General features: G+C 32.4%; 3 protein-coding genes across 3 annotated transcripts; 1 reads left to right on the forward strand and 2 right to left on the reverse strand.

Annotated features, from left to right (window-relative positions):
* Positions 1 to 12,155: 12,155 nt before the first annotated feature.
* Positions 12,156 to 37,192, forward strand: LOC140436200 (general odorant-binding protein 83a-like). Its single transcript, XM_072524895.1, has 7 exons — positions 12,156 to 12,267; positions 17,496 to 17,574; positions 18,366 to 18,418; positions 18,477 to 18,512; positions 20,415 to 20,520; positions 24,782 to 24,846; positions 37,068 to 37,192. The coding sequence occupies exons 1-7, from the start codon at positions 12,214 to 12,216 to the stop codon at positions 37,083 to 37,085; spliced, it is 411 nt and encodes a 136-aa protein (XP_072380996.1). The 5' UTR covers positions 12,156 to 12,213; the 3' UTR covers positions 37,086 to 37,192.
* A 9,116-nt stretch (positions 37,193 to 46,308) lies between these two features.
* On the reverse strand, positions 46,309 to 47,352 carry LOC140436076 (uncharacterized). Its single transcript, XM_072524784.1, has one exon. It carries the CDS (start codon positions 47,350 to 47,352, stop codon positions 46,309 to 46,311), a length of 1,044 nt encoding a protein of 347 aa, XP_072380885.1.
* Positions 47,353 to 47,407: 55 nt separating this feature from the next.
* Positions 47,408 to 48,703, reverse strand: LOC140436077 (uncharacterized). The gene has a single exon (XM_072524785.1). It carries the CDS (start codon positions 48,701 to 48,703, stop codon positions 47,408 to 47,410), a length of 1,296 nt encoding a protein of 431 aa, XP_072380886.1.
* Positions 48,704 to 72,089: the final 23,386 nt, after the last annotated feature.

Genomic DNA, 72,089 nt, shown 5'->3' on the forward strand with positions numbered 1-72,089 from the left:
AAACCAACCGTTAACTTTACAAGTAACTTTCATGGTTTTTCAAGCTTTGTGCAGCGCTACAAATGCTTGGAATAAAGCTAATGGAAATTTTGATAATGTCAACAATCTCTCACAACCGAAATGGTCTCTTTGTTGATGTAGAAATCGGAAATGGCGGCTCTTTTCAACGTGATAAATGCCAACTTTTACCCGCACATATCCATTCATTTACTGCCGAAAATATATCATTCATATTGTTTCTAGAATTACTATTAAGTGAAGGTGGTTTGGTATATAAGACGTAATGAAATTAATATTCACCTAACTATTTATTAATTCTTCCGAGTATAATTCCGTAAGATTGAAAACAAAATAAATTCGTAAAATATCTTGTTTGAAAACTCGTTAGCGATATTATTTCGCATTCAAAGAAATTATTATTGACTATAGTTTAACAATCAAAAATACTTATCCAGAGTTGAATACAACTTACTAAATACCCTAAATTTTCCATGTTTGGGAACCTATACGGTCAATTGGGTAAACCAAATTTAAAAATAATAAAATGTTAAGGGGTTATATGGAGTTTTTAGTTTCATCCGAAGAAATTTGAGCGACTAAATGGAAAGATACGAACCAAGTTAAGCTGATGTCCAATTGTCACAATTATCAACAAGAAAGCTGAAAACTGGGGAAAAAGCTAAGTTCGCTAATTTAGAAGTAATTATTTTTCACAATCATTTTATGTGAGGAGTAGATCTCGCCGATCAAAACGTTAGCATATATGATATGGACCAAAAATCTGCGAAATGGGGGAGAAAAGTTTTTTATAGATTAGTTATGTATGCTATTGTGAATTCTTTGATTATTTACAAGGATTTGCAAAAAAGAAGTGTACAAGATAACACGATAACAAGATAATACAAAATTTTCATTTTTGAATTTTCTGGTGCCCCTATCAGAACAGCTAATTGAATTAGGAAGATCGAAATCAAATGTAAAAAAATGATTAAGTGGCCATTCTGAAGGAATATCTAAATGACAGAAACAGATAATCAACGTTGATAATCAACCATTTGCCACAACAAATACCTACTAGTAGAAGGTGCTTTAGATGTTCACAAAATAAATCAGAAACTCGAACTACGACTATTCGTACAGCCTGCAATGTGCCTCTACGCAAACATTGTTTTTTACCACATCATTCATAAGAAGTAATGTTTTTTTTTTGTGTAATGTACTTTTTTTTATTTTAAATATGTTTGTTTCTTTACTGATGGGATTTATTTATCCCACCATATAACACTAATGGGACATATATGTCCCATGTCATTTCTAACGATACAAGAATACGCAACAATGTAAAAAAAAATCAAGCGCTTTGTAAGGTCTCTACGTATCAACGAATATCATTAATGTCATTTTAAACAGTTTTATTTAGCTACGAAGAAATCAGTAATGAAAGGGTTAACATGTATAGTTAATATTTTCGCTCGTGACAAATGCTTAACCTTTGTGTCTATACCCAGGTACCTGGGTATCCTTGGTAATTGTTTTATCTGAATCATTGACGATAGTATAAATATTTTTATTCGAGCTTCTAGTTATTCCTAAAATTATTTAGAACGAAGAGATTTATAATAAAAACCAAAGAAAAAAATGCATATAATATATTAAAATTACCTGTCAAAGTTTTTACACCATTACGTCCACACCCGTGGCACCCGGGTAACACTAATGTTTAGTAAATTATGAAGCTCTGTCTAGTTTTTTTTATAATAAAAGTGATATGGAAACGTAAATAAAAGTTACATTTTAAACACATTGTCCACACTTACTTATATTTACTGAGTGTTTGTTACATAGTGGACGATTACAAACATTACATGATTTTCGTGTCCTTCTTAGCCGCTTTTTCGCTAAAGACATACAAATGTAGCAGTTTCCAATAATTTTGAGGCGTCCAGTAGAATCTCGAAGTGGTAATGACTCTGCAGTATTACTTGAATCTGTAGGTAGAGGTTTTCCTAACATACACTCAATTCCTGACCTTGATAAAAAATTTCGGTATACATTTGGTATCTAGCAGAAATTGCAGGCATCACTAGTTGTTTCCCTAAGTCTTGTAGAAAAATTCTACGCTTACTGGTTTCAGTAGAACTCTGTGGATTATTCTCTGTATACATTATATAGGTTGCTAGGCAAGCTACGTCTATGATATTGTAAAAGAAGGCTACTATCCAACGCAAAGTTCTGCGTTTAGTGGAATAATGAGAAACCATTTTGTCCATGTTGTCTACGCCTCCTTTAGTTGTATTGTATGTGAAAAAATTATCCATTGTTATGTTTCGTCCAGAATTTTTGTATCGGTAACACAAATCTTTTACTACGCGTTAACCTTGATTAGTTTCACGTCCAGTCGAATTTTTTCCAGTATAAATTTGTCCAGTAAGTGGATACGAATTATTGGCATCACAAACCCACCAAACCTTGATGCCATACTTGGCAGGTTTTGCTGGCATATATTGCATGAAACGTGTCCTACCTCTAAAAGGAAATAACTGTTCATCCACAGTAAGAGAATCCGACGGTACATAGTTACGACGTAAATTATCATTGAGAAGATGGAATATATCTGTAATAGCTGCAGCTTTATCATTTTTCAAACGTTCTGCACGTGTTTTATCATTGTCAAACCGTAAGAATCTGCTGATGCTCCAAAAGCGATTTATGCCCATACTTGCTCGGTACAAAGGATGAGAGTCTGTTTTCCATAAATCTTTCGAGTGCTTTGAATTTGAATGCCGTACTCCTGCTGTAATAAGAATACCTAAGTATGCATCAAATTCTTCTGTTGTGAGTGACTTCCAAACATTTCGAGGTTTGTCGGGGTTTTCAACATTATACTTTTCACAAACGCTATTAGCTTTTCGATTGGTTTCGCGTATAATTATGTCACACATTACGTCACTGAAAACACATTTGAATGTATCTCTAATCGAAAGAGTTTTAGTAGAACGTACTGGGCCCGTTTTTTCACGCAAAAGGTTACGTTTCAGTGTTCGACTTGCAGTAAACGGTTTTCGTTGCCAAATCGTTTTATCTTTTGCAACTAGAACATCACTTTGGGAAGAACTTTCTTGAAAATCGTCAAAATCTTCATCACTACTATCGTCGCCGTCGGTATCGATTTCAATCTTATTATTGATATCAGTAAAAACGTCCTCTACGTCAGAAGCTTCATCTCCATCCGGTTTGCTTTGCGAAACATAGTCCTCATCTGATTCCTGGTTTTCGATATTTTTGTCTACTTCCTCATCTATATCGTCTATAAATTATTGCAAGTACTTCTGTTGCTTTTTATACGTCATTCTAAAATTGAATGATCTATGTATAAAACATTGTAAAAATAAACAGTAATAACTTACCTTCTAAATTCGCTAGCACTCACTTCTCTTCTTGCCATTATTACAAGTAATTGCAACATTAAACACGCATATAGTCACAAAAATATTAACAACTTGTAAGCACAGCTAAATAAACACTGATAGCAAACAAAGAAAAATCCCAATTGTCTGTTATTTTCGGAATGTACAAGCGAAGTTTACCGAAACAATGCCGGGTACCTGGGTAGCACGGGTATAGGCTCCCGTATCAGGTACTTGGGTATTGACATAACGGTTAAATGAAATATTTTAACATAATGTACACTAAGGCGACATCTAACAGACTACATATTTAATGAGTTGTAAAATTGACAGATGGAAAAGAAAAGCACCTTTTATTTTTCGAAACAATTACAAACCTCTTAGTTTATTTTAAAACGTATTTCATCTTGTGTTTTCTAATACGTGAGAAGAACCTTTGGTAGGTAAACATATAAAAGCTGCCCCTCGTAAATAAATTTCGTTTCCTATTGAATAAAAATATAATGGACCAAACGACCAAACTACCAGACATCGAGTGACACCACATACGAGCAGACTATTTCCGAAATACTTTTTGTTAATCAATCTTAACGAGACTGTCTTTGTGTCTGGTAATGGTCTGTAATAAAGTTCTACCCCACTGGATTCGAATTTTCCGTAGACGTAAAATGAAGAAGCCTAAAGAGAGCATAGAACCATTTTCCCATAAATAAATTTTTGACTCAAACTAAAAGTAGAGAGAATGTTATAAAAAGAATTTTAAATACATTATGATTTAACGTCTGTTATCATCTGTTTTTTTTTAAATGACTATCTTTTATCGTTTATAAATAGGGAATTTTTAACAATCGATCAATTAGAACAAAACAACCTAGAACGAGATAAAATACCTTGTGAATGCGATCAGTTTTATTTAGGTGAAACATCACGGCCATTAAATGTTAGAATAAGTAAACATCAATCTTTTATTAAAAATAGAGAATTTGATGGATCTCAAATTCTCTCTAAATGTAAGATCAAATACTTATCATGTCAGGAGGTATATGGAGTATTATGAGGTTTTTTGCCTGTTTTTTCCTCATGGTTTACTATGAAATCACTAAACAGAAGAATTTTACTGTCATCATGGCATGTGGTTATCTTTTTAAAGACGAACAACATGCTATAATTTTTTTTGACATATATTCTCAAATTAAAGTTGATTTCATGTAATCGAATGAACTATCTTACAATAAAATCGTCCCAGGAACGCAACTCAGCAATATTGACAATATCATTTTTAAAGTCGTCTACTTTAAAATGGATAATATATTTATGTCTTGTCAATATAAATGAGTTGAATAAAATTAAATTAAAAAATGAATTTTTCACCAAGTATAAAAAAACAAAATTTGGTTAATTCATTAATGTTTGTGTTTAAATAATGATTTCCGAAGTAGAAATTGAAACGTCAATTAACTTATTTTAAACTTTAATTGTGGCTTATTCCCATTAAAATAGTATCTGAACTAGTTGATTAGTAAATATTGATTTTGAGAATATGGCGGCAAAGGAATCGGTGCAAATTGCTACATTTTTAAATGACGTGAATTTAAAGGCCTGTAGGATCCTAAATAGCTCTTCTGTTTGAATGCTGCATGTTGAGAGCAACCAAGTGGAACTTACAAGATATTTTAAAGTAGTAACTGCGCATTCTACTTAGCAAGAATTTTTGGAGGCATCAGTGTAAAGAACTAAATCAAAACATGTTTTGTCTAGTATTTATAGGAAATCTTCCTTTGTAAGAGTAGAGGATGTATCATATTTGTTGTAAATGGCAAGGGAGGAGTTAAATAAAGGCAATTTTCCAGGGAGGGGTGAGTGGATATGGATGGGCAGGGCGAGGTATGGGTCAGTGTTCTTTAATAGATGGGCAAGTAATTACGGAAATGGATCTGTAACTATTTGAGAGTAGTTTCTAATGGACTAATCGGATCCTAACAAGTGACCACTGAAACTGACCTTGATAATTATTTATAATGAAACAGTTTATGGTACATTAAACACACAATATATTAAAAAAGATCTAAAATATACTTACTCTCGAATATTGGCGAGAAACTATAGATACTTAGAGTAATTAAATCTAGATATAATCATCTAAGAGTCCATTTTATGCGCTGTCTCACTCGTCCCGCTTTTGTAAGCACTTTCGGAAAGTGGAACTCCTGGTGTTGTTCGGCTCGCTTGCTGATTCTCAATACCACTGATTTAGTTATAATGTCAAAATTATCAATACTAGATTAAAAAATTAATTGTTTGCGTCTCAGAATATTTTTCATTCGACGGCATGAAACCAACTGGTACCTTTATATGGTATAAACAAAAAAGATATAGCAGAATAGCTGGTTTTTGACACATACAAGAGCAAAAAAAAATTGATAAAGCTATATAATATGTAGCTCTATATTATAGTAGAGTTAAAAAATGTTGCATAAAATAATGCTGATTAGTGCGTCACATTTGGAAACAATTAGCGATGACAATTAAGATGATTACAGCTAGTTTAGAGCAGAAATAATAACCATGCATAGAGTTCGGTTCTGCATCGATAACTATAATGTTGTACTCAATGTGGGCTCCGAATATTTTTAACATTAACAAAGTTTAATGTAAGTTATAAATTGTGAATCTTAGTGATATATTGGAATAAACTGTAAGTGTACAAACTCTTTACATAATATCCAGTTAAATTAGCATTCAAATCAGCAAATTGCAATTATTTGTTATTGTTGTCAATAAACAAATCCAGTTTTACCAGCAAATAACCGCTTTTAGTAAAGACCGATATACCTGTTTTAGCAGGTGTACAGAGTCGGACTTACTTTTCATAAACGTTTATCGAAATGAATTTAAACATGGAATCACACAACAGTTCTACAATACAAGACCATCAAAAACAAATAAACACATCACAGTCATACTCATCGGCAGCGTCGAGAGTGCAATTTCCTTTTAAGTCCCAAGCAATTATCTTTAGTGCCGTAGAAAACACCAAACTTCAAGACTACCTTCTCCCACTTGGAAATATAATTCAACCGAAGAATATAATCTTCTCTTCTAGATTGTCTAATAATCGCATATGTATGTATTTATCCAATAAACAAATAGTGGACGATTTTATGAATAATCATGGTCAAATAGAAATACAAGGTGAAATTGTCAGAGCAAGAAGGTTAGTTACACCAGCGGAACGACTTGTGCTCTCCGGCGTGTGTCCTTCAATACCGCAAGACTTGCTTATCAATGAGTTACAAAAAATCGGCATAGTTCCTGTCTCCCCCATGACCTTTCTCAAAATAAGTGCTTCTATGCCTGAATACAATCACATCCTTAGTTTTCGAAGACAAATCTATATCAGTCCACACAATCTAACACTACCAGAGTCATTTACTCTTGTTTTTGACAACACGACATATAGAATATTCATTTCTCAAGACAGTTTAGTTTGCTTTAGATGCAAGAAGCCAGGACACATCGCTTCATAGTGCTCCGAACCACTAGCTCAACTAAACCCCAACCAAAACAATGAAGCATCGGTATCCAGCGCAACAAATATATCCTTGCAAGCATCCAATGACATAAACCCTTCCCAGTGTGAACAAATGTCTATTTCTAATATCCCGGAGATACCGAACAAAGTAGATGCATCAAATAAGGACAGTCACATAATTAATCAACCAAAAAGAAACTTTGATGAAATTATTTCACCTGAAGCAGATCCATCTTCAAAAGAATGTAACATTTTTCCACCACCTAAAGTCCAAGCAAAATCTAAAAAAGCTAAAATTAGTTCAGCATGCACTTCTGAATGCTCATTTTCTCTCTTACTTGACCCTGCTAAAAACTTCATAGAAAATCACCCTCTACCTTTCCCTCTAAACGTTGATCAACTTAACATGCTCCTAATGAATATCACGGGGTCAACAGATCCTATAACCACAATTAAAGAATATACCACAGACCTATCAGCTTTGTCCGATATGCTCAGTCAAGTTTATCCCCATTTAAAGGAAAGATCCATAAAACGTAAATTCACGTCCATAAGGAAAAAAATCCATAATTATCTTAACAGTGAGACATCGGAAGCGGAAAGTGACACATCTCAGTTAAGTCAACATTAAATTCAAGTCTCTACTTCAGTGGAATATTGATGGTTTTTTCCATCGCCTTGCTATGCTCCATCATCTAATTGGTGAACAATCTCCTGATGTAATATGCCTACAGGAAACTAATCTGAATCCCCCAAAAAAATATAACTCCAACCAATATGACTGTTTTCGCAAAGACAGGATAACAAATAATAATTTTTCTTCAGGCGGAGTAGCCACATTAGTAAAAAAAATCACTATCGGCGAAAGAATTTCCAGTGACTACAAATCTGGAAGTTGTAGTCGTGGAAATACAATCATCAAACAGGTATTTTATTTGCAACGTTTACTTACCCTCCAGTCGCCAAGTAACGTACAACGATTTAAAGGAGTTATTCAATCAAATACCATCCTCTCGCATCATCGTGGGAGATTTTAATAGCCATAATATTATTTGGGGCTCCTCTTATTCAAATGCTAGAGGAAAAATTGTCGAAAATATAATTTCAGATTTTCAATTAAATTTTCTTAATGACGGATCTCCAACCAGATTTAACATTAATACCGGAAATTCTTCAGCAATTGATCTAAGTCTTTGTGACCCTGCACTCACACCTCGATTATTTTGGGAAGTTTTACAATACACTTATGGGAGCGACCACCATCCTATAGTAATAAAAAACTCTATGGCTCTGACCCATGACGTTTTCATACCCAGATGGAAAACTGAAACTGCTGATTGGTTAAAATTCGAAAATTATATCGACAACTCAATGCCGAACTGTAAAATAGCTGAAAGCATTGATGAATCCTTACACAATTTGAATAGCATTATCATAAGTAGTGCTGAGCAATTCGTTGGAAAATCAAAAAAGACAAAGAATAATCAGACTCCTGTACCTTGGTGGAACTCAGAATGTGGAGCAGCTATTAGAGCAAGTAAAACTGCATTTAATAAATATAAAAGACATAAAACACCTGAAAATAAAACCATGTTCAAATCACTTAAAGCTAAGACACAACTTATTATAAAACAAGCTAAGAAGGCTTCCTGGTCCAAGTATGTTTCAGAAATAAATACCTCAACTCCTGGCAGCGAAGTATGGAAAAAAATAAGAAAAATTTCTGGTCTGAAATACACGCCAATGATTTCTAAATTAAAAGTTGACAATAGGATTTCAACTTCTCCTCAAGAAATAGCTAATACCCTAGCTGAATCTTTTAGAGAAATGTCTTCAAACAGTAACTACAGTGATACATTCCTTGAAAGGAAAATAATAATAGAGAATACTGATCTTTTTGCAAATGACAATTTAAATGATCCATTAGATCTACCTTTCACTTTTGAAGAACTGGAAAATGCTTTATCCGAATTAAAAAATACTAGCCCGGGCCTAGACGATATCCCGGCAATATTTCTAAAACATCTTCCTTACTCAGCAAAATTATTTATTCTTCAACTTTTTAACTTAATTTGGCAAAATAATAAATTTCCATCAATTTGGTCTAAAGCTATTATATTACCTTTTTTAAAACCTCAAAAATCAATCCTAGAACCTGACTCATACAGACCAATCAGCTTAACATGTTCTATGAGCAAATTGATGGAAAAAATGGTAAATCTTAGATTAACGTGGACATAAGAATTATCAAATCGTTTAGTTCCGGAACAAAACGGTTTCAGACAAAATCGTTCGGGCATTGACAATATTCTTGATCTAGAATCTGACATTCATGAAGCGCTAGCAACCAAACAACATTGTATTGCAATATTTTTCGACTTGAAAAGGGCATTTAATACTTGTTGGAAATTCAATATTCTGAAAGAACTACATTCATGGAATATTCGTGGAAATTGCCTGAAATTTATTAAAAACTTTCTACAGAACCGATCTTTTTGCGTAAGAGTACATAATACTTACTGAGAGGAGAAAAGTGAAGAAAATGGAACACCCCAAGGATCAGTTCTAAGCCCTACTTTATTCTTAGTGGCAATAAATAATATTATTAACAACCTTACTAAACCTCTAAACGCTCGACTTTTCGCAGATGACCTTGTTGTCTATATCAAAGGAAATAACACCGAATCAATGACAAACGCTTTGCAATGTTTTCTAAACCAATTAGAACAATGGTCTCTAACGACCGGATTCAAATTTTCAGTAACAAAAACATCAGGTATACTCTTCTCCAAAAAGGTCTCATCAATGCCCCCTACATTAAAATTATACAACACTACGCTACCATTTAAACCAACGGCAAAGTTCTTAGGTATGTGGTTTGATCAAAAACTTACTTGGCAAGAACATATAAAACAAACAGTTTTAACATGTCATAAAAGACTGAATCTAATGAAGACATTGGCAAACCGAAATTGGGGATCAGATCAGGAAACTCTGTTGAGAATATATAAAACACTAATTAGATCTAAATTAGATTATGGATCAATTGCATATGCATCTGCTTCAAAAACACTACTTAAAAAACTTGACAGCATACACAACGCTGGTATTAGAATTGCACTCGGAGCCTTCCGGACAACTCCCTCCGAAAGCATACTGAGCGAAGCCGGCGAACCACCTCTAAATTACCGAAGAATGTACTTAGCTCTAGCGCATGCTACATCTATAGCCTCAAATATAAAAAACCCCTCTACTGTAATACTTTTAGTAACAAATATATTAATTATTACAATAATAAGCCCCGTGCTCCCAAACCTTATTACGAGAGAATCCGATTATATAGCTCCAGACTGAACATTCAATTCCCAACAGTATTTCAAACGAATAATAATATTTATCTACCTTGGACTATTGAACAGCCCAAAGTCATTACAGCGTTAAGCATATATAATAAACATGAAACTAGTCCTATTATTTTTAAAGTTAAACTAAATTCAATCCTAGATCAACAATACAATGAGTGGATTAAAATTTATACAGATGCATCCAAAGGGGAACTTGGCGTTGGAGTAGCAGTGGTAACCCCCAAATGACACTTTTCAATTTAAACTTCCTCTAAATTCAAGCATCTATACTGCAGAACTATTTGGTTTGCTCAAAGCCATCAAGCAAGTAAATATTAAAAACATCCCTTGTTGTCTAGTCCTTTCTGACTCTCTCAGCGCAGTCAAAGCTATGCAAAATGTATACCCTAAACACCCCATTGAGAAAATTATCAGGGCCGAATTAATGAAAGCTCAAGAAAATTTCAGAAGAGTCCACTTCCTATGGATACCATCTCATATAGGCATAGAAGGGAATGAAGAAGCAGATACTAGTGCGCGTAACGCTATCACCAGTGACGTATCAGAAACAGAGTGTCGGAATATCGCAGGCGATCTAAAAGTTTATTTCAAAAATAAGGTGTTAAGTGCGTGGAATCGGGAGTGGAGTGACTCTAGTTCGAAACTCAGAACCATCAAAAGTGATATTTTTTCATGGAAGTGCACAGCCAGAAGTAGAAGATGCCAAACTATTATTACACGTCTACGACTTGGACACTCATGCCTATCTCTTCTCAAATAGTGAACCACCAAAATGCGAAGCATGCAATACAGTAGACAGTATAAAGCACTTCTTGATAGACTGTCCTAAATATGTAAATCAAAGACAGTCTTACAATTTGCCAAATAACCTGAAAGCACTACTCAACAAAAGTTTAGTTCCGGACAATTTATTAGGTTACTTAAAATGTATAAATATGTTACACAAAATTTAACTTAATTAATTGTTACAAATGTTCAATTGTTCACAAATTGTAATTAATTGTTACAATGATTGACTGTTACAAACGTTAATTTAATATTATTACAAATGTTACAGGAGTGTCGCTAATAACCTTTGGGTGGATGCGACTTTGTTTCTTTAAATAAAAAAAAAAAAAATAATAACCATGCATAATAAAGAATTGATGGATGTCAAGTTTGTTAAAGTTTAATACGAGAAAAGTCAAAAGAGAAACGGTTAGACAGGGATCACAATTTATTCAACCAAAATATTAACTTTTGGAGAAACTTATTTTTCCATAAAAATATCGTACAGTAATAGACGACAAGAAGTTATTAGAAGAAAACCGAAAATATGATTTCTAAATAAAATAAAATAAAATATAGATTATTGTTAATTAACAAAAATATTTAAAAACTTCTTATTCGGAATTACGTAGTATTTTATATTATTTTTGAGCTTCTTTTGGGTTAAAACAACCGCACAATATCAGAGGAGTAGTATTAATTAAATATTTCACTTTGTGAACAAACAAGGTTGTTAAATGTATTAAAACCGTCAATGACTCCTTGTTAATAATACGTTAAAAACAATGTGTGGTTATCCCATTCATCATACCCCGTGACAATCGACGAGGCATATCACAGAAACTTCAATTTTTTCCTAATTGAATATAATCATCAGCAATTCATGTCTCTTCAATACTTAAATAAAAATTCAAACTGTCAATCAAATTTCTATATCATACATCTGATCATGTAAGAGGATTTGTAATTAATATTTATAATAAAGTACCTTATTAATTGGTAGTATAGGATGTTATTAAAAGTTTTTAATTGAGAATTATTAGTTTGTGTCATAGATTGATATATCCTGTGCGTCCATATTTAAGAAGACAGATGCATCTATCGACTGACTAGTTAGTTTAAAATAAAAATATCTGAAATAATGTTTAAAACGCTTGGTTGCTTTTTTGCGCTGGTTGTTCTGGTAGCTGGTCGTGTAAGTGATTTTGACTTGGACAATTTATTATTATTTATAATATTTTAATGTTTTTATTTTCTATTGTTTTTAGACTCAAATGACCAATTTAATTTTACTGCTTCTCAATTGATAACATCATTGCCAATATAATTTATTTTTCTTTGTATTTTTTCTTGATTACCAAAAATTAATCATCATTGAAGAACCTAATCTTTATCTTGTGCGTTTATTAGTAGTGAAGACTTTCTTAGCCTTGACCTTTTCCTTCCACATAAATTATTTTTCGGTAAGTCTTGTGTTTGAGATAACCTATTTTCATCATTATTATCAGTTGGAGCTACAGACCTTAGTAAGCCATGACCGGCCTTAAAACATTTTCCATTCCCTTACTCCAATCTCCCTTAAATCGTCCTGCAGATCATCTAGATACCTGACTTTAGGTCTACCCTATCTTCTTCTTTCAAACTGCCTATTTGACATAATTATTTTAAAAGGATCACTTCCATCAATCAGCATAATGTGGCACACCATCTTTTCGGGTTTTCAGTTTATTTTGATGGTTTTCACAATATCTGCATTACCAAAAAACCTATAGACTTCTTAAATATATTACCTTCTCTACAGGCCCTGTTTGTTAACTCAATACAATTCTTTCAAAGATTCATAGAAACTCTTTATCTTGGGTCGTTTCAGTCCATGTTTACGATTCCTGTGACATATTTCTTGCTCTTAATAGATGGCTTACGCCAAATAACGGCAGTTATATACGAATATTCTTTTTCTTATTTCTTTGGATGTATTATTTTTGTAGTCAACCAGCGACCCTAAGTAGTAGAACTCTACCATACTTTTTATAGTTTTATGTTGCAACTCTAAGTAATTTTTTTGCAGTCTTAATATAACCAGCATACATTTAGTTTTCTCTATGTTAGTCATAAGTGTGATGATTTCTACAAAGTTTTTAGTACGCGTGAAAGCTTTAACTGCTTCATTTCGGGTTCTTATATTTAGTCCTATGACTTTTTCTAACGCTAAGCTTAACTGCGTGCATGATAGCGCATCTCCCAGGCACAGTCCTCCCTTAGTTGTAAATGGTTCTGAAAGATCCTCTTGTACCCATTTACATTAAACTTTCCTCATTGTCATTTTATATAATTCTACCAATCCTTTTGGTGTATTAAATTTGACCATGGCCGAATATAATTAAGATCTGTCAACAGTATTGTACGTTGTCTTAAAGTCTACGAATATGTAATGGCAGTCTCTGTCGGTCTCCGTCGTTTTTCCTAATATTTGTTTGATGGATGATATGTGATAAATTATAGATTTGTTTTTCAAAAAGCCTCTTTGATAGTATCTTATTGTCAGTATGCTGTGCTAATCGTTTGTTAAGTATCAGGAACAAAATTTAGTATGCCGCATTAAGAAGGGAATTCCCTTTAAGTTGGAACAGTTAAGCACGTTTTCTTACTACCTGTATCAATAGTTTGTGAAAGAGGGGTACAAATGTTTGACTGCCACATTAAAATACTCCTGCGAGTAGGTATTCTGCTCCGAGAGATTTGTTTTTGGTTAGAGTTTCTGGTAAAGTTGGTAGCTTAGTTTTCTCCTGTAGTAGTTCTATATTATCTCTACCTTCAACTTTACTCTCTTCATTAAGTAGCGAACTAAAGTATTCCTGCCACCTGTTCAGTACTTCTTCTTTGCCAATCAGACAAATTACAATATGAGCCTTGACTATGTTCGCTGGGATACCCTATTTTACGTTTTTTAATATTAAGAATACACATTTCTCTGTCGCTTCTATTTATTATTAATAAACTTTTCTTTAAATTGATATTTTTGCATGAGATTTTAGCATTTTTGGCAATACTCAAATGTCAAAAGTTCTCAGTCTTATCATCATCATCAACTAGCCTCTAACGTCCACTGCTAAAAATAGGCCTCTCGCATGCTTTTCCACTTAGTCCGATTTTGCGCCATCTAAATCCAATTTGTAGTCACTCTTTTTATGTCATCTGTCAATCTCGTTGGGGGTCGACCTCTATTTCTGTTAGCTTGTATTCGGGGCCTCCATTCCAAAATTCTTTTTGTCCACCTGTCACCAACTGATCTTGCTACATGACCTGCCCAGTTTCACTTTAGTGCTGTTATTCTTTCAATAACGTCTGCTACTCCTGATCTTTTGCGAATAGTAGGATTGGGTATTCTATCACGTAGAGAAATCTCTAACATTATTCTCTCCATTGCCCTTTTCGCAACTTTTAGTTTACTCACTTTTGTTCTTGTGAGTGTTAGGGTTTCTGCGCCGTAGGTCATCAGTGGCAAAATACACTGATTAAATACTTTTCTTTTTCGACAGATTTGAATCTTAGACCTAAAAATATTCTTTATCTTTCCAAACGCAGCCCAAGCAAGGTTTATTCTTCTGTTCAGCTCGATTGTTTGGTTGTCTCGACTTATTCTGATCTCATGGCCCAAGTATTTATAGGAGTCAACTCGCTCAATATCTTTGTCTTCTACTGAGATGTTTTTGTTGTGAACTAAATTTGTCATAAATTGTATTTTTGAAAAATTTATTTTAATACCAACTCTTTTTGTGGCAGTATGGAGTTCTTGGAGCATTATCTGTGCCTGATCAAAGCTGTCTACAATAAGAACGATATCATCTGCAAATTTAAGGTTATTTAAAAATTTTCCATCTATATTGATGCCCTTTTCGTTCCAATCTATTGTTTTACAAGCGTATTCTAGCAAAGTTGTAAATAATTTAGGAGACATGTTGTCTCCTTGCCGAACGCCTCTTTCAATACGAAAGATCCCAGTATCTTCATTAAGTCTTACACAGGCTGTAGCATGCTGATAGATGTATCTGATGAGGGATATATATCGGTGATCTATTCTACATTGTGTTAAAGCTTGAAGTATTTTACTTTGATTGACCATATCAAATGCTTTTTCAAAGTCGACAAAGACAAGTATTAGGGGTCTATTATATTCAATGGTTTTTTTAATCAACGACTTAATGGTTTGCAAATGATCATTTGTTCCGTATCTAGCTCTAAATCCTGCTTGCTCGCAAGGTTATTAGAAGTCTAGTTTTGATGTCAACCTATTAGTTATTATCTTACTAAACAACATATAAACGTGAGATAAAAAGCTTATAGGTTTATAGTTCTTTAGCTCTGTTATATCTCCCTTTTTGTGCATGACTACTATAACAGCTTTATTCCACTGAGATGGTGTAACCTCTTTTGAAAGGCATACAATATATAATTGTGGTAATGCTTTCAATATTGTCTTTTCTCCTGCTCCTCAGTCTACTGACAATATTTATTCCTGGAGTCCATGTTTTTCAACTACATACAGTAGTATCAAAAAATATAAGTATTTTTATGAACCGATATAGAACATCCAATAAAAATTTAAATATTTGAGGAACTCTTTAAGATTAGTTGAAAGTCTGAACTACCAGTTTTTACCAGCGTCAGGAAAGGTGCTGAGAGTAAAGCTCCAACTGTATTTGCTTGTTTTATAGATATATGTAATTCTGGTGATTTTCATTGCGTGTTACTGCCGTTACTATTATTTCTATATCTATCCTGTTCGTTCTTACAACTAAGTATTAAGAATCCGATCCACAACTCTCATACTATCTGCATGTTTGCATGTTTGCGATTTGTAGAAGGCTCTGTTTTTGATGTATGTTTCATACTCGTTTATACTTATACTAAGAGATCTAGCTGTCTTCTAGCGGGATTCTCTCACAAAAAAAATTGTTGCATTCACAAAGTATTTTATAGAAGATATCCTTTGATCCCTCTTACGTGTTTGGTTTTGGAGAGAACATATCTCAGTATATTGGTTATTTTGAATGCTGATGTGGTGCTTTTTATGTAGACATGACTCTGTCTGTTTTTCAATGTGATTCCAGTAAGTTGTCGTTCCATTGTTTTGGTGATCGTCTTACTGATCGTCTTCCTATTGGGAAACCGTCTCTTGTCATCTTTACTACTCTATTTTTTGTTGTCACTCGGCTTTTATGATCATTTCATTCTACTCTTCTATTTATTACCCAGTTCTTGATGTTCTCCACTTTGCATTTACGTCTTATATCTGTACTTCTAGCTCTATGCCAAAGTGTCTTACCATAAATTTAAGAGATTTCATATGTGCTGTGTGTAACATTCCTTTTGTCCTCTCTGTATCAGCTCGTGTTTTTGCCGCGTATGTCATTATTGGTTTGATGACTGTTTTGTAAATTTTGTTTAATTCAGCATTATACTTTTTAGAAACGTCATTAGCTTTTCGACTGGTTTAGCGTATAATAATTATGTCAAACCTTACGACACTTAAAACACATTTGAATGTATCTCTAACAGAAAGAGTTTTAGTAGAACGTACTGAGCCCTTCTTTTCACACAAAATGTTATGTTTTACTGTTCGACTTGCAGTAAAAGGTTTTCGTTGCCAAATAGTTTTATCTTTTGTAACCAGAATATCACTTTGGGCAGAACTTTCTTGAAAATAGTCAAATTCTTCATGACTATTGGTATTCTCGTCGTTATCAATTTCAATCTTATTATTGATATCAGTAAAAATTTCCTCTACGTCAGGAGCTTTATCTCGAATTGGTTTGCTTTGCGAAACATAGTCCTCATCTGATTTCTGGTTTTCAATATTTTTGTCGATGTCCTCATCTAAATCGTGTATAAAAAATGGATGTACTGTTGCTCTTTATACATCATTTAAAAACATGAATAATCTATGTTTAAAACATTGTAAACATAACCCGTAATAACTTACCTTCTAAATTCGCTGGCACTCGCTTCTTTTCTTGTCATTATTGACAAAAAATGTATAAGCACAGTTAAATTACCACTGAAACAAACGCCAAGTAAGCCAAGTGTCTGTTATTTTTGGAACATGTAAGTGAAGTTTACCGAAGTGTATCAAAAGTATAAACATAACAGTTAATTATAGAAAACACCATAGATCTTCTTCTTCAGCCTTAAGTAATCCAACTTTGGACATAGGCCTCCCCCAAATCAATCCAGTGTTTTCTATTTTCCGCCACTTGCTTCCAGTTGTGTCCTCCGATCTTCTTAATATCATCAGCCCATCTCATTTGTGGTCTTCCTCTGCTACTCTTACCATAGATCATAGACCATAGATTAATTACAGAAAACATCATCTTTCTTAAACTTTGCAAACATTTTTGGTTAAATTTGAAAAAATCTTTACAGGTTGAGCTTCCTCCAGAACTTCAAGAATACGTTAAAGATCTTCACAATATTTGTATAGCAAAAGCCGGCATTACAGAAGGTAAGTATAAAGTTTCTTAAATAACAAACTTAATACACTGTTATGGAAAACGTGCACCTAAAAAGGATTAAAAAAGAATTTAGGTGCTGACTTCAACACCTACATAAGAGTGCTTGGAAAAGAAAGCAGCCGAAAAGGATAAACAAGTAGCTGAAAAGGTAACACAGGTTTTGAAAAAACAAACGTGCCTGAAACAGAAAACGAAAAAATACTTTTTTGCAACAATGGTTCCAAAAAAAAAAATTAAAACTCCAAATAAGCAGAAACTTTAAGATCATCGAAGCGAGCTGAAATGAGTTCTTCAAGGTTTCATAATGCGATTGTTTTCTCATAGGATCTGACTAGTTTTACGATGTACAAAAATAGGTACCATGTACTTTTTAAGAAATATCTTTTTATTTCTGTAAGAGAAGAATGTTAGTATAGGTTAATAAAAGCGTTTTCAATAAATTCTTTATGCCTCTGTAAACTTTAATTAGAAATGGATAAAAGCCCCGCACCACGAGAATTTACCCAATTTACCGTATTTACTCTATGTACCAAGACAAATCCCCGCAAACGCTTTTTTGAATAAAAGTCTAATTTTGTAAATAACTAATAGTCAGATACAGCATATACTAAGACACAATGATGAATAAGTAATTACCTACATATTATCACATTAATTAAAAAAATACCTATCTGGCATCTCACTACATTGACAATAGTAAAAATTGCGGGGCCACCTATCCTATTTATATAATTTGAAAAAATACTTAATAATATCCCTTCATATAATTATATATTTTTAGGTGACCATGCGGCGTATGATATAGAAAATAATCCTCACGATCCAAAACTTATGGTAATATTTTTTATTTGTGTGCTTTTTTGTTTGATCTAATTGATTGTGTTTTATTTAGTGTTACATGAAATGCCTTATGTTGGAAGCAAAATGGGTAAGTTTTATTAATACTTATAGTTATTCCTATTATAAAGAACAAACAATCTGTTCACAACTTTTTGCTACAACCTCGCACATAGCCAAGCGGGCTAGGCGGCCGATTCTCATTCGCTTCACTGTCGGATGGTTCAGTGGATGTGGGTTCGAGCCCCAGCTCGGTGTACAGAAAAATAAAAAGGGCTAACGCGGCAGTTTAAAATTCTAGATGAATCTGCGGCTAAGACTAGAATATGCTGGTGTCTGATCGGCCTATGGTGGAGCAGTACGGCAAGAGATAAGGGCTTGCGGCTCGGTGATACTTGGGGCGTGGCTTACCTTAATTGCCTTAATATTTATATTATTTGTTTATAAAATTCAAAAGCTTTTTGATACAATTTGTCTGCGGTAGGCGCAAACTCTTGAATTATATTTATATTTATTTTAATTATTATCAAAGTGAACAATCACTTTTTAACTTATTTGTATGATCTCCTACCACATTTTTATGTTGTGGATCGTTTTCAGTTTTACGTCGAAATAATAAAGAGTTTTATAACTATGACTTCTTCTTCTTCAAGTGCCATCTCCACGGTGGAGGTCGGCAATCATCATAGCTGTTAGGACTTTTGAGACAGCTGCTCTGAAAAGTTCATTTGATGTACATCCGTACCACTCTCTCAGGTTGAGAAGCCATGACATTCTACGCCTTCCTATGCTTTTCTTTCCTTGGATCTTTCCATGCATAATCAGTTGGAGCGAGGTGTATTTCTCTCCACGTGTAATATGTCCGAGATACTCCAATTTTCTTGTTTTACTTATATTTAAAACTTCTATTTCTTTATTCATCCTTCTCAGAACCTCTTTGTTTGTAATGTGTTCTGTCCAGGATATTTTCAGAATTCTTCTATACACCCATAGCATGAACGATTCCAGTTTTTTCATTAAGGTCCAAGATTCCATTCCATAAAATAAAGTCGAAAAAACATAGCATCTCGCCAACCTAACTCTTAGATTCAATTTTAAATCCCTTGTACATAGCATTCTTCTGTTTTTGTTCAAATTTGCTCTATCCTTTTCTATTCTGATTTTGATCTCCTGAGTGTAATCATTAGTAGAGTTAATCATTGTTCCCAGATATGCATATTTGTCCACTTGTTCGACATTGGTTCCGTTTATTAAAAGATTCTCGTTATTTTTTTGAGTTTTCGATATTCTCATAAATTTCGCCTTCTTGACATTCATTGTTAGACCATACTCTTTTCCATACTCCGATATTCTGGTCATCAGTCTCTGAAGATCTTCAATATTTTCGTCTAAGATCACAGTGTCGTCCGCATATCTAATGTTGTTAATGGGAACTCCATTTACCTTTATTCCAGCTGTTTCACCCTCAAGAGCGTTTTTCAGGATGTCTTCGGAGTAGGCATTAAAAAGAATTGACGACAATACGCATCCCTGTCTCACTCCACATCTTATTTCAATTTCTTCTGACAGCTGTTCGTTAACACGTACTTTTGCTTGTTGTTTATAGTATAAATTTGATATGATCCTGAGGTCGTTGTAGTCAATCTTCTTTGATTTCAGGACATTCACTAATTATTTATGTCGTACTTTATTAAATGCTTTATTATAGTCAATAAAACATACGTATATATCTTGATTGACGTCCAGGAATCTTTGTATCAGTACATTAAGTAAAAAAAGAGCTTCACGCGTTCCCAGGCCTTTGCGATGACAAGAACCATTATTTAGCCACCATGTCACACTCACCTAACAACCCTAAACAAATTCTGGATAGATAAGTGGTAAAAGTGAAACATTGCCCAAATACGATTTATTTGGATAATGGTATGGACTAACCTAAAAGTGTTGTTTTTTGTGCTGCTATTTTTTCTTTATTAAATAAACTTTTTTTTAGATGGCTCCTGATGGTGCGATCCAATATGATTTTATCAGTAATACTGCTCATCCAAAAATTAAAGACCTTTTGGTTAGCGCACTAAACAAATGTAGGACAATTGAAGGTAAGAGTACAAAAAAATATGTTATTTTACAACTATAATTATAACAAAAATAATAAATAAATAAATATCATCTATTGAATTTAAATGTTAACTAGTTTTAATGGGTATGAATGAGAAAGTTGCTAATTTTAATTAAGTTGATTAAACAATTTCGCAGTTTTCCTTGCACACTTTGTATTTTCAAAAAATATGGAAATTTTAAGTGCGTTCTGCGATAAAATAAACTATCTAGAATAGATTTAAATAATACTTATTTAATATCGCTACAAATTGTAACGATATCGCGAATTTATTGCCATGTATAGTTCATTTCAGATGTCCGCGCACTAAAGAAATGTGCAATTTCCGTTTGAAAACCAGTATTTTATAAGCTTCATGGTAATAAGGGTTTTCAAGAGTCTCCTAGACAAAAGTTAATAGGTTAATGGTTTTATTTACAAGTGTAAAAGCATTTGTAAAAGTTACATATGAAGATAAAGTATCACTTTTATTGATTTTTAGCAAATTTTTTATATTATGTATATAATTAATTGAAAAGTGTAATTTGCTATTTAAGTTATACAAATGTCAGTTTGTTAAGCAAAAAAAAATAATTATTTTCTTGTCAGTTTCGCAACAATCAGTTTACTTTTTCAAGATTAAAAACTTTGTCAATGTGTTATAATCTTATTTTGTGCATAATTGTAATAATTATGAAAAATTTTATTAAAAGTAATGAAACTAATACATATTGCTACAATAAAAATTTCAAATAATAGTAAATAGCTAAAAGATTAATTATACAAAAAGTATCACTTTACGTATAATCTGTGTTGACTTATTCTTCATCCGTGGAGGTGTCTTTAGCAGTCGCGTTAATAATAAATGGTTCCACCAAAATGTCTAATGTGTTGTCCAAGTCCCACATTTTTTCTACTTCTTTTTGAAGGCACTGCCTTCTCCAAGAAACAATTTTCGAGCTGTCCATTAAAATTGATTTTCTGTTGATGGTTTCCCACGAAAAATTTAATTCGTGAAGTATCTTCCACAATCGATGCCCAGTGCATATCATCTTGCAATTCAGCATGAATTTGTTGAAATTTCCTTGGCAAAATAAAAAGAATGAAACTTGCTTCGAATTACACTTTTAACATTTTCATTAACTTCCAGTGGTCGTCTTCCGTAATCCGATTTTACAATAGGATTCGTGATGACCCCTTTCTTGTCCTCTTTTCTTAAATTATAAATTGACCTCTTGGAAAATCCTGTGTACTTTGCACACATCTCCACAACACTATCTACAGAGCACGTATGATTATCGTGTTCTAATACTTGGAAAACATTTAATATAATGATCTTTTCGTTAGCCGAGAACGCAGTAAGCTTTAGCCATTTTGCTGGAGAAAAGTCCGACATGACGCCGTTACAAAAATCTACCAACGAGTATTTGAGATTTCTAAATATTCAAAACATATATAGATACGGTGTTTATAACATTTGAAAGTTATCCACTTTAAAAATAAGAAAATAATTGCATTAGAAAGTAATTATATACTTGCTCATGCACATAAAAAAAATATATAAAAAAAACATTTTATAGATTCTAGCTGGAATTCTTCTACTAGAATATAGCCGCAGATACATTCCTGTACTGCAAAAACTTTAGTTTATAGTGTGACAAAGTTAGTATGCGAAGAAAAATCATGGATGCCTGAATTTTTTAGTGAATTCTAATAATATGTATATTCTCTATTGAAAATTAAGTGTATGTGTTACTAGAAGAAAGGGGGTTGACAATCGACAGCTGTTAATATGGTTATATGATTTATATCTTTGAAATAAATATTGACCTGTTTCAGGATTTTTGGAAAGTATAATGAATATTGGCAAATACTAGTATGGACTCTTTTGAGTATCCTACCCTGTAGACAGATTGGAACAGCCAAATCAAATAAATTCTATAATAAATAGATGGAAGTGTATTTAAAAAAGGCTCGGATATGTCGACCGGTATTTTTTGTTACACTTTTTTACAGTATAAACTTTTTATACAGGGTGTGTCATTTAACATTTTCCAATATTAACTTTTTTATTTCAAATAGAACACCCTGTATATAATATAATTAATTAATTGTAATATACAATACCCTATACCTATCTTTAACTTTTTTGAAAATGTTAAATTTAGAAGTGACATTAAAAAAAAAGGAAATATCTAGGCACAAAACACACTGAATACAGTATATTTAAACTGAACAAGTGATACTGTTTATTTCTTAATAATATAAAACACCAACAGATAAATTATTATTGTAAATGTAGAATGTGTTCAAAATACTAGTTGCGAACATCTTAAATTATAAATTTCTTCCAACATTACTTAACATCTTAGGCGTGACCAATATAATTGCAATCCTTAAGTCAGCTAAGTCGGTTTAGCTTTATACACAATATTTTTATTTATTGACATAAGACGTAAGGAGATATATGACATAAGAAAAAGTCAAATGGCGTCAGATCAGAAGTTTATGCTGGCCATTCCATAGATACTCGCCTCTCAATCCACCGATTTGGAAATATTTGATTAAGACACTGCCGAATATTGATTCGGTAATAATAATATATATCATATTTGCTAGAATATGTGGATTTAATGAATTAAATAACTATGATATATTTTTTTTTCTTCTTCTTATTATGTAGAGATGACTCTGTCTGTCATTCAATGTGCCTCCAGTAAGTTGTCGTTTCATCGTTTTCGGGGTCTATTTGTTGTTATTCGGCTTATATGATCGTTCCATTCTACTCGTATATTTTTTACCCAGTTTTTGATGTTCTTCAACTTACATCTACGTCGTATATTTGTACTTCTAGCTCTATCCCATAGTGTCTTGCCATTAATGTTTTTAAGTATTTTCATCTCAGCTGTTTCTAATATCCCTTTTGTCCTCTCTGTGTCAGGTCGTGTTTCTGCCGCGTATGTCATTATTGGTGTGATGACTACTTTGTAAATTTTGCCTTTTATTTCTTTCCCGATATTTTTACTTCTCCATATCGTTTTATTCAGGCATCCTGCGGCTCTTTTCACTTGACTTTTCACTTCAGTTTCGAGCTTTTAGTAGCTAGATAATGTAATGCCTAGATATTTAAACTCCATCACTTGTTCTATTATCTGACCGTTCAGCTCCAGCTTACATCTTAGTAAATTTGCTGTTTTAACCATACATTTTGTCTTTTTTGAGGAAATTAACATGTTAAATTTTCTGGCGGTTATACCAAATTCGTGCAGCATGCGTTGTAAATCGTCTTCATTTTGAGAAGGTAGTATTGCGTCGTCTGCATAGCAGATTAATTTAAGTTGTTTTGCTCCCATTTGGTATCGTTTTTTAGTTTTTACTTTTTTTATTATTTCATCCATAATCAGGTTCAACGATAAAGGACTCAGGGAATCTCCCTGTCTTATCCCATTGCCAGTTTCAATAGAGTCTGTTAGTTCTTCTTCCATTTTTAATTTTATTGTGTTGTTTTGGTAAATATTTTCAATCTTTTTGATTATCCTTCACTTTGACCCAGTCAAATGCCTTCTTAAGGTCCACGAATTATAAATGTGCTGGTTTGTTGTATTTAATTGATGTTTTTGCTTGTCTCATTTTAAATATAGCGTCGATGCATGATCTTCCCGACCCGAAACCTTGTTGTTCTTCTGCTAGTGTTATAACAAACATATTACATTCAGTTTATTTGTTATCACTTTGTTTTAACTATTATCTAGAACAACTATTTAGAGCAAATCCAAATATGATCAATAATGCCATATTGACCTTTACGTTTCGGACATTTAGGAGATGAAAACTGAATAAGTAGGCGGGCAGTCTAGGGTCACCGTGGGAAGCCAGTTCATTTAATACCGTTGTTTGTGTATTTTTAATATGTATCCTATTTAAAGTAGATAAAAAGCGGTAAAAAATTAACAAACGTGAGTATATTGAAAGCACTGAGTGGAATAAATTTCAATCATCAATGTTAATTAAACAATGCTCATAATTTCATGAAAATCCGATATAGCACGTAAACAACATCTGAGCAATTTAAAGCAAAAAATATGAACGTAAACACAACAAACATATTTTTCGAATATGCGAATTATTCAGAAAACTAAACGAACATTTTTATCATGTAAAAACTTTAAAAATGTTTAATTAATTTTCAATATTACAAAATTTTTCAAATATTAACTTGCATTATTTTTCTCTCAAATACTATTTTCCCCTTTCATTTCCAGATGGAGCGAATTTGTGCGAAAAGGCATCCAATTTAAACTTTTGTTTACACAAAGCAGATCCAGAGGTAAGAATAATTGCATATTTTACCGTACTTGGACATTGGCAGCTTAAAAAAAAAGTTAAGGCTGCAACTGAACGTTTTACATAATAGTTTCGTGATTTTTAAATATCGCGTTAGATATCTTCTTTTAAGTTAGTTAAGTTAGTTGGATATTAGTAAATTTATTTCATAATCAGCCTTTATATTTTAGCCCAATACAGATATACTATATTTTTCAAGCTACAGACTTGTACATACAACCAATAGATAGCTGGTAAAAAACTCACATTTAACAAAAAAAATAAACCTTCTATAAACAATAGGAACGAAGTTAGCGACAATTTGTTTGTTAATTATATCTCCATTGTTTATAAACATTAAGACGTAAAATTTGCAAAAATTTTGAATGAAAATCTAAACTTTATATTGAATTTTATAGCTATAAAATTCATCCAATTACTCGAAACTTAAAACCTTTCGAAACGAAGTTACTTTCGAAAGATCGACATAGGAAAGTGGAGGGGAAACCGTTTTAGTTCTTCGCTGCAAAATTTAATATTATGGTTACGGATTTATCATTCAAAAGCTTCAACAGTTCTGTAGGAATTTCATCAGGTCCATTTGCTTTTCCATTTTTAGCGTTTCTTATTGCGTATTCTAGTTCTTCTTTCAGTATGTCTGGCCCAGTTGCATTGATTATCTGAGTTAAGTTGTTTCTATCGTCTTCAAATAATTCATTCAGGTATTATGTCCAACTTTTAATTTTATTCTCTAGATCTACAATAAGATTTTCATCAAGTCTAGTATATCTTGTGTCATCCACCCCTTATTCTTTGTTGTTGTTTTTGTAAGATGTTTCTTTCCTGCTATTTGTATAGCTGTATTTATGTACTTTAATTTTTGGTTAACGTTGTTTGTATCGTTAATTTGTTGCTGCACTGAACGGAGGTTTTCATTTATTTCTTCTCCTGTTTCTTGTCGTATATTTTTGTTTCCAAGTTTATTTAAATCTAGTGCCTTTCTGTGTGGTCTTCCAATCTTTTTTGATCTCGCCTCTATCACAGTAACTACCGGGTTATGATCTGAGCCTATATCAGCTCCTGGTACGTCTTAGTACATTTAACAGCATTATGATACCTCCTTGCTATCATAATGTAGTCTATTTGATTTCTCACTATTTTTTCTTTGGTATGTTGTGGAGACGTCCATGTATATAACCGTCGAGGAGGTAATTTGAAAAAGGTATTTGTTATTATGAAGTCTTCACTTTGGCAAAATTGAATCAATCGATCTCCTCTGTCATTTCTGTTTCCAAGCCCATATTTTCCTACTTGTTCTCCTACCTTACCTTGACCCACCTTGGCATTAACATCGCCCATTAATATGTTAATGTATGGCAAGACTGACTTAATAAGTGAAGACAAACAACCTGCAACAAAAAGGTTCAGACCTGACAGTGAAGTCGAATAAATGAACCAAATTTTAACTTTTAAACCAATGTATGTAAAGAAAATAACAAAAGTAAAGTTCAATAAACATTGCAAAGTTTAATAAGGCAAGTGATGAAAAAATCGACTTATTTTATCAAAGCAGTAAGGCAGATTAGATTAATATTGTATATCATATTAAGAAAAATAGAATAAAAATCAATATTGTTAATTATAAAAATACAAACCATTATAATTAATATAAGGAATATAATAATATAATGTGTAAAAAATTACCTGAAATTTAATTTATAAAATATATCGCACCCTCAGTGCAAGACTGCAGTAAGTCAGAATCAGTAAGTTTCGAGATAAAGACGATTTTGTTTATTTTCGTGCTAATATCGGTGAAATAAGACACAAGTTTGAAGAAAAATTAACATTTAATTATTATTTTGCATGCTTTTTAGCCTATATTACATTAACGAAAAATGAAAATTTAAATAAAACAATATTAATGCTAAAAAAATTAGGAATTTCAAAGTTACAACACTTTTGCACGGAGAAAATTGTTAATCACTACACATTTAGTATTGGAATTTTAAAGTTACAACACTTTTGCACGGAAAAAATTGTAAAAAGTGTAGACACACTTTCTGTTAGTTGTTGTCCTCTTCTTGATCATCTTGGGCCAAAATATTTTCATAAAAACTATGGTAAGCTTCTGGTATCATACTCGAATGGCATAAGTATACCAAATCTTTCTTTTTGGCCATTTGAATTTTTGGCTGTTCTTTGTAGGCAGGTTTAAGTAGCACTTCTCGTATATTATGTGTAGTCCGCGATGATTTTTTTAGATTAAAAGAATTCCATAGTTCGTCATCACAGTTGTACTTAAAGAAAATTATGTGCGGACTATCTTTTCTACATTGCAGAATTTTTATATCTGTCCACTTCACATTTTCTTTATTTTGATCAATTTTATAATTGTTTCCCAACAGAAAGGAAACATGTTTAAAATCAATGAAGTCCTTTGTTTCCATTTCTCGAACTATGTAAGGTGAACCACTTTTTTTGCTACATTTCACTACAGTTGCCGATTCAGTAGGAACATAAATTGGACCGCTCTTCAGCACTCTTTTCTTTTGTCGCTCTATTAATGAGTGCATGTTGTCACCAGAGTTTTGTGTGTGACCTGTTATTAAAAACTTGTGGGTAATCGATTCTATATGACTCACATTAGTAACAACATATAAATACATAGAGGCGATAAATTTATTTTTGTCCTGCCCGGCACAGTTGTCGCTAAAAAAAATTAAATTTTTGCTTATTGCATGATTTGTCATGTAATAATAGACACAACTTGCAATTTCATTACTTCCTCGTTTCGCTACAGACTCATTCCACATAAAACAGTATCCTTGTTTGGATACGTTATCAAATAATGTGAAATTATACACATTTAAACGTCGCTTATAATAAAACATTGATACATCTCCGCATGGCGTCTGTAATACAGCTTGAAGATCGTAATCGCAAACGGAATATTGATTTACATGATTAGCTAATTCTAGATCTTGTTTCTTTGATTCGCGTGCTTGATTTTTGTTGTCCTGCAATGATTTTCTCTGCTCTTTATTAGAGTTTTTATACACTTCACACTCTGAACATTGATCTTTTTTAGGAGAAAAGAATCCAATGTTAAATTCATAATTAAATATGCGTTCATAGTGATGTTTCTTAAGACAAATATCGCCGTCTGAAATACACTTATCTTTGTATAGTCTATACATTTCGGATATGGTTAAGCTACCATCAATAAAAGCTCTACTAGTTTGAGCCCTTATATAGTGACTTTCTATGGTCGGGAACATCTTTATGCGCTGACGTATTTTTTCCAAGGCAACTTTATCAGATTTTTTATGAGCCACATGCTTCCCTCTTCGATCATCTTCGAGGATATCAGCATCATCAGTTTTCTTCCATGTGGTGTAAATGTATCGATCACTCACTCCCAAAGTATTGAGAAAAAACGTCTTGCATACTTGAGTGTCCTTGTCATTAATCCTAAATTTATATTGCAAGTTATGTTTGCGATTGCTTCCAGGTGTTTTATTTTGATACTTAGGTCGTGATAACTTCATTGGTGTGTCGTGATATAAAGTCTCTTTGTAAATTTATGTTACCCAGGTCCCAAAATTTTCGATGAATATGCGTTCTTATATCCACAGAATTTTCAAAACATTTTAAACGACAAGTTTGAGAACAAGCTTCTTTCATCTGTCGAGCGTGCATGATTGTACCTTTATTTGACTTGTAGGACTTACCAGAGTTGCGAAGTTTCTTGACCTTATTTCGTCTCCATTGTTCAGGATTTGCACTTCGTTTTCTCGCACAAGATACACTGTAACTGTCACTTTCACGGTCACTATTTTCAGTAGCTTCGATTGGTGTTTCCATTAATGCAGCGTCATAGGTTGGAATTTGTTCTGGGAGATATGCGAGATCTTGCATTGAATCATCATTGGAAAAGTCGTTTTCTGCATCAACCTGTTCCCCGTCTACAACGTTGTCAGCACCATTGTATCTCTGTTGAATCCCTATTTCACTGGTCAAAATGTCCTCTTCCATATCTTCAGTAGGTTCGTTTTTTGTTTCCATTAATGTAGCGTCATAAGTTGGAATTGGTTCTGGGAGATCTCTCTCTAAGTCCTCTCTCGGTATTTCAACGTAGGTTAAAATTTGAACTTGATCACCGATAGCAGTTAATGAAGTACCATTGATAGCATCTGAAAATAATAATGATTTTAAAGTTAAAACAAACAATAATTGAGTAAGAATCAGAAGAATAAAATATAATGACCACGCATTGAAAAAACAGGTAGACATGGCTACACCGAAAGAAGAAGAAAAAGAAGAAGTTGAAACAATCTCTGTAAATAAGTAGTAATATTGTTATCGTGCGGTTTCGAATATAAAATTATTTTAATAAATAAACTTTAGTATTATTGTTTCTCTAATACATTGTGTCTATGTACTTTTAATCATTTCGCTTGAATCAGAAGTATTTTTTTAAACGCCCCTATTTCGTTCAGTTTACACTAGTCGTAGAAATTCTCACCATTGAATTTGAAAACAAGAGTAGATAAATAGATTATAATACAACAATTAATTTAAATTCAACTTACTCTGCATGTCGTTGCTATCCTCACTTGTCTGCGCACACAGGGATAAAATCCTCAATGTTCTGGAACTATTAAATTTTGACATTTTCGAAATCGTTAATTCTGCATCTATCACTTGCAAGGGCTAATAACAGATTATATTAAAAACTACACTACTAAAATGTACCTACTCGTACTTCTTCCCTGAGAACTCGTTTCTAATGAGTTAATAGGGTAGGTAAAGAGAAAGTAATCTCCAACAACGATAGGAATAGTACTAAACATTACATTTAATGTATTCACAGAAATCACCTGGTAGATAAAGGGAAAGTAATTCCCGGGGTTTAGTATATACGTTTAATAAATTCCAATAAATCATCGGGTAAGTAAAGAAAAAATAATCCCCAACAGCAATCGTGGTTTAGTATGGTAATAAACTTCACATTTAATAGAGTCCAAGAAATTAGATAGCTACCTAGAATAAATAGGTATTATACCTAATAAAACGGCTTATTGTTAGCGGCAATTTAATATTTTTATTTCTGCACATGTTTCTGAAACAAGGTAGAAACATTATTTGTAAAACTTTTGAATATTTTTATTTAAATTCAAAATAAAAGGACTATAATAAAAATATGCAAATCAGGCTACCTTGAGTAAAGTGATTAACAAAAGGATTGGAATTCACTACCTTAGTAAAAGTTGGGAATTACGTGGGGACAATAATATGATGACAATCGCCCCGGAAGGTTACGTGAAGATTCAATATAGTTTTGGATTTAGTTTTTATAGAACAAGTTTTCTGAGAATAGATATTTTTAACCTGTCAGTATTGTTAATACACAAGTTTTAAGATAACTGTTTTTCCTTTCATAAAAAAAATACTTTTTGGCTGTAAATAATTAGTCTTAATTTATGTGTTTTTAATCCAATCTAATAAATAAATGGTCAAACGACATCGCAAACATTTTATGGAAAATGTAATGACACACAAAGGACATAAAACTTACATGAATAGATTGCTCTCGTTAATCTTTGTTTATTGTCTCGACCGTTAATGGATTACGTAGACACACTGTATATTAACATTAAACACCACAGATATACATATTAAAATAACAAATATGACAAATATCTCACTTTTTTCGTGCTTTTCATTGCTTGTTATCGAAACTATTGCAATGTTCCGTGCAAAACTGTTGTAACTCTGTTACATTAGAGTTACAACAGTTTTGCACGGAACTTATGTACAAAAACGCAAAATAGTTAAACTGTTGTTGTTGTAATATTTAGCCGGTTAAGCATTTGAAAGTTACTAAAGTTTTACAGGGGATAGATATGCATGTTAACAATCGAATTCCATGATAACTTCATTTTCATAAAATTTTGAGTTACTGCAGTCTTGCACTGAGGGTGCGATATAAGTATTATTACACTATTGATATAAAATGAAAAAACATATGTTGATTTTCCGGAATTTTCCGAGATTTATGGGGGGTGAAAATTATGTCACAATTATTAATACTGCGACAGACTATTCGAGCAAATTAAAAAAAAGTAAGTATTTAGGGTGAATTTCAAATGGACTCAATTTTTCCGAGTTTTCCCATATTTTCCGGCCAGTGAAAACTATGTAGTTATTCATATTTCGACGAGCTACCCCAGAATAAAAAAAAGAGGCTTGCAGCTGCAAAGGAAGCGTGTTGCAATTTGAAGTTCCGATGCCGAAAAAAAAAACAGAGCTGAAACAGATATCCTCTCCACTTTCCTATGTCGAACTTTCGAAAGTACCGTCGTTTCGAAAAATTAGATAAATTTTATAGCTATAAGTTTCAATATAAAGTTTAGATTTTCATTCAAAATTTGTGCAAATTTTACTTCTTAATGTTTATAAACAATGGAGATATGATTTTTTTTTTTAAAATAGGTACTAACTTTGTTCCTATTGGCCATAGAAGGTTGTTTATTTTTTAATGTAAGCTTTTTTACCAGCTATCCAATGGTTGTACGCACAAGTCTGTAGCTTGAAAAATGTAGAAGTTATTACAATTGTTTATACGTAAAAAACATACCCCTTTTTCAAACGTTTATTTTGTAAATAATTTCGATGAAAACTCAATATGCATTTAACTTCTGAGATATTCTAAGTCCCAAAGAATCCTATGAAATTTACTGAATGTGTCTAGCATCATGCATAGGGCAAGCTCAATAGTTTAAATAATTAGCCTCAGGGATAAACAAATTAAATAACTTATAAAATATTTGACTGATCGGGGGGAAATTTCGCACAAATCTAAAAAATGGTAATTCCTTGATGTTTAAATGTAATAATATTATTTTATTTGGTTAATAAAAAAATTAATAAAATTTATAAATTAGTGCAAAAAAACTGCTTTTTTGCAAATATCTCTGTAAATTATTTATCAATTTTAATTGAAAAAACGGGAAAATAAAGATATTCTTGACATAAAAAAATGACATAAATATTGTTTATTTAAAATATAAAGGAAAAAATTTATAGACAAAAAATCAAATTGTGACCATAAATTATTGCTTAAAAAAAACGCAAGGTAAAACTAGGAGTATCTTTTCATCTATTCATCATCTAGTATCCCCCACCTATGTCTTAAAAGCTTCAGATATCTGCGAAACATTTTTCCACCTTTTTTTTTAACCAGACTGGGCTACTTCGCATCGAGATTGTGTAACTTATTCCTTACAATTTAAATATTATATATATTTTTTGGTGTGAACCCAAGTTTAACATGATGCCAGTGGCCGAAAATAAATGTATTTAACTTACTGACTTATATTAGCACAAGAGGAGACTCTAGGTTCCGAAATACCGAAATATCATTTTCGAAAAATCAATAATGCATGGCGTCAAATAGATGAGACTATGGACATGCGACCTTTAGGTGATAAAAGAAAAATGTCTCCACAGGGACCGGTGGAATAGAAAAGGGTGGGTTGAATAAAACAGAATTATATGTCACCAAGTTGTGTTTATTAAAAATGAATAAAATTAATTATATATTTTTAGGTAGAGTAGAAGAACATGAAAGTAAATGATTCTCTTATGCAGCCATGCGATTTCTTGAAGATCGGGATACTCCGCGATAAATACACAATACTTCGCACAAGTTGGTTCGTAGTTGATTTGTTGCTTTCCATGGATCGTGACGAGTTTACTATGAGTTCGCTGTAAACATATTTTCAACGAACTATTCGCGAACAGTTCGCGAGCAGTTCACGAACAGTTCGACTCATCATATGTGTACCCATCTTTATACTAAAGCAAATCAACACAATTTAGAAGACTGCTAGCACGACTGCGTATTAGAGAGTTATGATCAAATTTTTTAAAGTACGGAGCGAGAGTCCACGCACTACCTCTGAAAGGTTAAAAAGGTTGTTTGAACTATATGAACTAAGAATACAGACCTAACTAATAATGCATACATCAACTGTATAGAGAATATGTACATAATTGCAAAAAGTGTCATAAAAATTAAGAATGAAATTTCAGAAGAATTTGATGTCAACAAAGACTCCATGGAATAGAAGAAGAAGAAGACTAAAATTAAAAATGAAACCAGAATTGAAAATGAGAGATATAGGAGGACAGGACCTACCGAATAAATGAAGATCGAAATTCGGGACGAGGCCGAAGCTGTATATACAGGGTGAGTCATGAGGAACTTTACATACTTCTACCATATGTAGAGTCCCTCAGGGAGCATATCATGTGGCCACTAAAAAATGTCAACTCCTCTTCTTTATTAATTAACAGGGTGATTTGTGTAATTGACCATTTATTTCATTTTACTGTAGTGTTTATACGTCTCATTTGATTTTTCTAATTTTTGCATGATACAGTACACTACTATCAAGCATTCGACTGGTATTAGCTAAACTAAAAAATTCCAGGACTGGCTTTGGAAAAATTAATTTAGGGATTCGAATTAAATATTACACCCTGTATATATTTTTTTAAAATGCAATAAGTGATTTTCAAACTACATAAATAGCCAATGAAAACGACATATGCGACAATGTTGTCGCACTTTTATTAAATTTTTAGTGAACGATCAAATCTTACCAAAAATAGAACAACTATAATGAAGTATCAAATTATAAGGTAATTAATTTAAACAAATGTTATAAATTTTAAACATTTTAATTGAAATGATAAACTGAGTCACTGCACAACAAAAAACAGTAACTACCAACAATAACGAAGAACAATTTAAAAAAAACTAAAAATATGTACATAGTTATGATAAACCCATAAATTAGAACTGGAAAAGATACAATAATGGTAACAAAATAAAAATAATTCAAAATAGATTTTCGAAATGGAACCCTGCAGCCTGTACACATTTTTGTTGCCGAATTGTTAATTGACGTATTGAATTACGGATACTCTGGGGATCGTTTCTAATAGTATTACAACAATGTATAATTCTATCAATTAATTGTTGCCGGTTATTAATATTCACTGCGTAAACTAGTTGCTTCAATCGTCCCCAAATATGGTAATCAACGGGATTGAAATCAGGGGATCTTGAAGGCCCCGAAATAGGACCTGCACGTCCTATCCACCTGTTGCCATAAACATTATTGAGATGTTGTCTCACTGCCAGTAAAAAGTGTGGGGGTGCCCCATCATGCTGAAAATACTTCCCTCGGATAGCAACGTTCGCGTTGGTAAGCAAATTCGGCAAAATATTTTGTAGAAAGTTCAAATAGACCTGCCCTATTAAAGGACCATCAAAAAAGTGAGGACCTACTAATTGGTTATTTATGACACCAATCTACACGTTAACCGAAAACCTTAACTGAGAACGACGTTCTCGAATAGCATGGGGATTTTCTTCTGCCCACACATGTGAATTTCGTTCGAATAGAACAACCATAATGAAGTATCAAATTATAAGGTATTAATTTAAACAAATGTTATAAATTTCAAACATTTTGATTAAAATGAGTTCCTACAACATAATCTAATACGTAGAAAATTAACATCTTTACTGTCACTTTGTATTATCTCTACGATAGAATCAATTGTTTTTCAATTTTAAATTTTTACTCATAGATCGTATTGGGGCATTATTTTCGATAAATAATAAATTAAATTGATGGAAAAGTCAAACCTCTTGTATGTGTTAGTTTTTGTTGATTGTAAATGATTAAAATTTTATGTCAAATAATAATACATTGCATCAACTTTACTAAATAAAAATAAATCTAAAATAGTTTAAAATGAAGGTTGGCGTTGACCGTTTGACGTTTCTTGATATTTTATACCCATTGTCATTATTGTCATTATCAATTGTTATTTATGTGTACAAGAATACATATTTCTTCTGTCATATCTACGTTAAGTACATTGTGTTAGTTTTGGTAGAACTTTTGTTACTTTCGTTCAAAATGCCACATCAGTTTTCGACCACAGAATATGCAGACATAATATTTGTTTATGGATTCTGTAATGAGAATGGTAGGGCTGCTAGTAAAGAATATCGCAGGAGATTTCCTAATCGTCGAACTCGCAGTCATCCAACATTTGGGTCAGTTTTTAATTATTTGCGAGAAAATGGCACTTTTCCTAGTGGAACAACAGAGCGACATGTAGATGAAGCGCAGGAAGATGACATTATGGACGCCGTTACTATAAACCCTACAATAAGCACTAGACAAGTAAGTCGAGAACTCAATGTTACTCAATCAAAAGTAAGTAGAGTCTTACAAAAAAAATAATCTATACCCACACATCACATTCAAATGGTTCAGCGACTACATGCTGGAGATGAGATCGATAGGTTGGAATTTTGTAGATGGATTAACAATAATCGACCAACGCTATACAGGACACTATTTACAGATGAAGCCCAATTTACCAGAGATGGGATAAATAATTCACGAAATTCACATGTGTGGGCAGAAGAAAATCCCCATGCTATTCGAGAACGTCGTTCTCAGTTAAGGTTTTCGGTTAACGTGTGGATTGGTGTCATAAATAACCAATTAGTAGGTCCTCACTTTTTTGATGGTCCTTTAATAGGGCAGGTCTATTTGAACTTTCTACAAAATATTTTGCCGAATTTGCTTGCCAACGCGAACGTTGCTATCCGAGGGATGTATTTTCAGCATGATGGGGCACCCCCACACTTTCTACTGGCAGTGAGACAACATCTCAATAATGTTTATGGCAACAGGTGGATAGGACGTGCAGGTCCTATTTCGGGGCCTTCAAGATCCCCTGATTTCAATCCCGTTGATTACCATATTTGGGGACGATTGGAGCAACTAGTTTACGCAGTGAATATTAATAACCGACAACAATTAATTGATAGAATTATACATTGTTGTAATACTATTAGAAACGATCCCCAGAGTATCCGTAATTCAATACGTCAATTAACAATTCGGCAACAAAAATGTGTACAGGCTGCAGGGTTCCATTTCGAAAATCTATTTTGAATTATTTTTATTTTGTTACCATTATTGTATCTTTTCCAGTTCTAATTTATGGGTTTATCATAACTATGTACATATTTTTAGTTTTTTTTAAATTGTTCTTCGTTATTGTTGGTACTTACTGTTTTTTGTTGTGCAGTGACTCAGTTTATCATTTCAATTAAAATGTTTAAAATTTATAACATTTGTTTAAATTAATTACCCTATAATTTGATACTTCATTATGGTTGTTCTATTTTTGGTAAGATTTGATCGTTCACTAAAAATTTAATAAAAGTGCGACAACATTGTCGCATATGTCGTTTTCATTGGCTATTTATGTAGTTTGAAAATCACTTATTGCATTTTAAAAAAAATATATGCAGGGTGTAATATTTAATACGAATCCCTAAATTAATTTTTTCAAAGCCAGTCCTGGAATTTTTTAGTTTAGCTAATACCAGTCGAATGCTTGATAGTAGTGTACTGTATAATGCAAAAATTAAAAAAATCAAATGAGCCGTATAAACACTACAGTAAAATGAAATAAATGGTCAATTACACAAATCACCCTGTTAATTAATAAAGAAGAGGAGTTGACATTTTTTAGTGGCCACATGATATGCTCCCTGAGGGACTCTACATATGGTAGAAGTATGTAAATTTCCTCATGACTCACCCTGTATATTTGTTTGTTTGTTTTGCTGTTACTGATCTATCCATAGTTATTTGTTATTTTCGATCCTAGGAAGCTGAACTTTCGTATCCCTTTATGCTTGCGAGTTCTGCTTGATCGATCAATTATTATATCCTTTACTATGTTTGCATTAATTGAATATTATTTATGTATGTTTGTATAGGTAAGGATACCATAAATATAAAATTCTTCTGTAAATTGCACTTTTGTAATATAATCTTTACACCAAATAATATGTTTTGAAGAACACAGAACGAAATTAAGGATATTTAATTTTAAATATTGTTACATTGGACATAAAAAAATTGTTATTATAAAAAAATGCTAGACCAGAAAAAGAAGAATATTAGAATGTAGCAAAAAGTAGTTGATTTTACGTAACATTCATTTGGTAGCATTTTGTTATTGATGGTTGGTATAGATTTTTACTCATACATGTGTTTATATATTTTTATTTGTTAGTACAATAATCTAATTGTTGTCGTTTGATTACAGAATTGGTTTTTGGTTTGACACTCCAAAGATTCGATATGGACCTTAAGACGTTAATTCTATAAGACGTATATTGTTTAAATTATTTTTTTCTGAATTGAATAAAACCTGTAAAAAGGTATAAAAAAGGTGTTTCAATAATTTTTCCTAAATCTACCTAGATAGTCTAGGCGGGATCTGTTTTGGATTGGACATTTTCCATAGGAAGCTATTTTTTTGCTGGAATCCCTTCAGGATGTGCCCAATATCGATAATCACGATATGCGCCAGTCGCAAACCCTGTGCTAAATTTTTTATTTAACAAAATCTGAAAACAATTGAAAATTTCTCATTTTTTTGCTGCTATTTTCGTTTATAATTCGGAAAATATTGATCCTAGAGAAAAAATTATAGGAAGTTAAAAGTTTAGCTATTCAATTTTACACAATATTTCGTTAGCTGAAAATTGAAAATTTAATGTTTATTGTTGAAAAAATAGCAAGAATTGGAAAAAAAAGTACAAAAAATGAAGTTAATCCTTTAAATGTTTTCGACTTTCTAAACTTGACTTACGAGCTCCATATTCCGCCTAGAAAAACCTTTTAATATGTTTAAAATGTGTGCTAAATTTTGTTAAGATCGGTCGGATAGGAATTGCATAATAATTTTGCAACCCAGCCTACTGGAAAAAAATCGCAAATTTTCAAATTTGTAGTAAGCCCTAAATAAGGCCCTCAGATAGTTGCAAATTTTTTTACACATAAAAGAAGGCTCAAACTTTTAAACGCTTTTCGTAAAATTCAAATCGGTTCCCTAGGAGAGCCTAGAAAATTTTTTAAAGTTTTAAACATTTTTTTATATATATTAGGCTTATAAACAAATTGAATAACTTTACGAGCTTTAAACATATCAATTTCAAAATTTATACACTTAACGAACATTAAAAGACGCTTCTTCAAAAAAAAATACATTCGGCTTACTGGTTGCCGAGATATTGAAGGTCAAAGTTGGCATATATTTGCCGTGTAACTATAAGTGATAGAGGGCTCGTTTCTAAACAAATACCCTCGTCTTGTCAAGTACTTTTTATATGAAAAGTTTTACGTAATACGCTTTATGGCAACATCCATAAAAAAGACAAATAAAAAACCGATTTCGCGTAAAATGTCGCTTGGAATGCATGAGAGGTGGTGGTGGGGGACATTCACTCGAAATGTGAATCGGTGAGTTCAAAATCATAGCGCGCGCTAAAAATTTCATTATCTTGGCTTCTTGTTAACCAATTTTGCTCTTTTTTTTTAATCGATGTCTCGGACGACAAGGATTTCAAATATCATATTTTTAAGTACCATTTTTAATTGCAAAATTGGGAAATTTGCAATAAACAATTGTATGTTAAACAAGTAATTGCATTTTTTCTTCATGCATTGTTTTTGAGCTTGCAATTTATACATTGAAGTAAATTGTTACTTTTAGTAAACAAATATGTATTTATAAATTGTTAATAAATAATTTAAATTGTTAAAACAAAGGCGAACGAAAAAAAATTTTTTTTTCATAAATAAACTTTATTTTGACTCAATCTTCAATAATTTTTTTTAAAGTATTTTTCTTTTTTGGAAGGACAAGAATCTTTAGGTCTGACCTTGACCTTCAATATCTCGGCAACCAGTAAGCCGAATGTATCGTTTTTTTTCTTAAAGAAGCGTCTTTTAATGGTCTTTAAGTGTATAAATTTTGAAATTGTAACGTTTAAAGCTCGTAAAGTTATTCAATTTGTTTATAAGCCTAAAAAATTTTTAAAATTTTAAAAAAATTTCTAGGCTCTCCTAGTGAACCAATTTTAATTTTACAAAAAACGTTTGAAAGTTTCAACCTTCCTCTATATGTAAAAAAATTTGCAACTATTTGAGAGCCTTATTTATTGCTTACTAGAGATTTGAAAATTTGCGATTTTTTTCCAGTAGGCTGAATTGCAAAATTATTATGCAAAAACCTATCCGACTGATCTTAACAAAATTTAGCACACGTTTTAAACATATTAAAAGGTTTTTCTAGGCGGAATATGGAGCTTGTAAGTCAAGTTTAGAAAGTCGAAAACATTTAAAGGATTAACTTCATTTTTTGTACTTTTTTTTTCAATTATTGGTATTTTTTCAACAATAAACATTAAATTTTCAATTTTTAGCTAACAAAATATTGTGTAAAATTTAATAATGAAACTTTTAACTTTTTATAATTTTTTCTCTAGGATCAATATTTTCCGAATTATAAACGAAAATATTAGCAAAAAAATGAAAAATTTTTCTTTTCAGATCAATTTTTTTCAGATTTTGTTAAATAAAAAATTTAGCACAGGGTTTGCGACTGGCGCATATCGTGATTATCGATATTGGGCACATCCTGAAGGGATTCCAGCAAAAAAATAGCTTCCTATGGAAAAAGTCCATTATGGTCTGAATTTCTACAGATCCCGCCTAGTCTAAGAGAACAATGAAGAACAATGAAGCTAGTTTGGTCTTTTTTTTTTCTTCTATCAATATGTACGTTTGAATTTTTGGAAGTCGTGCTTTTTCAACAACACACAATATTGTAAGATTTGTTATAAGTCAGTTACGGCTAGGACATGTCCAGAGACAAGAAAATAGGAGACAAGAATCAACAAAAAACAAATTAAAATAAAAGTCGATGACAAGACGAGGAAATGAAGACCCAGAACGAGATGGTTGGATGACGTAAATAATGACCTAAAAAATTATAAATATGAAACAGTATGAGGGCAGGTTACAAAATGGGTCTGAATAGGACATAGTCAGACAGGTAAATACCCTTTCAGGATTATAATGCTAAAGCAACAAAAATAAAGCTTCGCATTCTTTATTTATATGTTTATTTTTTTCAACCCTACATGCTGTTTTTATTTCTCAATTTAACCTTGCTAATTCGTTTTTCTTGCTGTCGTTTTGATATATGAGTTGCAGTGTTCTGTCTGTCATCCAGTGTTTTCTCTTGATGATCTTTTTTTCGGTTCTGGTTCTTTCTACAGAGGTTTCTATGGTATTTCTAAAACATTTCCACATTTCTTCTGGGTTGTCTTGTGTGTTTAACATACTAGTTTCCTTTAATACATCTCTAAATGTTTTCGCATTTGAAATCTCCAGCCTGTTTTAATTTTGGTGCGGCATTGTTCTTTTTAGCTTCATCCTGAAGCAAGCTCATAACAATTTATGATCGGATCCACATTTAGCTTTTGGTCTAGTTTTTACGTTTGTAAAACATGTCTTCTATCTGTTTCTAATCAATATGTAGTCAATTTGAGATTATGGAAGTTACCTGTTCTATTATTTGTCCCTCGGCATTCAAATCTACGTTTGTTGGTATCTTTGAAAATACTAGAATTTTAGTTTTGGAAACATTTAGATGTAAACCGAACATTTCGCTATGACGAACTACCGCATTTATTATATTTTGTAGTTCTTATGCGTTCTCGACTAACAAGGAAATTAGACGAATACCAACCATATGAACAGGCAGGTTTTAGAAAAGGCTATTCAACTTCCGATCACCTGTTAACCACAAAAATATTAATAGAAAAATGTAACGAATACAAGTTTCCAGTTTTCCTAGCATTTTTAGACTACCAAAAAGCTTTCGATACCATAGAACACACGGCCGTAATAAACACAATGCAAAATTGTAGAATAGACAGCAGATATATGAACTTAATAAAAGAAACTATGAACCAAGCTACAGCTACATACTACCTAAATGAAAATGAACACACGAACCCTGTACCATTAAACAGGGGAGTCAAACAGGGAGATACTTTATCACCCAAACTGTTCACCTTAGTTTTGGAGGACGTTTTTAAAAACCTAAATTGGAAATATAAGGGAATAAACATCAATGGCCGCTACCTCAGTAATCTACGATTTGCAAATGACATAATCCTGATAGCTACTTACCTACAAGAAATGCAAACCATGCTTTTAGAACTACATACCGAATCTTCTAAAATAGGACTGAAAATGAATTTAAACAAAACAAAAGTCATGCACTCCGAAGACACCGTGACAATAAGAAATAAAAAGAAGAAGAAAGTTAGCTTGGGCAGCATTCGGTAAACTGAACTATATACTCCGAAATCAACAAATTCAATTACATCTTAGATCTAAAGTTTTTGATGCATGCATTATTCCGATATTAACTTATGCGGCACAAACATGGACAATCACAAAAAAGAATATGAATATACTTATTCATATTCTTTGAATATGAATGACTATATGAGTCACTCAACACGCGATGGAAAGAGAAATGCTAGGTATATCACTTAAGGACAAGAAAACAAACACATGGATAAGACAGAAAACCAAAGTCACCGATGTGGTGCAAAAATCATTAAAGTTGAAATGGGAATACGCTGAACATGTAGCTAGGAGCGATCTAAACAAATGGCACAGATCAATTTTAACCTGGAGACCATACCAACACAAAAGACCCAGAGGCAGACCTCCTATGAGATGTACAGATGATCTGAAAAGGACTGCCGGGAAAAATTGGCTACAAGTAGCGTACAATAAAAAACAATGGAAAGGAAGACTTGAAGAGGCTTATGTTCAGATGTGGACGTGAATGGCTAGACGAAGAAGAAGAAGAAGAAGAATGCGTAGCTTGCTAGTAGGATGGTATCATCACCGTACCTGATGTTGTCTATGCTGGTTCCGTTAATCTTGATTCCACCTTGAACCTCGTCTAATGCTTTTCGGAATATAGATTCCGAATACAGATTAAATAATAGCGGTGATAAGCCGCAGCCTTGTCGCACTCCTCGTCGGATAGATTTTTATGTTTGTATTATCTTACCCCAGTCTCGTCTCTTATGTCAATGCATATATTAAGAAATGTTGCAGATATTTAGTTTCGTTTTCCTAATTTACACCTTAATTGTGATGCTATTATCTCCGTACATTTGTAAACACACTTTTGGTGTTTTCACTAATAACGTGTATTTGGTATACACTTTTTTTTATAATTCTATATGTGAAATATGCCTTTCTAGGTTAAAATAAATATGGTTGAACAATGTAAAATTATTTAACCATAAAATAGTAAAGAAATTTAAAATCCTAAGCTCTATGCAGTAAAACAAAATTCCAATTTTATATAAATATTCCTTTCAAAAATCACAGAACGTCGCTTCTTAACATTTCCCTGATACATTTCAACTTCCTTACAATTTTGCAATAATCCTGTGCAGATGCGGGCGATCAGCCTAGCCGATGCTTCTCAGACGTGACTAGATAAGTCAAACATTTACTTTTCCAGCTTTCCTCCTTTCATCTAGAAACTTGGAAACTAAAAATCGTTATACTAGTAGTAACTACGAATCACTGCAGTATAGTTTTTCATAAGGTGGTATAAATTATATATACTTGTAAACTAAAACGACTCTTATCGAGATTTTGTTTTAATTAACACTATAATTGCCCCGTTTTTATAGTATTCGATTTTGCCGAATAATATATTCACATACATTATACAGACAATTTTCCACATGAGGCTTGTATTGTAAAAAACAGACAAACTAAATACATTCGTCGATTATTCAACAAACTTTTCAAGCAGATCGAATTACTTGTAACGTATTCGGTTTTCAGTAGCGTATAGTACTACATAATGCAACTCATACAGCTTAAACTCACTCGAATTGTATCGGATAGCAACCAAACAATCATCTACTAATGAATATTTGTTTAAAAAAAGCGACGAATATTTAATTATAGAAAGAGATTTCTTTATGTCTTTAGTAAAACAAATCTGTTTTGTAGAGCTCAACTACAGATGTGTACAAAACTCCAACTGAAGTCTAGTACATAATATAGTCTATATATTGTTATGGATCAGTTTATCGATCAGAAATAGAATAAAGAGTTTTTTTATTATTTTAATATACCGCGGGCATATAAGTTAAAATACAACCCTGTACTTATTTGTAATAGTTAGAATAAGAGAAAACATTGTTCCGTGACGGGACCCTGACGAGTTTTTCCGTGAAAGACTGAGTGAATAGTGAAAAGACAATGGAACCCGTATAATTATAGATTTAGGAATAAACTTGTAATTGTATTTTGCGGTGGGCATTTTTCGAAAGTAAATAAGAATTAGATTTAGATATAAGATAACAAGAATTTGGAAACTTATTTCTGTTGAAAAAGGCAAAATTGTTAATGGTTTCTGAAAAGTAATTTGAGTGAAAGTAGTTTATTTGTTTTAAATATCATGTTGGAAATTTTCTAAATCGAAAATAAGTGGGAAAGATGAATGCTTATGATTGGTTAAAAAGGAATGGTGGGAATGAGAGAGTTGAGAAGGTTGTCTGGGAGAGATTGAAAGGATTATTATGTTACCGGCAGACCAGAAGAGAAGACGTGTATTCGTGTAGTCAATCTGAGTACCAGTGTTTTCGTTTGTTAGTGAAAAAGGTGGAAGCTGAGAGCAGATCAAAATCGAGAAGATTAATACCTCTTTTGAGTCTGCATAGTCCACGAGATATAATTGAGAAAGAAAGGAGAATTTGTGAATAAAGAGTACCGGTCAAAAGAGGCTTGGGCTTGTGTTTTCGGAGGAGTAGTTTGCTGGTATGCGGTATATTCGTTTGTTAGTGAAAAAGGTGGAAGCTGAGAGCAGATCAAAATCGAGAAGATTAATACCTCTTTTGAGTCTGCATAGTCCACGAGATATAATTGAGAAAGAAAGGAGAATTTGTGAATAAAGAGTACCGGTCAAAAGAGGCTTGGGCTTGTGTTTTCGGAGGAGTAGTTTGCTGGTATGCGGTTTGGATCGATGCTGAGAACGGGAAAGATTTGATGGTAGCCGGACATAATCAATCAAGGAAGGAACTGTGGTTTGATCGAGAGGAGACATCATTGGTGTAAAAAATAAAGGTCAGTCAAATAATTTGAATGAAAGAAAATTTTAAGATATTCTAAAGATAAAATCAAATATAAGCATACGAACTAAGATTCCAAGTTTCAAAGAGTTATTTTTTTTGTGAATAAATTATATTTTTATATGATCATTTTTTTTAGTAGATATTATTATAAAATAGATCAATAGATAGTTTGTAATTAAAATTAAATTTAGAGTCTAGGAGTTTGTTGGGAAAGATAATTGCCCACAAAAGTTATTTATTAATATTCATCGTATTACTTATTGAAAATAAATAATAATTTGTGTGCATATTTATGTTGTTTTAATGTTAGTTCCGTTTCCTGTTCTATCCCGATTATGAGCAACTAGGAGATACTGAACCCACTAGAAGAGATATATAAAGTAAACTGATTAAAGTAAAATTAAAAAGGCACCCTGAGAATTTTTAATAGTAATTGATTTGTATGACTCTGCATAAATTAGTGAATTAATTAATTAAATAATTGGATTAATTAAATTAGTGTTAATTAATAATAAAACATCATAAAGCAGATCACAACAATATATATAATTAAACCTAGAGCTAAGAATTAATATTAAACTAAACAATCTTCTGGGTTAAACCGCGTGGATTATCAGTGCGCCGAGTATACCGTCAACGGTGAAGTGGTTTGGGTGTTGGTTGGCGTGGGGGTCAGCAGGGTAAGTAACGCGGGGATTGACGTGGGAGTTGGCGCATACATTTCGGACAGTAGGATTTTGATTGGCAGGTGAAGCGAACGATATTTTCTCTATGAGAGGTCTCCACGTCTAAGATAACTGTATGCTCTCGTCTCTCTTAAAAAAGTTTGCACTATGTATAAACGAAAATGAAGCAAAATAATTTGAAATAAAAGCAAAGAAAATGGAGTCTAAAGATAATCTGAAAATAAGTAGCGGAAGTAGAGAATATTGTTTTAAAATATGGATCAATTCGAAAACCTTGGGATGATGATTACAAATAGAGCCGAAGAAGATGCTGAAATAGGCAAAAGAGTTACTAAAGAAGTAGTAAAACTGTAGGAGCCCTAAACATAATGATTAAATCTAAGTTAATTTTCAGGAATACGAAAATCAGGATCAGGATTAAAACACGATTGTTTAACCTTCAGTTATGTATGACTGTTTTGTAGAAAACTTAATGAGGTCGCTGGTTAAATGATAATCGATAAATAATAATAACGAAAAAAATGAAATAATTTGTTTGTAAGTAAATTAGCGAAAAATAGCAAATGTTCGTAAATAGATATGTAAAATAAAATGCAATTCAAATAACAATTGGCAGATTTAATATCTTATTGTCAATTCTATATGAGATTCACTTACCTTTTGTCTGTAGTTGGGCCTCGCTCGGAGTCTAAGATCTGAGGGTAGAAACGGGATGCACACTCGATGCAGGTTTGCTTGCTTCTGTACACGATGAGAGGTTGTTGTAGAGTGGCCGATCATACGAAACAAAAAATGTATGTACGCGAATCCATTGGGGTGGTTCTTCTGTTCTTAGGACCTCCGTGAATAGCCGTAAATTAAGCTTAAAGTGGCATTTTAAATTTTCTACACAAAGAATGGGTACGTTTCCTTAAGAACTCTGAAGTGTTTGGGTTGATTAATGTTTCCCAAAAACATGTTGTTTTCAGACAAGTGAATTCTCAGAACTTGACAATAATTAATCAGCCAATTTGAGAATTTAAAGGATGAACTAAAGCCATATTATACTTAGCTAATATACTATGATTGAATAAAAGATTTAAAACTAAATAAGGTCATATTCTGAATATTAAAAATAAAATATTTAAATCAGTCTTGATACTTTTCCAAACATTCTCCGCCCCAAAACGAATGTTTTTAAAAACAACTACAATGATAAGGATAAAAAACAAACACTTAACTATTACTATAATAACAATAGAAATGAAGAGAAATATAGTTGTTAACAAATAGGTAGTGGACAGATCTTGACCACCGGACGTTGTAGGATGCCATCTGAAGCTGTCTTCGGACTAACAACGCGTACAATACCGTCGGTGCCGTAATGCAACTCAATGATTCTGGCCAATTGCCAGCGAAGAGGAGGCTGTTGTTCATTTTTTATGAGGACTAGAGAACCTTTAATGAGAGATGGGGTTGGACTATGCCATTTAGATCGCTCTTGAAGAGAATGAATATACTCTTTAGACCATCTTTTCCAAAAGTCCCCTCTTATCCTTTGGATTAACTGCCAACGATTCAGACGGTTAATCTTTAAAGCGCTTAGATCTGGATCGGGAATTGAATCCACTAAGGGTTCAAAAACTTAAAAATGACCAGGAGTCAGTGCCTGCAAGTTATTAGGGTCAGAGCTTGCTGCACACAAAGGACGGGAGTTAAGAACTGCCTCGATTTGAGTCATAAGAGTATAGAACTCTTCATAAGTCAAAATTTGTGTACCCAAAACACGATACATATGGTTCTTGAATGATTTGACCCCAGCCTCGGCTAACCCATTAAAATGAGGGGCACCGGGTGGATTAAAATCGCAGGTAATAGAAAGAGTCTCAGCAGCAGATTGAGCTAGTTTAATGATTTCGTTGCTGGCTCCCTTAAAATTGGTACCTTGATCACTCCTAATGGTTAGGCACTTACCGCGTCGAGATACAAATCTACGAAAGGCAGCCAAAAAGGACTCAGAACTAAGATTTGAAGTTACTTCCAGATGAATGGCCTTTGTACTCGTACACACGAATACACAAACATATCCTTTATATGTTTTTGCACCTCTATGTTTGGACATTAATAACGAGAATGGTCCTGCAAAATCCACACAAACAGACAGGAAAGCACGTAACGGAGTAACTCGGACAGTTGGCAAGTTTGCCATAAAGGGGTTGTAAGATTTAGGTCGGCATCTAAAACAACGAATGCACTTCGACAAACAGCTATGAATGGCACTTTTCGGAGACAGAATCCAAAAACGTTGAAGCAATAAATAATGCATAGCCTTTAAACCAGGGTGCAGATGCGTTTGATGAGTCCATTCGATGATTAAATCGGTGAGACGATGAGTTTTGGGTAATAGCAATGGATGTTTTACATCAAAAGACAACCGAGACTTTTGTAATCGACCTCCTACTCTCAAAAGACCATATTCATCAATAAAGGGTGCGAGTTTACGAAAAGGTTTGGGTAACAGCGAATTTTGTTGAATTTTGAGGAAAATATCCGAAAAAACGTCAGCTTGTACGTGCTTAACAATGTATCGTAACGCAGATTCCATCTCTAAATGACTGTTCAGGGAATCGAAAGATGCAGCATTGTTTTTTCTTTGAAGTTTAGCCACGAATTTTAAGACGTAAACCATGACTTTCTGAATTTTTATCAGGGATGAAAATTTTGAAAGTAAAGTAGAGATGATATTATCCGAAATGACCGGTATCAATGATAATACAGTGGGCAATTTTTCTTCTAACATTTCCGTGGAAGTGGGAGGAGTGAAAATTAAGTTGAGAGGGCCAACACTCCCTTGACTTCGAAAGAAAATCAGGACCACGCCACCAGAGTGAAAATTGTAGTAGTTGTGCCGGTGTCAAACCACGACTAGCACAATCAGCAGGGTTTTGGTTAGATGGCACATAATGCCAAGAAGAACATGGTATAAGTTCTTGTATGTGTCTTACTCGATTGGCAATAAAGGTTTTCCATTTATGCGGAGAAGAATTAACCCAAGTAAGAGCAATCGTGGAATCCGACCAAACATGAATATCGGAAAAAGAAAAGATATGCTTAAACGACTCTTTAATGAAGGCGACTAGATCCGCCAGCAATACAGCTGCCAACAGTTCCAATCTTGCAATGGATTGTGTCTTCAGAGGAGAAACTCGACATTTAGCACACACAAGTACAGTTTCAAATTTATCAGAAGTACTAAATCGGAAATATACAACGCTGGCGTATCCTAACTCTGAAGCATCGCAGAATCCATGAATCTCAACTTTAGAAGATTTATTAAAGCCGAAGTGTCTAGGGATTTGAATGTTTGCAAGGTCAGGTAACTCGGTTTTAAACTGATGCCATACCTGTTGTATTTGTTCAGGTGGTTCATCATCCCAAGATACATTGGATTGCCACAACTGTTGTAGCAGACGTTTGGCCCTTAAAAGACACGGGGAGATGAAACCAAGAGGATCAAAAATACGACTAATTTCCGAAAGAATAGCCCGCTTTGTACAAGTTTTGTCAAGGGGACAGTAAGAATAAGAAAAGACGTCAGTCGACGGGTCCCATTTCAGGCCTAGCACCTTAATAACGGAAGGTTCCTCTTTATCAAACGAACAAGATGTCAGAATATCGGAGCCAAAATCTTGGAGTAGACTGGGATGGTTGCTGGCCCATTTGCCTAGCTCAAAACCCCCGAGCTTTAAAAGTTGAATGAGCTCTAACTGTAGAGAGCGGGTAGATGACAGAGAATCACTTCCTAATAGACCGTCGTCAATATAAAAATGTCGCGTTAAAGCTTGTGAAGCATTAGGGAAACGAGACTCTGCCGACTCAGCTAACTCTTGTAAGGTTTTTAATGCGAGATAAGGTGAAGAAGAAACACCGTACGTAACAGTACATAAAAAGTATTCTTGGAGAGGTTTAGAAGAATCCGACCTCCAGAGAATTCTTTGATAATTCCAAAATTCTCTGTTTACGTTAATTTGTCGATACATTTGCTTTATATCGCACGTGAAGCAGTAACGAAAATATCGAAAATTAAGTAAAAGCGAAGAGATGTCCTTTTGAAGCTTAGGACCTGTATATAAAGTATCATTGAGAGACACACCTCGAACGTCACGTAGACTGGCGTCGAAGACAACACGAATTTTGGAAACAAGAGACGAATTAACAAGTTGTTTTTTGAAAACTGCGTGATGAGCAAAATAATACTAACAGAAGGAAAGAATGGAAAGCTCAGATGAGGAAATCCAGAAGAGGTTAAAACCGATGTAAGAAAACAAAGAGTAGGAATAGGAAAAAGACAATAAACAGAGATGAGTCGAAAAAGTACTGAAAAAAGTTATAGTGGGTATTACAAAACTAGCGAGATATCTAACAAAGATGACCCACGTTATGTTTTCACTTAATAGACAAAGTATAATAAAGCAAAATCATATTTCTCCATAGTCGTTCTTTCATATTGTGCAGGAATGGTAGAGGTCTGAATCAAAATTGACTAATTATCACGATAACATTAATACGGAGATGATTGTGAAATGGTTAAAAGAAAAACTGCTTCCAAGTTTACATAAAAAATCTGTTATAGTTTTGGATATTGCCCCATACCATTTGGAATTTTTAAATAAGCAACCAACAATTCCTGGACAGTACATAAAATAAAAGAATGGATAACGAATAAAAATATTTAATTTCCTTAGGATTCTTTTAAGTTGCAATTACTATAATTGGCCAAAAGGAATGAATAATCAAAAATGTTTATAATTTTATTACAAGTTTATGATTAGCTATGAACATAATGTGCTAATACTATTCCCTTATAATTGTCATGTCAGTGTCAGTGACTCAGCATTTTTAGAAACATGGCAAGAAGCGTTGAATACTGCTACCCCTCCAATTTGGGAAAAAGTGTGAGAAAGTGTGAAAAGGTAATAGAATAATGTTGGATGCATTAAAAAACCCAACCAGGAAATTAACCCAGTCATCATTTACAATACAAATTAAGATACCGACGACAGTGATTATGAGTATGGATCTATTTGATTTAATCAAGACGACAGTCTTGATTACACTGTAAGGTAATATGATTCCATTTTTCCATTATGAAAAATTTAGAGTATTATTGGTATTATTGGTATTATAATTGGTAATATGTTATCAATAAATTCTTACCACTACAACTTTATTATAATATTATAATTTGTTATTGTCTTAAATATAAAATACATTATCACTTAAAACCGTATTTTTGTGTTGTTTGTGTACTTTTTTAGAACAACGGACCGCTTAAGTCAAAGCTTTCGCCAGTAATCCAAAATAGTCGTAAATTCGTAAAATGTACTATACAGGGTGTTTCAAAAAAAGGTAACCCCGTCTCTAGGGTAGGTAAAAAACTGAAAAATAATTGGGGTTTGCTTAGTAAAAAATTTTTGTAACGCCATCCGTTGTCAAGATACAGGGCGTTGAAGAAAAAACAATTTTACGCATTTTTTACGATTTTGCCGAAACTACTGGCAACATTGTAATGAAATTTTATACGAATATGTTTTGGAAGCTGATACATCCCATGAATTTATTTTTATATCTGCTTCGCATAGAGGGCGCTAGTTACACGGATCGTACTAAGTATTAGTCAATATAACTTTTTTAAGAGTATAATTAATAATCAAAATTTCAAGTAAACTTAAACATCATTCAATTTTACACTGCTGGTGTTAATGATGCTGGTATAAAATAGTTAGTAATTAAACAAAATTCACAAGAAGAGAATTAAATTAATGACTAAGAACATAAAATAAAATTCAATTACAGTAAGTGTTCAAAATGCCCTTCGTTTTCGCGAATACACAAGTCTATTCTTTTTTCTAGATTCCATTAACCTTCTAAACGGTATAGGATCAACTATGATGTCATTAAATTGACGTTGAATTCTTTCTTCCAATTCTTGGCGTGAATTTACCTCTGTAGCATAGACTTTTTCCTTAATATACGACCAAACTGCGTAGTCGAAAGGGTTAAAATCGCATGACCGACGAGGTCAATGAATCGGAGCTTCTGCACCTCTACCAATCCATCGATTTGGAAAATGATTACTCAACCAATTACGACTCCTTCTATCAAAGTATGGTGGAGCTCCATCGTGCATAAAAAATAAAGAACTTCGCTCGTTTAGCGTTAAATCGTCTAATATCTCGAATAAGGAATTGTTTAAAAAATCAAGATGCATATTACCATTTAAATTTCCAGGTAGAATATGATAACCTATTAATTTGTTACCTAAAGTTGCTGCCCAAACATTAACATTAAATGAGTGTTGGTAATGTGATACCCTTTTGACTCGTGGATTCTCATCACACCAGTAGTGTGCATTATGGGAGTTAAATATACCTTGTCGCGTAAAGGTGGCCTCGTCCGTAAAAAGAATGCATTTTTAAAAATTTGGATTGTGGCTGTCCTTTGTTGCAATGTTTCACAAAAATTCACTCTAACCGGTAGATCATCTGGCAAGAGCTCTTGGACTTGTCTGTAATGATAAGGATGTAATTGCTGTTCTTTCAGTATCCGCCAAGTACTTGAAGAAGTATTTGTTTGTCTTGCTATATTCCTAACGCTAACTGTTGGATCTTAATCAAGTAAATTTAAAATATTATTTTCTTTATTAATTGTTCTTGTTGTTCTTGGTCTACCAGAATTAATTTTATTTGGTCTCACATTCCCAGTTTCCCGACAACGTCGTTCACCGGCTCTAAATGTTTTTTTACTTGATAAGTTTCTTCTAGGAAACTTTTCTGCATAACGTGTCACAGCTGCACTAGAACATCCTAAACATTCGCCTAAGGTTAATAACATGTCAGTGTATTCAACATTTGAATACATTTTGATTTGATTTTACAAATACCAAGGTTTTAAAACTCTAATTATTGTTGATTTATCGTCATAACAATCAATAAATGTCAGATTTCCATGGCACACTTGGAGAAAATAGAGGTATAGCTATTAGAACTTTATCATTACTACCAGCATCAATTATTACTTCATAATTTTCAAATCAAAATATTCCGAAAACGGTACGCAGTATCGAGTTTTACCAAGAGTACTTTTTTCGAGTAAAATTGAATGATGTTTAAGTTTACTTGAAATTTTGATTAATAATTATACTATTAAAAAAGTTATATTGACTAATACTTAGTACGATCCGTGTAACTAGCGCCCTCTATGAGAATCAGATATAAAAACAAATTCATGGGATGTATCAGCTTCCAAAACAAACAAATTTCATTACAATGTTGCCAGTAGTTTCGGCAAAATCGTAAAAAATGCGTAAAATTTTTTTTTCAACGCCCTGTATCTTGGAAACGGATGGTGTTACAAAAATTTTTTACTAATCAAACCCCAATTATTTTTCAGTTTTTTACCTACCCTAGAGACGGGGTTACCTTTTTTTGAAACACCCTGTATAATCTTGGTTGTAATTTTTATGAAAATTCCTGATAATTCAGCATTTTAAGATATATATTATACAAGCTTTATAGTAAAAAGAATATCATAAATCTTAAATATTCTATTTCTACGCAAAAGAAATAAAAATTCAAATTACTTTTTATATTATTTCTTGGCGTTATGTCAGGGATAAACTCGTTCTAGTTACAGAATGCACATCAGAATGAAAATGTATTCTAAATCCTTTAATATTCTGGCATCATGCAAAACTTACTATTATTTCAAAAATCATTTATCTCCGTTGATGCGACGCTTAAGCTGTAATTTTGCACTACGATTTTGAGAGTACAAGTACGACAAGCAAAAAGTGGCTGGTCATCTGCGCGTAAATAGAAAAGAAAATTTTATCAGAGAGATAGAAAAATATTAATAGTTAAGACCCTATTTACCCAAAGTTTATGCTTGCTTCTTAATTTAAACTTGTTTTAAACGAAACTTCTATTGTTATTGTTCAAGCTACAGAGAGCTAAGTGTCAAAAATTCACTCTCAAGACTTTATGAAAAAGTAACAAAAAATAAAATTAAAAAAAGATAGCACAGAAGCATATTTTCTCTAAAGCAGGATATTGAGAAAATATTAGCCCACAACCTTTCAACTCATGTAATCTTTATAGATCTAACAAAGGCATACGATAGTGTACCACTTTCAATGCACTGGGTAGCGATAAAAAAATAAGAAATAAACCAAAAAAATAAATAAATAAAAGCACTACTACAGTTTTACAATAATATAACATTAAACATTAAGACTGGAAACGAATTAACTAGGGAAATTTCTATTAGTAAGGGTCTTAATCAAGATTGCTGCATAGTACCTACACTTCAAAATATATCTGGATGATGCGCTCTCATTGTACACGATACATTTCGCTGATGATCAAGCCATTCTAGTTGAAGATGAAAGTAATATAGACTATATGCTTACAAAACTGGAAGAGGACTATACCAAGTAGGGCCTTACCAATAATATACTAAAAACCAAGTACAAAGTTGCAGGAGAATACCCAGAAAGCCTACAAATTGAAATGGAAACTATAAATATAACTTAAACCTTTAAATACTTGGGAGTCCAAATAACATCAAAAGCAGAGAGTAACAAAGAAATACATTCTAGGATTGCCAAGCAAGATCAGCCACCAGACAGCTACAGGGACTATTGTGGAATAGTGTAACGATACGATCGTTAATAGTCTAACACTTCGAACGTTAGCAAAATCTTTCAAATACTGAAACCGAATCCCTACATAGCTACTAATTCGCCGCCGTAAAAGTAGGCAATTTATAATACAATTTTATACATCGATTTACAATAGAATCGATTTCCTTGTCATTAAAGGGACAACGAATACTGGCCAGTGGCCATGCTCACGATACACACAGAGTGTATCGTGGCCATGCTCATTTTCGAACAGAACTTCAAGAAGTAATGAGTTAAGTTTTCACGGCAGGCAGGACTTACGGAGATGGAATAATTTTTAAGTTATTTATGGGTTTTTGGAAATGTGAAATTTGAGTTTGAAGAAGTATTTAGTTAATGTATCGTCTTATTTAGAAAGTTACGTTTGTTTTATGGGAAAATCACTCCGAGGTTCTGGTAAGTACTTTCAATACACGTACATCTTCCATTTAAACTTGCCAGTTCTTAATCATTTAAATCTTCTCACCTTATTAGACCTATCCAAAAATCATTCTTATTGTTTTTATATACATATATAAGTAAATTCCAGCATGGAAATATTAAATATTTCAGTCAAGGTCACTTAATGACCAATATATTCCAGTTTTTGTCATGTGAACAAAAACTATAAGTACATGAAGACAGAATAAAAAGATTTTTTTTCTGTTCTTTTATAGCCTGCCGTCTTCAATCATTGAATCATTGGACCTATCTTGGTATTTTTTTTTTGGGAGAAGAATATTTTAATTTTGGAATTGGGAAGAATTATAATTTGATTTTCTGGTTGGTCTACCGTCCGTGGCAGACAGAAGAACATAGGCTGATCTTTACTAGAGCCCATCCACTACCTGGACCCTGGACAGCGGATTAGGGAACTGCCTTCCCAGCAGAAGGGTTACTAAGGACATTTACTTTCTAGTTAAAGCTGTTAATAATTTAAATTTAAATTTTTTATATATTACATATTATATCCTCGGATACTTAGGCCTTCAGCCTAAGTGGGTTACGAAACAGATTTGTGCACAATCCCTGGTTAGTACCCTCAACTATTTGAATCCTTTCAATTGCTTTAATTTTGTTATTCCTTATTTACTTTAAATTTATCTATTTATTAATATTTTACATTACACTTTATAGGTGGTCAGGATATATTATCCAATTTTATGGTAATTTGTATATACCCTCATATATCAAATTGATGTATGTATTGTTCTAGGGTCTTAACTGACTAGTCTCAGATTTTTAAACTGCCCTTTTTGCAACTTGTATAAGTATTTAATTGTTTTCTAATATTTTAATTATGTACTATTTACTCCAAGTGAGTTATCCTAAACTGTAATCCCAGATCATTATATCTCATTGTTAGAGAACTGGGTAGACCAAATTTTTGTATATAATTACATTTTGGGGTTAGGTATAGTTCTAGGTAACTGTCTTTTTTGTAAATATATATTTTGGGGATATATTTTAATAATTGGTTAATGTATATAAGTATAGGGTTGGGATAGTACATGAGATTCGAATATAGTGTATAAAGCATTTCTGATTTTTATTTGTTTCCTATCATCTTCTATTGTTCAGTTAATATATAATTACATATACCCCAAATTGGTGTGATATTCAAAATTTACCCTGGCGCCCATCTCAAGATCATCTTAGGATTGATCTAACTATCTTAGGTTACTACAGGCAAGCAAACGTGCCAACCTCCTCTCTGAGCACTACTCTCATTCTCTTGAGCTAAGCCTATTCCGTTGTAGTACTTCAAGTAAATTTTATATTTTCTTTTGTATTGGTTACATTCCCTTTATTTAACCTTATTAAAATAATAATTAATTAATTTTAAATTTTATTCAACCGTAAATCTTACAAATTCCTAATATTGGCTTCACCATCTCTGGCTTTTCCCTTTTAATGTGCAACAATTAGCTCTCCTCCTTTTTAATCGGTAACAATAGTTCTTGTAGCACTTTAAATAAATCAAAAAAACAAATCAAAAATTAGGGCAATGGAAATGGACTATTGGAGATGATGTTACCGGCTCACTAGACGTAGTAGGTTGAGGAATGTAGACGTTAGGAGAAAAATAAAAATTAATCAAAATTATCAAAGCCAAAAAACTAAACTGCTATGGACACCTGCAGATAATGCCTGAAAAAATATGGCCAAAACAGATAGAAAAATGAACTCCGAAAAACAAAGAAATGGAAGTAAGCCAAGATGGACATATAGAGAAGATGTCGAAGATGCAATGACCAGTTTAAAAAAAAATGAATATGGGTTTAACAGAAATATATATATATATATACATACATATATATATATATATATATATATATATATATATATGTATATATATATATATATATATATATATATATATATATATATATATATATATATATATATATATATATATTACTTTTTATGATTGAAAACCGTCGAAACCAAGACACGACTTGAATAACAACAATTTAGTAAGTTACACCATTAATTTGAAGCCTCCCAATATGACTAAATTTATAATAAATTAAATTACATCTCTAAATACCTTAACATAATTTAGCTAGCCTTGAAAAAGAATGTGAAAAAATTCACTCACCAATTTTTACGTCATAAGTCTCACAGGGCTCGCCTCAAATTCACGTACATTTTTCAACACCACCTTAAAAACCATTTTCAAGCAGCTTGATTTAAGTGTTTCATCTTACTCTTGGCCCTCATTTTGGACGTTTCGCTTAAATTTGTTTTATTGCAGCAATTCTATAGTTTAATGCGACTTCACGTGGGGGCGAATTTTTTACCACTACCAAACCAATTATAACTTCTCGCTGGTTTAGATATTAGTCAGACATTTTCGGGCTGAAAGTTTTTTACTGTAAGTGATTTAGAAACGCGTTTTTGAAACAGAAAATCGAAAGAGTAATTTCTTCATGGAAATTTCAAGGGCACATTTTGGTATTATGAATGTATTATTTTAACTATAATAGAACCATAATACACATTTGGAAATTTTTTAACGGAACATATGGTTTTTAATACAATTACTGAGATTCCCTGCTTTGCAATTAACCAACGTAAATTTTAATAAAACGTCGCGATGTTTTATAATTAATATGTTTGTTACAGACTGGATTACTGCACTTTCGCGATTTGTAGCAGCGTATTTGGCACGAGTACGCCGACGTGTTGTTCCGTCCACCTATTTTTTCTGAAACTCCGTTTGGAATCTTTGTAAATATGTAGTTTTTTGCAGATAATAATATTTTATTAACAATAATTTTGTTTGCGTTCATTAGGTATTATTTGAATTGGTTAATTTATACTTTAATACATTTTTAATTCCAAATATTGTTTGTAATTTAAAATTTAAAAGGGTGTAATATTATGATATATCGAAATCTACCAATTTTTGAAGAAGGTATCTACCGATTTGGCAACAGTCCCAAGGAACATCACTGGCCGAGCAAATAAATACCTTTGCTTTTTATTATAATGCTATAAGCGAGCAAATAAATACCTTTGCTTTTAATTATAATGCTATAAGCTGAAATTAAAGCAGTGTTTCTAACCATGTATACAAACGAAGAAAAAGTACAAATTTTAAAATGGTATTTTGGGGCCAACTCGTACCGTGACATTATAAATTTATTTACTTGTGCCTATGAAGATAGGTCAATACCGACACAATCAACTATTAGTCGTAATATTAAAATATTTGAATCCTTTGGTTGTATACAAAACTGTCGAAAATCCGAAGTTTGGAAAAAAAAATAGGGAAATTGATGTTTGTAGTGTTGCTGAAACGAGTGATCTTTGTTCAAGCAAAACTATTGCTAAAGAAGTTGGCATGAATGATAGGACTGTCAGGAATATGTTGAAATAAAATGGTTACCGTTGTTTCAAAGTTTCAACTACTTAAGAGGTATTAGCCGAGGACAATTTCAAACGCATTGGAATTTTGTGAACTCATGGATAAACAAAACGAAAATGAATATTTTTTAAAGAACGTTTTGTTTACCGATGAATCGACGTTTGCGTTATATCGGAAACATAATCCTTCCATCGAACGATATTGGTCTCGGCATAATAAACACTTGAGTATTTCAGTACTAACACAATATCCCAAAAACTTAATGTTTGGACAGGTATTTTGGGTCAATCCATTTTTTATTGATGAAAATTTAACGGAAAATAAACATTTGGATTTGTTTCACAATCAAACTGTACCAGCAGTCCAATTAGTTCCCATCAACTTTAACGATATTTGGTTTCAGCAAGACGGCTGTCCGGATAATTTCAGTAAGGCGGGCCCAGGACGCGGATATGGGCATTTGTCAGTCTATAGACCAGAATAAAGAGATGGCTAAGTTTAGATTAAGACCTAGCTCCGTCAGATATAACACAGACTCATACCCAGGGTTAAAAAGCATCAAATACAATCTTTGGTTTGACATCAACGGCAAAAGTGACATCCTAGCTTGATTTTAGCGTTAATTAGAAGCAATAGGGCAGCAGCTACTTCTATATCAAGTTTATTTTGTTATTGAAAAACCATATCTGAGACTGTAGTGTAGCAGTCTAAACACTTATGGTACTGCGATGAAGAATGTAACGGAAAACCACTTCATCACTTTTTTCCTGTAAAATTAAACAAAATGAATGAAAATTTTAACACAGAATTTCAGTCTCTGGCAGTCCTTAGATTATCAGAGGGTCATAAAAATCTCCGGGTTAGCCATGAAAGTTACTACTTGAAATATAAGCAGTCTACACACTACAGGAAGACTACAGAATAAGGTAGCTAAAATGAGGAGAATCAAATTTTGCGTCTTGTGTGGGTGTTACTGTAGACAAATCAGTAAAAAAATCTGTGATCAACTTTTTGTCGCAATTAGATCGAGTAATGGTCTTGAAACTCAAAAAAAGAGAGTTTGTATTAATATTATTCGAGTTTATACTCCAACAGCTAACACAAATAATGAAAAATTAAGAATTTTTAAAAAGAAATAAAGTCAGCATAAAAAATATAAAAAACCAAGAAATTAACCCCGTCATGGTTGATTTTAATATTAAAGATGGTAAAAGTGAAATAGTGGGATGTGTTAAAAAATTCGGTTTGGGAAAGAAACAAACGAGGTGATAGGCTGGTATAATATTGTCAAAGTAGAAGCCCTAGTATTCTAGGCCTTTCTTTAAACTACCAAAACTAATTAAACTACCAAAGATCTTATTCTAATTAGTGACATGATTATAACCTAGAATAACAGAGACACATAGAAGCGACACAGCGGTCCAAAAGCGGGTACCATTTTTGTATACGCATGCCCGATTCTGGTTGTATTACTGTCAAAAACACGTGCTTATTCTTTAATTCTGGTTGTATTCGATAGTCCGTAGGCGTCTATGGTAAATACTCGACGCAACAAGTGCATTTGACCATTTATATAATTTATTTATAGTTAAAAGGTTATAGTTATAGTTTATAGTTAAATATATAAGTTTATAGTTATAGTTTATAGTTAAAAGTTTAATTTATATTTAAAATGGCTGGATATATTTGTGCGATTCGCGGATGTTCATCTGTGACAGGAAAAGGAATAAGTTTATTTAGATTTCCTAAGAATAATAACAGGTAATTACTATTGCTTTGTAATTATTATTAGTTATTACTAATTACATAATAGTATTGGTTTGACTTTCGAACAGTAAGCCGACGCCGACGTGTCTGTCCGAGCTATAAAAAAATAAACTTTGGTCTGCCAAGGGATACCTAGTTCAAACTGAAAACATTAAATTTGGTGACAGTGCTTTTTCTTTTATTGAAAGACGCAAGTCTCCGAAGGCTAGGTCAAAAAATCAACAGATGGTGACCAAATGTCGGCGCGCTCGAAGACAATAACAATACGAATATAGTATTTTTAAGAAATAAAAATATATAGAGGGTTTTATACACGGGAATATTTGATTTAAGAGCGTAGGCGCAAAATTTGGGGCAAATGTTTTTTAAATGTATTCATTTTTTTCGAATCCTGAAAAAACTAATAAGTATTTTTGAAAAATTTAAAAGCAGAATGAAAGACCACATTATTACTGAGGGCCAAAAGTCCCCGAAAACTTTTATAATGTTTATTTTAATAAGTTACAGGGGTGAAAAAAAAGAGAAAATTTAGTGTGATTTTTAATTTCAAATATCTCATTCAAAAAAACTTTTTGTTTATTCTAAGGGACTTTCGGCCCTCGGTAATAATGTAATCTTTCATTCTGTGTTTAAATTTTACAAAAATATTTGTTAGTTTTCTCAGGATTCCAAAAAAATGTTAAAAAGCATTGGCCTGAAATTTTGCGTCTACGCTCTTAAACGAAACAAAGAAATTACTAAAATGCTCAAACTAAAAATTGTTGGAAACATAATTAGACCGATAATTGGGAAAATCTTAAAATTCCAACAGAACAAGACTTCAAAATTGCAAAAACATGGTTGCAAATAAACAAACTTACATTAAATTATGAAAAAACTAAATAGGTACTCATCTACTTTTTGCTATATACAAAAGTTTTCTGCCAATTTTTAATTCGTTAAATATAAATAAAAAAGATCAAATATATGGATCGAAATACATAAAATATTTAGGAGTTTTAAATGGGAATTACAAATAAAAAATATTAAAACTTTATTTGTTGTATATCTCAATATTTAGTGACACTTTTGTGACTTCATCAGGAGAAAACTGAAAATTTATTAAGATTAGATATTGACAAAAGTTAAATATTTCATTACTTACAATATACTTAGAATATACTAATACCATAGAATAACAGTGCTAATACTCTTATAATTGTAAGTAATAAAGTATTATTTATAAATACAGACAAAGTTCTTTGTTTAAAATTTGTTCTGTTAAAAATTTGTAGTGCCAAAGTGTGGATAGAAGCTTGCAGACGAGAAGATTTGTTATTCAAAATGGATTCACTTTATAATAATTATAGGATTTGTGAACTGCATTTTGAAGATAATGTTATTGTAAAAGGAAATAGAAGAAAAACATTGGCGCATGACGCAGTACCTTCAATATTTTCATATAATACGATTCATAACGATAATTAAATGCAATCATTTTTTTTTTCGAATCCTGAGAAAACTAACAAATATTTTTGAAAAATTTAAATACAGAATGAAAGATTACATTATTACCGAGGGCCGAAAGTCCCTTAGAATAAACAAAAAGTTTTTTTGAATGAGATATTTCAAATTAAAAATCACACTAAATTTTCTCTTTTTCTTTCACCCCTGTAACTTATTAAAATAAATATTATAGAAGTTTTCAGGGACTTTCGGCCCTCAGTAATAATGTAGTCTTTCACTCTGCGTTTAAATTTTTCAAAAATACTTATTAGTTTTTTCAGGATTCGGAAAAAATGAATGCATTTAAAAAACATTGGCCCGAAATTTTGCGCCTACGCTCGAAGAATTTATATTGTGTGATATGCCCACTGACTATTAATTTTCTGGTTGTTAGCTGTCATTGGCGGCTTGGCCACGTAACTTCAAAGAGCTGTCGCTTCTCTGTGTTGGGTTTTTCTCTGATTATAACTACATTAAGTCTGTAACAACGTACCCAATAGCTAATGTCAACTCTCACCATAAACCAGTAGTATCCAGTATTAAATTATCACTAAAAAACCTTAAAGGTTATACATGTTATATATAAGAAAACTGAAGAATCTTCAGCAAAAAATAAATGAGAAGTCCAAAATATGCAAAGTGATATAAAAAATGTCATTGTGACAGTAGGAGAAGAAAGTTTACTTGCAGAGCGATAAGGAAAACACAACTAGGTGATAAACACAATCTTAACAACTCACTGACTTACTTATCCTCATAAAAGGATACTAAATAAATAAGATTTATTTAATTACAAGGGAACCAAAAATCAATAGTGATATAAAGTGTACCAACGAAGACTGGCTTTGCAGGAAATGTGAAGAGATTGAAGAATATGAACAAAAATATGGCAGCTTTACCCTTTATAGAAAAGTCAAAGAGATGGCTGTATCAAGAGCTTATAGGCAAGCAAGTGTAATTAAAGGCAGTAATGATTTACTGATTTCAAGCTTCGAACAATAGCTAATCCGCTGGTCAAAATACAAAGACCTTTTCTGTAGAAACGGGCCCACTGTTTTTGCGAGAAGAAGTTGAACAAAAGATCAAAAAAATAAAAACAAGAAAAATAGAAATGAGCTACTACCAGTAGAGCTCCTTATACCCATTGATGAATATAACATTAAATTAAGACACAACAAAATAAATAGTCGTTTTAAAACGAGAAGAATGCGGACGGCAAATAAGCAAAAGGTCATAACTTTGAAGTTATTCAAGAATTTAAATTTCCAGGAGCAACGATCATCAATGACAACACAAACAAGTTAATTACGTAAGTAATGAGAGTAAACAGATCTTTCTTTGCAATGCAGCACCTAATGAGATTAAAATTTTTCTCCTGAGGTGCAAAAATCCAGTTATACAAAACCATAATACGACCAGTAGTCGCGTATAGGAGTAAAACATGGACACTAACGAGAAAAGTATCGAATACATTGCTGATTTGGAAAAGTTGTAACGATAAGACTACCAAAGAGAATTGAAATACTATTGTAAAAATAATACCTCAATCAACCATGGGAGCTTATCGTCTATACCTTGCCTAGCTCAGTATCTCAAGGGTGAGTTCGTCTTGTCTTAAACTAGGGATTGAACCTGAGTTCTCATTTGATAGCAAATAAGACAAATTTTAACCAATCATATTTATTTAAATCAATAAAAAAAACAATAATTAACCCTGCCAAAGCTTAACAGTTATAAGTGTTACTTATTGCTTCGATGGGCGGCTTGTGTGTTCTAGCTGTTGGATCCTCCAATTAGAAGTTGTGGAATCTGGAGAGAGAGCTGCAGTCACACGTGGCTGTATGTCCTAAGTTTTGGTGTCCAATAAACCAATAAATTCAACAACTCCAATTAAGTTTTGATGTGTCCAACAAACCCAATAAAATATCCAGTAAACCAATAAAGTTTTGTATCTCCAATAAACTAATAAGTTGTCCAGTAAACCAATAAAGTTTTGATATCTCCAATAAACTAAAAGGATAAGAAACAACATGCATTAGAAACACATCAAAAAGAAAGGTTTAACTTCCTTGCCATCTTACAAAATTACACTTAAACAAATAGCATATGGCAAGGATAAAATGAAATATGAATGTTACTACTTAGTTAAATTCTGTTAAAGAGTCCTAATGCATATATCAAAAGAAAATGTGCTTTCGAAAGAAAGTAAGGTTACAAATATTGGAAATGTGGTCAGGATTATAGAATAAATATCACAATGAAAGTACTTACCCCAAGAGAAGTTGTAGACCATAAAAATGAGTCTTATAATAATTTTTGCCTTCTTTTATAAATTTCAAAAAGAGGCAAAAAATAATCCCACTACAGAAAAGTTGTTTTGACAGAAAGTGGGAGACTGAATGAAGTTAGCACAGATGTCATAGAATGTTGGTATAGATATCATGAAACTAGCTTGTCAGTCAACACAGAACAGAATAGTCTGCCGAACAAAAGTGAGAGGGCAAATATTTATTCTATGGGACAGAAAGAGAGAAAATAAAGACAGAGGAAGAAGAGAAAAACAGGGGCGCCAACTATTTTTATAAACAAAAAAATAGTAAAAATTAAACTGAAGATAGAGAAATTAACAAATTAATAAAGAAATTAAAATGAAATAATTATTAAAATATAAATTAATAGAGATGTGACGTTTATAACGTTACACACTCCTACCACCCATCAGAAAAATTTCGAACCAACTGAGAAATTTTTCTCAAAGAAAACAAGAACATAATGTTCTACCTAGGAATAAATATATGCAGTAGTAATCTGTAGTAACAAATCAAAAATAAATACTTTATAACAAAGCAATCAAGTTAATGAATATAATAACAAAAGAATGATCATAAAAAAAAATTTAGAGTATTACTCAGGGAAATTGAATACTTCCCAACGAATTGTAGTATCCGTCAAACTAAAATTTGTTATATGTTATTTAAAAAATATATATAACAAAATAATTAAATTAATGAATATAAGTACTTAATTAAGTATACATTACTATTCATAAAAAATTTAAAGTATAACTCAAATTTGCTATATTTAAAAAAAAAATAGCAAAATAATTTTCAGATGTTAATCTGGGGAAAATAAAAAAAATTACCCAATGAATTGTAGTATTCATCACACTAAAATTATTAATCTAATATTATTACTACAGAGAATAACTCTGGAACAATAAAAAAAAATTACTCAATGAATTTCAGTATTCATTAAACTGAAATTAAATAGGTACTGTTATAAAGTAAGCAGTAAGATGGTGTAGCATAAAGTTTATAATAAAAATTTAATAATTATAATATACAGTTTTTGAGGGGAATGCTCAGGGGAATATAAATGCATATTACCCAATGAATTTTAGTATTCATCAGACTAAAAATGAAGGGAAAAAATTAATTTAAAGTAATCGGGTATCTGTAGACTTTGGTACTGTACATGGACCCTACCAAAGGATCAATTGAAACCATGTTGGTATGAACGCAGTAGCCCATAGCCCACGGTTAAACCACGACAGCGCTCCTCGGAGACGACAGCCCTATGTGCCATGAACCCCCCGACGCCATACCCTGGAGACAACCCACCATTTAAGGAAGATCCAGTGGTACGAATGTACATCTGCATCAAAGCTCAGGCCCACAATAACAAAAATAATAATAACAAAGGGGCAATGCATCTGATATATTCAGATATACATTGTTGAAGAATTCTGTCTTCAGAAATTCTTCTTCGGAAGTACAACAACTTCCTTTGCAAAATAGCATTCTATACACATAGTATGAAGTCTAGTTAATAATCAAAGTCAAAGGTAAGTATACAAAAATAAAGACAAATAAGCAAAGTCAGGTAAATACATAATATAGAGATCATATCTCACAAAAATGAATAGTTAATGGATACTGCTAATGAATGAATCTCAAAAAAAAATTAGTACTCAGGATAACTGAGTACCTAAAGTAAGGTAACAATAATATCAAAATTATAAAATGAGTAAAAGCATGTAGACATTGATATGCAAATGTAATTATTGATAAACAACTCAAAAATACATATAAACTTTACTTGATATGTCAAATAAGACAAAGTTCTACACAAAAGAGATATAGTAACTGCATAAAACAAGTCTTAGAAGACTAAGAGTAAGTTAATAATGAAAATAAGATAATGATACATAAGAAATGTTATTCTCATTAAATATAAACCAGGGATCTACACAAAAGAATAAAGTACTGCATAAATATAGTTTACAAAAATAGAAGAAAACAAGTGAAAGTAGGTATACTACAATCAAACTTCAAAGCGCCATAATTCTACACCAGATTTCTAAAAGTAGATGCATAGAATTATTTTAACTCCAAAAGAAATAAGAAAAAACACATCATCCAAAAAAAAAATATATATACCTACTACGGTATATTAATTGTCTCTAAAAGACCAAAAAGGAACACAGATTCATATAATCTGGCCCAAAATCTCCTTAGGATATATGTATCCTAGGAAAACTAAAACACCATGTATGCAACTAACCATGTTGTCATACATAAAGTGCTGGATGAGGCTTTTAATTGTATCAAAATCAAAAACAATTACCCAAAGTAAAATAATAGAAATATATAAACAGTTAGGGTAATGTCAAATAAATAAGATTAATATGTTTATCATAACTACAGAAATATCAAAATATAAAGAAATAAAATAATAAAAGATAATGCTTTACCATATTATACAACATTATTGAGACTCATCATCACTAGAATCAGTAACATCTAACTTAATATCTTGCACATGAAAATTACCAAGGTCTTTACCATCTAGATCCTTAAGATTATATACTAAAGGAGATAAAACTTTATGTATAATACAGGGAATAAATTTGGGAGCTAATTTAGCAGAAAAATCATCCACAGCTTTTGAAAGGATATTATTTTTCTTCCAGACTTTGTCACCTACATGAAATTTTACATCACGTCTACGTAAATTGTAGCGTTTAGTGTTAGTATTGTAAGAGTGACGTATTCTCTTCTGAACTTCATTAAATATAGGAGAAATATTCTCTAAAGGCTTGGGATCAAACAATTTATTGTTAATATTAACAATATTATTAGATGTTTCTTTAATAGCACCAAAGAATGAACCATCAACAGGAACATTTCTAGCAAATGTTAAAAAGGAAGGAGAAAATTGTGTTACTTCATGTTTAGCTAGACGAATAGCTTGCGCTATTTTAAAAATTTCCTTGTCCCAATCTTTATGATTGTCCTGAATAAAAGACCTAATTGCAGTAACAATTGTCTTATTAACTCGTTCAGTAGGATTAATCTGAGGAAAGTATTTAGCATTATACCAAATTTTTTGTACCTTGTACTTTTCCATCAAAGTTTTAAAATCTTTGGAAACAAATTGTTTTCCATTATCAACTGCAAAGATCTGTGGTACACCAAAAATAAGAAAAACTTGATTTTCGATAAACTTGACAATAGCTTTAGAAGTAGCATTAGCCAAAGGATGTACAAACATGAACTTTGTAAACCAGTCAACAACAACTAAAAGATAACGATTTCCATTTTTAGATCTAGGATATGGACCAAGTAAATCAGCAGATAAAAACTGAAAAGGAAAATTAATATCACGATATTGTCCCATAAGACCAGCTGGAGGTAAGTTACTAGGCTTGCAAGAAGCACAAACTTTACATTTATGAACATAGTTCACCACAAATGATCTCATTTTAGGCCAGTAATACGATTCTGAAATCCTAGAAAGGGTTTTAAAGACACCTAAATGAGCAGCTGTAGGATCATCATGATAAATTTGCAAAATTTCCTTCCTATGTGGAGAAGGAACAAAAATTTTCCATTCTGGAGAAGAATCAGAAAACTTTGAGCTAGAAAAAACATATTTATAAAGAACATCATCCTGAACCTTAAAAGCAGGATATAAGTTAGGGTTTACTGTAACTTTCCCTATCATATTCCTATACCAAGCATCTGTTTTTAAATTAGATAAATTCAAGAGAGAAACTTGAGATACTTCAGGAATTCTTGAAAGAGAGTCAGTTACTACATTTACAGAATCACTACGATGAACAGAGTTAAGTTGTGACTGTTGAATGTCAGAAAGATTTTCAGCACTGCTAACAGTATTTACTACACAAGTAGATAAATCTGTAGCCTTAAATGAAAAATTTGAGAAATCCAAACAAAGTTGAAACAAACGAATAAAATCCATACCTAATATCATCTTATGTGAAATAGAAGGAACTATTAACACTTTAAGTGATTGAGTTTTACTCAATAAAGTAACAGGTAACCAAACATACCCTAAAATACTCTGAATGTTTCCATCAGCAGTAGTGAGTTGACTTGAAACATCATAATTAAGTGCTAATTTGAGTTTTTTAAGTAAAAATAAAGAAGGAAAACCAATAATACTAACATTACTGCCAGTATCAAGAAGTGCAGAGATTGTTTCACTACCTACAGAAATAGAAATATATGGTCTATTATCATTAGTATGAACATCTAATAATGAAGTAGAATTTAAATGTACCTTAGAATTTAAAGGACCACTAGAAAGAACAGAAGTACTAGAAGAAGGTAAAGTTTCAGATTGTACTGAAGAAAAAGTGCTTAAATTATCATTAGATATAAAAGAAGTAGTTTTAGGTATAACTTTCTTAGACACATTCACTGACTTCGGTTGTTTGAATGTCTTCGAAAAGTTTTCCCTGGAATGTTCTTTCAAACCGTTTTTTGAACATCTGCTACATTCATTTGTGGTGATATTCTTAAACCCACAACCATGACAAAACTTTCTCTTGGGTTTATTACATACTTGAAAAGTATGGCCTGTCATGTTGCAGTTCCAACATGTAGCAGAAGAAGAAAGAGACTCAACAGAAAATTTACTGCGAGAAGAAATAGTAAGAGCGGCTTCAAATCTCTTACAATACTTTGTAAGGTCTGCAACTGATTCCACATCCTGGAAAGCAAGAGCCTTGACATAATCAGGAAGAAGACCATTAATGATTTCATCTACTTTTTCACACTCAGGAATAGATTTTGAAGACCGGAGCATCAAAGACTCCATATAAGAAATATATGCAGAGACAGGTTGTTTGAAAGACTGTTTTGTAGAACGTATTTGTTCCCACAAATTTCTTTCATAATTGTAAGGTAAATAAGTTTCCTTTAAGGAAGCAACTAATTCAGACCAAGAATTAAAAGATTTTTTTGTAAAGTGATTATGCCACCAAGTAAAAGCAGCACCTTCAAATAGGTCTCCTGCAGAGATGAATAAATCTTCATCAGTGCAGTTCCTAGAAAACTTTAAAGTTTCAATCTGTTCGAGAAATGGAATTAGAGGTTCTTTACCAGAAAATTTTTTAATACCCCATTTATAAACAGGAACAGACTTAACAGGTGAGACTGAAGATTGAGAATAATCGAGGTTTACTCTATCAGGAGTAGAAGCAACAGGTTGGTCTACCATATCAGGTTGATCTACAATGTCAGACAAAGTACCTTCTAATTTCAACAAATCATAGCGGATAGCTTTTTTTAATTTTTCTTCGTCTACAGAAGTTGGCTGTAGACGGGAGATTCTACCAGACAAATGAGTTAAACGAGAACTGAAAGCTTTGAATCTACTATCAGATTTTGTACCTGAATAATCAGATATAAGACTTAATAGGTCAGAATAGGAAGCTAAAGCTTGTTGGTAATCAACATCAAAAGATAGATTAACAGAAACATCAGAAAAACTACGGTTACTGGCTTCCTGAGAAAGAAGTCCAGCAAGGATCTTTCGTTTTTCCTCTACTGTATTTGGGACAGAGACATTCCTAATAAGAATTTCATATGATAATTCATCTGTCTTTAAATGTTTAGGTAGCATCTTGAACGTGGGGCGCCAACTATTTTTATAAACAAAAAAATAGTAAAAATTAAACTGAAGATAGAGAAATTAACAAATTAATAAAGAAATTAAAATGAAATAATTATTAAAATATAAATTAATAGAGATGTGACGTTTATAACGTTACAAAGTAAATCCTTCCATGAGTATATAGTCAGTGAAGAGATAGCGAGACCAATAAATAGAGGCGCAGACTCAATAAACAAGAAGAGCAAGATATAGGATAAGTAGTAACAACGATTGCCTTATAAACAATGTGTTTTGGGAACGACCAGATAGGATAAGGTCCTTATGAAGGCCTAGCAAAAAGTTTGAAGATGCAGTTAAAGAGGATCTGGAGAAAATGCGACTGAGGCAACGGCAATGGCGATGTTTAAATATTTTTTTTTCTTTATTTTGATGAAGCAGTTGCTCCTCAATAATTCTGAAAATACCGTTTTCATGCGAATGTTTTAAGTTATTATTATTCCTTAAATTTTTAACATTTTGCTTTCCATATTTTTGTTATGTTAACATGAAATTTATCAAATTTTATTGTTTCAAAAAAAGTAATATTTGAGGACAATCTTTATAAAGTAAACGATCTATTCGTTATTTGACTTAGATTTTACACCAGTGCGTAAGTTAATAAAACCGCATTTTACATACATTTAAACGACTATGACTATTCTAAATATGTTTCCAACAATTTCTCACAGAAATTAACTAGTTAAATTGGAGCTATTTGTTTGAATACCTGACTATTCAAGTAAATCAACAAGTAAATTCTCACTTGAACCAAAGTTTTAATTAAGTGAGATTTGTGTTTCAATAGATTAAGGCTAGAGTCAAAAACAACTAAGCGGAACTCTGAAAATTCGCATTATTCAAATTTCACAACCATTAAAATATTCAAGAAATTGCGATTTGCGTTGGCTCGATAACTGCTGAAAACTAAGTGTAGTGGTGGATCTAGCAGGGATTTGGGATAACTGTTATCGCAATAAAAAAAAATACAAGAGTTTAACAAATTGTAATTCAATATATGGAAATATTCGTATCATAGCCATGCAAGGAAATTTCAAAACAGGAAAGAGAAAGTCCAACTCCAAATAAAAATTAAATAATATTTATTACCGCTTTTTCATTCTGCGTGTTACTTTTGGATATTTTTCCATTATGTTTTTCATTTGGTCTTAAATAATTTCCCTCAGAACGTTTATTTCATCGGATTTGGTAGTTCTGTGGTAATTCATATTGGTTAATGGTGATTTTTGCAATAATTTGATGTATGGGACTTCAAGTTTTTTTTATTAGTTTTTCCATCTTGTGCGCACTTTTAAAAAAACAACATTATTATAGAAATTAATATCAGGTTCTGGATTTGTTTTTGCACTAATAATTCTTCTTCTTGGTGCTCCTTTCCGTCACGAATGTTGGCGATCATCAGGGCAATCTTTATCTTGTCTTCAGCAGCGCGAAAAACCTGCACAGATGTTGTGTTAAACCAAGTTCTGAAGTTCTTTAACAAGATTTATTTTAAGTAGATAATTTATTATATTTATATGCACTAATTCTGATTTTAGGTTTCAGGCATCCTACAAAAAAAAATCCAAAAAACAACAAAAGATGGCTTCGGCCTCGAAAAAAAAAATAAAAAAAACTACTAACAAAAACCGGGGCAAGCCACAAAACAAAAACCTTTAAAACCCGGGAACGTAAGGCTCAACCCCTTGAGCACCAAGTTACCGAACTGAGCCTAGCTCAGAGCGGAGACTTGAGGCCCAAGTAAGCAATTTTAGTTCGCGGATAAGCCACATTCCAGGACCTCCACATGAAGAGCATTTGGCCGATAGTTGTGCCTCTATCGTGCATCAGAGTGCTATAGGAGGGAAAGGGATGGTCTGGAGCATTGGAGCGTGGTGGAGTGACTTCTGTTTTTACTCGAGTTAATACACCTCGCTCGAATGAATTGTTACACGCAAACGTAATTCTTAGAGGCGAACATTTCTCACAGGCTGGGTTTAATTAAATTGCTTGCTTGCTTGCTCAACAAGAATGTTACTCTTCCTCCTTTACCTTGCTTTCCAAATATTTTTTTTTTGGAAGATGGCTTATAGGAGGTATATCTGGATTCACTTATAAAGTGTCCGAAGTATTGTGACTTTCGAAATTTGATGATGGTCAATACTTCTCACTTTTTCTTCATTCTTCTTGGAAAGCTTAAGTATTCGACGATATAGCTACATCCCAAATGGTAACAACCTTTTACACATATCTTTCTTTGAGGTTCAAGATTCAAAAATCAAAAGAACAGAGAAGGCGCAGCATTCTTAACTTTATACTAAGAGAAAGGTTATGGCTCTTGAAGAAGATTCCCGTTCGGTGCAAATTGGATCTAGCGTTTCCGATCCACGATTTTATTTCCTGGTTGTTGGTCAGTTCTTTGTTTATTATGATGCCGAGGTGGTTGTAGCTCGTCACTCTTTCTATTGTGGTTTGGTTGACGTAAAGTTCATTTTCTGTTATACTGAGTCCGTATTTTTAACTGTAATACGTGATTTTGTTCATACTGATTGGTTTCTAGTCTGAACGCACTGATAATACCGTAGTTGTATCTTTTTTGACCACAATCTAATAAAACTATTCGTAACTATTTGAATTATGTATTGATCAAGTTATGTGTATAATCTGCGAGGAGGTAATTCATGTTACTGCCATGTATTGCTATCAAAATTTGATCATTTTCTCTCTCCTGTCGCTTCTTACTCTAAGTTTAAAGTCTTTAATGACTCCAAAAACCTTTTCTCTACCCAACTTTTAAGTCCATAAGATAAAAGTTAGGTCTTATTTTTTGGTCATCTTTATAAGTTTTTTTCTGCTTCCTATAGAAATCCTAAAAATTCTAGATGAGAAGCACATTGATGTTTTAGTGACACTCTTGAACCAAATTTATAGTTCAGGCGTATTACCCAAAGAGTGGTTAACGTCGATTTTTATTTGTCTCCCCAAAAAGAAAAATGCAAGATAATTCAGCGATTACCGCACCATCAGCTTGATGTCTCATGTGCTAAAGTTACTACTAAAAGTCATCCATAATCGAATATATCACAAACTGGACATAGACATTAATGATACACAATTTGGTTTTCACAAAGTACTAGGATTGCGTGAAGCTCCTTTTTCACTTAATATACTGATACAAAGATGCCTGGACGTCAATCAAGATATATACGTATGTTTTATTGACTATAATAAAGCATTCGATAAAGTACGACATAAACAATTAATAAATGTCCTGAAATCAAAGAAGATTGACTACAATGATCTCAGGATCATATCAAATTTATACTATAAACAGCGAGCAAAAGTACGTGTTAATGAACAGCTGTCAGAAGAAATTGAAATAAGATGTGGAGTGAGACAGAAGAGATCCTGAAAAACGCTATTGAGGGTGAAACAGCTGGAATATAGGTAAATGGAGTTCCCATTAACAACATTAGATATGGGGACGACACTGGGATCTTAGCCAAAAATATTGAAGATCTTCAGAGACTGGTGACCAGAATAGCGGAGTATGGAAAAGAGTATGGTCTAACAATGAATGTCAAGAAGACGAAATTTATAAGAATATCGACAACTCAAA

The sequence above is a fragment of the Diabrotica undecimpunctata genome, chromosome 3 (genome assembly GCF_040954645.1).
Source record: "Diabrotica undecimpunctata isolate CICGRU chromosome 3, icDiaUnde3, whole genome shotgun sequence".
Lineage (NCBI taxonomy): Eukaryota > Metazoa > Arthropoda > Insecta > Coleoptera > Chrysomelidae > Diabrotica > Diabrotica undecimpunctata.

What these genes read in the sequence shown, in the direction of transcription:
- LOC140436200 (XM_072524895.1), top strand. Translation starts at nt 12,214, where the DNA reads ATGTTTAAAACGCTTGGTTGCTTTTTTGCGCTGGTTGTTCTGGTAGCT. An exon ending in TTATGTTGGAAGCAAAATGG is followed by an intron (nt 18,513 to 20,414) that starts GTAAGTTTTATT and finishes ACTTTTTTTTAG; the next exon opens with ATGGCTCCTGATGGTGCGAT. An exon ending in CAAATGTAGGACAATTGAAG is followed by an intron (nt 20,521 to 24,781) that starts GTAAGAGTACAA and finishes TTTCATTTCCAG; the next exon opens with ATGGAGCGAATTTGTGCGAA.
- LOC140436076 (XM_072524784.1), bottom strand. Translation starts at nt 47,352, where the DNA reads ATGGTTTACGTCTTAAAATTCGTGGCTAAACTTCAAAGAAAAAACAAT.
- LOC140436077 (XM_072524785.1), bottom strand. Translation starts at nt 48,703, where the DNA reads ATGTATCGACAAATTAACGTAAACAGAGAATTTTGGAATTATCAAAGA.